At 36.9% G+C, this 72,089-nt stretch overlaps 1 pseudogene; it reads right to left on the reverse strand.

Moving 5' to 3' along the window:
* Positions 1–22,029: 22,029 nt before the first annotated feature.
* Positions 22,030–23,094, reverse strand: LOC149224340 (branched-chain amino acid aminotransferase 2, chloroplastic pseudogene; annotated as a pseudogene).
* Positions 23,095–72,089: the final 48,995 nt, after the last annotated feature.

The following is a 72,089-nucleotide window of genomic DNA, read 5'->3' on the forward strand; positions in this document are numbered from 1 at the left end:
AAACTACTAATCGGAGTCCAAGGAATTATTATGGTAGATGAAGTGATATGTATGCTGCCTTAGAAGAGCACCAATTTGCAATAAAGAACCCTCAAATATGCTGGGAAACGAAAAGACATAAAATAATGAAGAGTACTGGTGGCAGAGAGGGTATAAAAACCTAGAATTTTGTTTGTGCTCGCCAAAAAATGATTGAAAACCATATTTTTCAGACTTAAGACAGCCCTGTAAATACTACCAGCGAGGGGAGGAAGAGTCCCACTAATATAATGTTGAGAACATAGATAGAAGATCTATAGTGATCTATTCATCAAACTATAATATAATCATGTAGAAACCCTTCAAATTTACTATGACATTTAACAAAACAACAATATTAATTGTAGCAAAATAGCACAAGAGAGAAAAATAGAGAATTGTACTTGGGTAAATATGGCACTGCATCGAAATAATCAATGAATATGTTGTCCAAATGAGTGTGCATGAATTTATTCACATCCTTCTAGGGTTGGGCACTATAACCCACTATATATTCACACTAGTGAAACCAACGAGGTTCCATATATGATGCTCAAAAAACAAGTAGTGTTCCTAACAAACAAGCATAATTTTCTATATAAATTATTTAAATAAATTATCATCAGTTTATATTAAACTGTGAAATAAACATTTGAAAAGCAATGCGTATTAAGCATATTAAGCATGCATGGAAACTACTAATCGGAGTCCAAGGGATTATTATGGTAGATGAAGTGATATGGTATGCTGCCTTAGAAGAGCACCAATATTCAATAAAGAACCCTCAAATACGCTAGGAAAATGAAAGGACATAAAATAATGAAGAGTACTGGTGGCAGAGAGGGTATAAAAACTCAGAATTCTGTTTGTGCTCGCTAGAAAATGGTTGAAAACCATATTTTTCAAACCTAAGACAGCCCTGTAAATACTACCAGCCAGAGGAGGAAGAGTCACATTGATATAATGTTGAGAGCATAGATAGAAGATCTATAGTGATCTATTCATCAAACTATAATAGAATCATGTATAAACCCTTCAGATTTATTATGAAATTTAATAAAACAACAATATTAATTGTAGCAAAATAGCATGAGAGAGAAAAATAGAGAATTGTACTTGGGTAAATATGGAACTGGATCGAAATAATCAATGAATATGTTGTCCAAATGAGTGTGCATGAATTTATTCACATCGTTCTAGGGTTGGGCACTAGTGCCAAGAGGGAGACTAGACCAACCTAGTCATAAATAATAAAGTGGATAACTTTCCCATATGTAAGAAAATTAAAGCACTCAATACATCAGGTGGTGGTTCGCCATGTGGTCTTAAGTGGAGATTACTCATACTCTAACAATTAATCAATGCTCAAGTAGAGATTTTGTATTAGTGGAAATCTTGAATCACGAAGGTGTTTATGTCACAGAAATAGTGCTATACAAATCAACACTGGCTAGTGACAATCCATACAGATGAATAATGCATAGATCTAGCTATAAGCTTTTTTCTCTTTGACCTTTGTGTTAGAAAAAAAATCTGACTCAGATCCTCTTTTGGGTAAGAGATTAATTTTCTCTGGATTATATTACAAAGGGAAATGCACTTTCTTAAATTGTGGTTCCATAATGCAAAGTAATCTCTGTAGTATATTTGGTTTATGTGTTGTCAACCATACGGTTATAACATTTAAACTGCTTTATATTATTGTGAAAGGTAATTTCCCTTGGTATGTTTTAACAGGTACTTGTTATATTTGTTTATTATCTAGTCCCCTTATTTATCTAATGCGATAAAATTATTCCATACACTTACTGTGATTTATTTTTCTGATACCAATCACTTTAACTTTAGAAGATGAACAGCCAACCTTGGAGTTAACTTGGCACAAGGAATGACCGTGGAAGACCAAAATAATATATATGTATGCCATATCCCATGATTGCACCCCTTCAAGGGAGGATATTCCCAATGAACCTCATTAAGAAGAAACTAAATTATGACAAACCACATAAAAATGTTTTTAATTCCAAGAAACAAAGTCTCGAGGATCGTCAATTTTGGATGAAGGAGCCCACTAATCAGGAAACTAGATGGAAACACACGAGGAGTATGGAGAGGTATCATGACAAGTGGAGAAACAATGATAAAATACTAACTTCCTATATCAGGGTGGGACCTGATAGTATTGTTTCAGAAGAGGGCATTCTAAAGGCCCTGATGACAGAATAATGTGCATTTCTCAGCTAACTTTTCTACCATGTGCTTTTATGTCGTAAATTTAAAGGATCACATGTGAGCATATAATAGACATGGAGTACATGGAAAAACTTGGAAATGGAACATGTAAACTATATTATTCTCCAGACCATTACATCTATGGGTAGCCCTAGGCCACTGTCAAAATTCTCTTTATAATTCTCCCTCTTACATCCTTTTCTCCTTATACATTACTCAATACATCACTTATAAAAAAATAAACCCATTAAGGTGTTTTAACTATAACAATCCTCAATGTTGAACTTGTTTACATGCTACTAACATTAATTATAACGTGGACTATTAATATAAATGAAACTTTTGTTGGAGCACAATGATTGATTACCAATGCTCCCTCTTATTAGACAAGAGCTCAAAATTCAACTTCCAACGAACTCTTTGTAATCTTGAAGAATGATGCCAGTAAAGTCTGCATGAGATTGATAACTGACTCAACACCACTACTTCCCCTCAGAAAAGAGATTCCGAACAATTTCTAGTTATCCTATAAAACAACTACTAAACAAGACCATTGATCTAGAATTGAATATTTGTTTCAATCACTTCAACACTTCCACTGAAGACATTACCTTTGAGCTTATGCTTCGAGAATCAGCCAGGCATTGCCAAAATTAAACCTACTACTCCCATGTCAGCACCAATATTCTCTTCCTTAAGTTGGATCACCTCCATTTTAGCCACCTACCACCCTCACATAAGTAGTTGGGGTCACTTCCACAATATGGATTATATCATTGCTTTGTGCATACACAAGTCAGTCTTCCTCGAATAAATGCTTCTGACATAATCATAGTTTAGAGATTCTGAGGCAAATGGACATACTTGGTATGGATGAGAAATTGGTTAGTCCACCTGCTCTTTATAGTGCCACATTCATGTCTGAAGGAATTCTCATCTATCATCTTTGTATTCCAAAAAATGTGGCATGAAAAAAACCTTGATTCTGCACACTACCCTTTGATGATGGGCTATGTATATGGTATGAATAGGTCACCCTATTTTCAATTGTCGAATTTCATTCAAACACATGTGAATCATATTATTGCCTAAACTAGCATCTTAGTGGAAAAAATCAATCTACAGATGTTACCCTTGGGTAATGGACGGGAGTTATGATTGATGATTGGAAGAGCGTAAGAAAACCTTGATTATGATTAAGCGATTGAATGCAATGATATACTTCAACAAATAACCAAGTGAATCCACAAATATAGTGCATATGTAATATACAGGATCCAACGACTTAGTGATCTAATGCTTCAAGATAGATCTTTAAGAGAACAAGCATAAATTACATGATCCACTTAGATGCTTTATATGAATTAGAAACAAGTGGTTTAGACCTCAAATCTGATTTACTATACATGCAAAAGTGATTTCAGATTTGCAATATGTTGACTAACATCTCAAATTAATGTAAATCTTGAAGAAGTAATGTAACAACTTAGTGAAAGTAACTTGCAATAGAAGCAACTTCAAGTTAAATGTAATCACAACAGATGTGTAATATCCCTCTTGGTGAAAATGACCCTTATCCCACAATTTTGAAATATGGTTTTCAACAATGTATGATAGGGTAATATTTCGCAATAACAATGCAATATTCATCAATCCATATAAAGTAAAGATCCTTCCATTTAACTTACAATTGGAATGAAAGATATTCAAATAGTCATATGTTCTTCAGCGGCGTCCCCGATCCTAATTATTGTCTTACTAGCCTTCAATGCTTTAATGAGGTGACCTTCAACCCTCTTATCACCCTTGACAGTCTACTACCTAATTCGTCCTCCTCTTTCCAGCACTTACTATCTCTATGTGAGGGGTCATAGCCTTTCGGTTGTTGCGTGAGGGAAGTGCTATGCTGTCTCAGGCGGTGATCTACTACTGTTACAAACCCAAAAACCCTTGTTGTCACAAAGGATGGATTTCTACCTTCCTTTCTACCTATAAACATTACTTCACTATCTCATTGCTGCCACAATCAACTCCAAACCAGACCTTGCTTGCCTCAAAACCCTAGACCATACCTCAAGATGATTTTTTGCCACAAAGAAACCTTAGGGGTGATTCGTTGCCACAAACAATCCCTTAGAGGTGGTTCACTACCACAATTGATACCTCAGGGATGATCTGGTATCATCAACAGTGCCTCAAAGGTATCTTGCTATCTCAGAATTGCTTCATAGACATATTGCTACCACAGTTAAGCCCTAGATTTAATGTGTTGCTATAGATAATGCCTTAGAGATAGGCCAATACCTCAAATAATGTCTCAGGGATGATTCACTGCCTAGATAATGCCTCAAGATAATTTGCTGCCACAGTTAGTGTCTGTTCAATCATTTATATAACAACATTCGAAAGTTGGATTAAAGTGAGAGATTGTAGAAAATTAAATGAAAGTCTGGTTGGTTGACTCTCTCTAATTATATCCAGGGTAGGAAGATTGATACCCATCAAAGTAGTTTTAGAAGCTACCCCGATTTTCTGGATGTCCTTGTCTTGGATGCCTCTGGGGATTCTACATAGGATCCAAAAAATTTGCAGCCATTTCTTGTGGAGGGGACAAAAGGATGGGAAGCCATTTGCCTGGGTCAAATGGAGTAGAATTGCAAATCCCAAAAAATGGGGAGGTTGGGGACTAAAGCACCTTCTGGCTTTTGCACAAGCTCTGGCAGCTAAACAAGGTTGGTTGCTCCTGACCCATAAGAGCCTCTGGTCAGAGGTAGTCTCCCACAAATACATTTGGCCCAGTTCCATAAGTGAGTGGATTAGAAGACCCTCTTGGAACAGAAAAGGTATCCATGTCATCTGGAGGGCCATCCTTAACACCCTGTCCATTATCAAAAGAGGCCTCCTCTGGAAGATTGGTAATGGGGCATCTGTGCGCATTGGAATTGATCTGTGGACCAGTTGTGGGAATATATATCAGCTTCCCCTGATTTGATCACATTCGTACACAACATTGGTATCATGTATATATCTCAACTTGGAGATCAACACAATTCAACCTTTCTTCTACGAGCTTGGCGCATTGATGAGGATTGGAACATCCCAATCCATTGGAATAGATAGTGGAAAAATTATCTGCAAGCTTTTTCAGAATCCCATGTCTGACTCAATGAGGACGAGGATCAACTGCTTTGGGGTCTCTCCAAAAAGGGTCATTACTCATCCAAGCATGGGTATAACCTCATTCAAGCAGGGGTAAAACCAGACAGATTAATGAGTTGGTGGACTCAGCTTTGGAAGCTAAAAGCTCCCCTGCGCACTATACTATTAATGTGGAATATCATTGAGGATAAAACACCCACAAGAGCAAATCTAAGGAAAAGGGCATTTACAGGCCCTACCTAGTGTGTACTTTGTCACCAGGAAGAGGAATCGAACCAAAACTTATTCCTTGATTGTCCTTCTTCAAAAAAGATTTGGTCGCAAGTATTGAAAATGCTTAATATCAACCTAATCTGGCATGGTGTGGATATCCCTACTACCTGGGATAGCTAGTGGGGAGCTGCTACTGATCCAAAAATCAGAAATCTGCTGCTTCTGGTCTCTTGGAACATATGGATGTGTCAAAACAATATCATCTTCCAGGACTGACTCATAAATTGGGTTCTGATTCAACCAAAGATCTGCTCGGCCTATGAGGAACTTCCAGCTGAAGAATATACCAATAGACCGAATATTATCACATAGGAACAGATGGAAAGAACCAAGCCTTGGGTATATTTTGATGGGGCAGCAAAAGCTCAGGGTTGTGGGGGGGGGGGGGCAGGGGGGGTGTAATACTACAACTATCAGACACACATTTTTTCCACATTTGCATGGGCTTAGGTGAGGGCACAAATAATTATGCAGAGCTGATCACCCTTTGTCACTTGATACATTTTGCCATTCTTAAAAATTGCAGACACATTCAAATATTTGGGGACTCCAAAATAGTCATAAATTGGTTTAACAACACAGCTACATGCCATGCATATTCTCTAAGAACTATTATGGATGATATTGTTTTTCTCAAAACACATTTTGATCATATTTCATGCACTCATATCTACATGGAGCGTAATGAAGGTGCGGACAAGCTATCGAAAGAGCCATCACATCGTCCTCAAGGAGAATGGCTGATCACAGAACATTCACCGGAAATGACCTACCAGTACTTTCATAGGCCATATATAGAGCAAGAACTTCGGTGGGCGGATAGCCCCTAAAATCTACAAGACTTTTTGTCTTCTTAATAGTTCCATAACATGTATACAACACTTTTGGGTTTCTGAACAGTGATCACCCACTGGTGATTTTTTGCATATGTAATTATTATAGACGTATAGCAAGCCTACTGGGTCTACTCACTATTTTTTTGGAACTATTAGCTTACTAAGGTCACAGTATTTGCATATGCCTATGGGCATCTACAACATGTAATTTGCAACATATGATGGAAATTATGATACTTTGTCCCTGGAAAAATACTCTCTGCAATTATGGATTGAAAATATTACACAACTGAGATCCATATCTAAAAGAGAATTAATCATGCCCAGCTCATTGAGTGAAATTAAGATTGGGAGTACTAGAGTTGCTTTAGCTGGAGTCATCCTTGTGAGCTTTTTGGTGTGGCTAGCTGTCTTCTTGAGTAGCCCAGGTACATGATTGACTATGCCTTTTAATCATGCTCTTCAATATGCCTTTGATGGCAAGGGCTAGATGCTCCCTAGTTTTACAAAAGAAGAGGGCATACTAAAGGCCCGGAAGACAGAGTAACACCTATCCCTCAACATTTATGATATCTGTAACTGGGTAGCCATGGATGTAACATCCATCGAGAAGGGTAGTTGCCACTGTGACAACATATGGATCACTTCATCTTCTTGCTATTGTAAATTATGAGATGCTTTAGAAGAATGGATTACGATTATTATCAGAATCAACCCACCCCACGCAACCCAATCCAACACAACCCACTATATATTCACACTAGCGAAACCAACGAGGTCCCATATATGGTGGTCAAAAAATAAACAATGTTCCTAACAAACAAGCATCATTTTGTATATAAAATATTTAAATAAATTATCAACAGTTTATATTAAACTGTGAAATCAACATTTGAAAAGCAATGCATATTAAGAATACTAAGCATGCATGGAAACTACTAACCGAAGTCCAAAGAATTATTATAGTAGATGAAGTAATATGGTGTGCTACCTTAGAAGAGCACCAATATTCAATAAAGAACCATGAAATATGCTTGGAAAACGAAAATACATAAAATAATGTAGAGTACTGGTGGCAGAGAGGGTATAAAAACCTAGAATTTTTTTTAACCCTCCAATATAGTTAACCACCCATGGAATAAGTGAATTCCAATGAATGCCAATCTAGTGAATGCCCATGAGCTCTACTTTCATCAATTCATCAGTAAATGTTGGTGTGGAATTAAACCAATCCAATCGTCAAGCCCTTCTGAACCATGCTGAGTTGTTTTACATAACATATGAAGGTTTCACAACCTCTATGGTAGTTTATGGTCATACATGGATGCATAGGTTACAAATTAGTCTCATGACCTTGTTGGGTTGTGTTATATTCTTTCCACGACTAGCCCACATAGTTAACTGGGGGCTTAGAGGGGGGTCACTGGGGGTTTGAGGTGTACCCGTAACCCCACTTTATGGGGTCCAGGGCAGCGCACCAAAAAATTTTGGTTTTGGACCCTATGTTAGGTTGGGTGGACCCACCAATGGTTTTGTGCATGATTTTTGCACATGTTTTTTTTTGACGCGATGGTTTTCAGTCCATGGTATTGGACGCGATGGTTTTTCGGTCCATGGTATTGGATGCTTCGGCATGTATAAATATGTATTATAACATTGAAAGGAATATAATGAAAAATCAAGCTGGTAGTCTCGGTTTCGGGATCCAAGGGAAAATCTTTGTGTATATTTGTTTTATGTGTTATGCTCTCGCATTGTTTATTTTCTGTGTTTTAGAATTCGTATGCAGGTAATTTCCGCACGGGGTTAAAAGCTACATTTGGTATCAGAACAGATTTGGCTTCAAGGGGACGCCTTTGTTGCTGAGGGGTATCACTCGTGCCTATGGTAGACCCTGTTCAGTGGGAGATCTGCGAGATCGATTCTGGTGGTGAAAGAAGATGGTGAGTGGTGGAAAGATAGAGATCAACAAATTTAATGGTCAGAGTATTGAGTTGTGGAAACTCAAGATGGAGGATATATTGGTGCATAAAGATCAATAGATCATGGTAGATCTGGGTACTAAACCAACGAGAGTGTTCGATGAAGAATGGAAGAAGTTGGATCGAAAGTCAAAGAGCACAATTCGATTGTGTGTCTCAGATTCAGTATTGCTGAATGTATCAGGGGAAGCTACGACGAAGGCTTTGTGGGACAAGTTAGGGACTTTATACCAATCTAAGTCTTTGGTGAATAAACTGTTCCTGCAGAGAAAGTTATATAACCTGAGGATGAAAGATGGAAACTCGGTGATAGAGCATCTAAACGCTTTTAATACTGTGGTCAGTCAGTTAGCATCTATTGATATTAAAATTTTAGATGAAGATAAGTGCATCAGTTTGTTGTGTTCTCTACCAGATTCGTGGGATAGTCTGGTTATTGCAATAGATAGCAATGCAGTGACCTTGTAGTTTGATGAAATAGTCTCGGCCTTGCTGACGAAGGAGATGAGACCGAAAAATATGGAGAGCCAAAATGGTGATGCCTTGTTTGTACGAGGAAGGTCCCAAAACAGAAACAAAAATAAGTCATCGAGTGGGAGATCTAAATCTAGATGGAGATCTAAATCTCTAGGAAAACCTATAAAGGTGGTGTGCTGTAAATGAAAAAAGGAAGGCCACTTCAAAAGGGACTGTAAATCTAAAGCTCCTAACAAAGGAAAGGGATTTGATGAGGCTCCTTTTGCAGAGGTGAAAACCACCTTAGATGAATGTAGGGATGTGTACTTGGCTTCTTCAAGTACACATGTAGATCATGAGGCATGGTTGATTGACTCAGTTGCATCCTTTCACTTCAATCCCCATAGAGAGTGGTTCTGCGAGTATGAGAAATATGATGGTGGTGATGTCTTCTTAGGGGATGACAGGAAGGCTAGAATCATTGGTCGCGGAAAAGTAAAGTTGAAGTTGCAAGGTGGAAGGGTTAGAATGCTTCCAGGTGTTCTACATATTCATGCATTAGCCAGAGATCTGATTTCTATAAGCAAGTTGGATGATGCAGGTGTAAAAATAGTGTTCGAGAAGGATACCTGCAAAATGGTTCGGGGAACACTAGTATTGATGCGGGAAGTTCGGATTGGAACTCTGTACAAGTTGCAAGGTAGCACTGTTATTGATGGGTGTAATAGTTCTATGGTTCCTGAAAGTGGAGCAGAAAATCTAGTGGTCTCTAGAGAGAAGACCATGTTGTGGCATCAAAGGCTTAGACATATTGGAGAGAAGGGCCTTCGAATACTTCATGGTAAAGGTATGGTAGAAGGTATGAGTAATAGCTTTCTGTGAAAATTGTGTAGATGGGAAGCATAATCAGGTGAGTTTCCCCTCTGGTGGTAAGAGGGAGAAACATATATTAGAGCTTGTGCACAATGATGTCTTTGGACCTGTGAAGGTTCCATCACTGGGCAAGTCTGTGTACTATGTATCATTTATAAATGACTTCTCAAGGAATACATGGATATATTTCGTTAAGAAGAAATCTGATGTCTTTGATAGGTTTAAAGAATTTAAGGCTCTAGTGGAAAACCAGATAGAGAAGAAGATAAAGGTGCCGAGGACAAATAATGGCGGAGAGTTTTGCAGTAAGGAATTTCAAGAATTCTGTAAGAAGTGTGGTATAGCACGACAGAAAACTACTCCATATACACCTCAGAAAAATGGAGTTGCAGAAAGAATGAACGAGACGTTGATGGAAAGGGCAAGAAGCATGCTTAGTGGTGCCGGGTTAGGACATGAATTCTGGGTAGAGGCGATGGATACTGCATGTTACCTGGTCAACAGGTCACCTTCATCAACATTGGAGGATAAGACTCCACAAGAGGTATGGACAGGTAAGAAACCCTCTCTTTCACATCTGAGGATATTTGGATGTGATGCATATGTACATGTTCCAAAGGAGAAATGAACCAAGTTGGATAGTAAATCTGAAAAGTGCATCTTTATTGGGTATAAGGATGGTTTAAAGGGTTATAAGCTTTGGAACGCAGTCACACAGAAGGATGTGTATAGCTGAGATGTGGTGTTCAGAGAGGTAAAAGATGTTATTAAACATGAAGCCCAACCAAAGGAACCTTAAAAGATAGAGTTTGAGCTAAAGGAGGAAGAATCAGACTCTACAACAGACAAGGAATCAGAAGATGAAGAGCCACAAACTCCAGTTGTGAGAAGATCAGTTTGAGAAAGAAGGCAACCAGAAAGGTATAGTCCATCTACTTTCTGTTCAAATTTTGCTTTGTCTGTTACTGATGATGATCCCAGAACTATGAAGGAAGCAGTGGATTCAGAGGATGGAAAACTCTAGAAAGAGGCCATGGTTGATGAAATGGCATCTTTGCACAAAAATGAGGTTTGGGATCTGGTGGAGTTGTCGGCTAGAAGGAAACCCATTGGCAACAAATGGGTGTTCAAAAAGAAGACAAATGTAGAAGGAAAAGTGGAGAAATACAAAGCTTAGTTGGTAGAAAAAGGTTATTCCCAAGTGTCAGGAATTGATTTTGGTGATATTTTTTCTCTTGTTGCCATGGTAACTTCTATTAGATTACTTTTATCTATTGCTCCTGCTTTTGATTTTGAGGTAGAATAGATGGATGTGAAGACACCATTTCTTCACGGGGATCTAGAAGAGGAGATATACATGAAGGAACCTGAAGGCTTTGTGGTGAAGGGTAAGAAAAAACTAGTGTGTAAGTTAAAGAAGTCTTTGTATGGGTTAAAATAGTCACCAAGGATGTGGTATCAAAAATTTGATACATTTATACGGGGACTTGGCTTCACCAGAAGAAAAGCAGATCACTGTGTGTATTTTAATTTAATTGGTGACCGTGTTATTTATCTGGTCTTGTATGTGGATGATATGTTGTTGGCTGGAAATGACAAAGAAATTATCTAGGATTTGAAGACCCAATTGTCCTTCAAATTCGACATGAAAGATCTTGGTGTTGTAAACTATATTTTGGGCATGGAAATTAAAAGAGACCGTATAAAGAGGAAGCTCTGCTTAAACCAGAGGAAGTATGTTGAGACAATATTGCAAAGGTTTAATATGTAGGATAGTAAATCCGTGAAGGTTCATATTCGTGTAGGTGTGAGGTTATCTGCTGAACAGTGTCCCAAGACACAAGAAGAGGAAGAGGACATGTCCCGTGTTCCATATGCAAGTGCAGTCGGTAGCCTGATGTATGCAATGGTCTATACTAGACCATACATTGCACATGCAGTGGCAGTATTGAGCAGGTTTATGTCAAAACCAGGGAAGGAGCACTGGACAGCAGTGAAGTGGGTTTTTAGGTATTTTCATGGCACTAGTGATTATGCTTTGTGCTACCAAGGAAGACCAAGATTAGATAGATTTTTGGATATTCATGTCTTTTTGATGCAGACTGGGCTGGAGATATGGATCAGAGAAGATCTACAAGTGGGTATGTGTTTAACCTATTTGGAGGTGCAGGCAGTTGGATGAGTAAGAAAGTAAAGGTAGTGGCACTGTCAATTACAGAGGCAGAATACATGGCAGCCACTCATGGAAGCAAGGAAGCAGTTTGGTTTCAGAGATTGTGTTCAAGTATGGGGATAGTACAGGAAGCTATAAGGATAGACTGTGACAGCCAAAGTGCAATTTTCTTGGTAAAGAACCCCACATATCATTCAAAGACAAAGCAAATTGATGTTCAGTATCACTTTGTGATGGATATGATAGAAGACAAAAATGTGTTGCTAGTAAAGGTGGAAACTTTGAAGAATATTGTAGATGCATTGACAAAATCTGTGAGCTCTGAGAAGTTCTCTTGTTGTAGAGAAACAATGGGCATTTCACGGTTGGAAAAATAACTAAGCTCTCTTGTGGCCCCCTGTGGAAAGAAAACAACAAGTGGGAGAAGGGTTATGGGCCCACATGGATGCATAGGTTACAAATTTATCTCATGACCCAACCCATAATGCCAATTTCATGCCTCATACTTCTCAAAGACCCAAGCTACAAATATCATGGCTTGGCATTATACCTATGTGCAGATTTGTGGAGATTTTATGTGTTCAGAGGAGAATCAATCATATTTCCATAACACCCGTCTAGAACCATTTTCAATGTAATGAATTAGAGTCTAGTGCCAAACACATCATCACATATCCAAGTAAAGGATACTGGAATTATTTCTTGGTCAAACCATCGAACCTCAAATCAACTCAAAGCATGCATAAAACCTCTCTCACAACTAACCTAAATTTTGTTGGTGAGTGAGCCTTATTCATTGGGGTCCTTCTTCTTTAGGGTAGAATTGGTATCTACCATTAAACTGAATAAAATCTCACCAGAACTAAGCTGCATGCCTTTGAAAACAAAATGTTGTTGAAAATTCCCTTTTAATGACTTTAAATAGATCTCTAAATATCACAGACTTGTCCATCATGATTCTCAAAATAGGGAAGTGCCAATGCTTCCCATATTGCAAGTAATATTATATAATCAAACCTTTTCTATCCATCCCAATAAAATCATGCATTAGAAGATCATCTTCATTTTCCATTCCTCCACACAACAAGTTTATATAGTGGACAAAAATTTTAATACTTGTTAACATCGTCCCAATAAACAAGGTCGACCCCGTACTTAACTAAAAGGGTTCTAAATGCTACATCATTCTTAAGTATAATTTCCAGGCTATAAGTATGTTCTAGTATTATATGTTGATGCCTATGTATCCTTGACAGAAGGTAACTGCTGTTTTTGTATGATGACAATCTCCTTTTCAAAGTTGTTTGCACATTTTCAAAGTTGAGAAGTGTAGGAAGAAAGGATCAATCTGACATTTCCTTGGTCAAATTGAGAAAAATTGAATTTCCACATTAGCTCATAACCTGGAGGTAGTTAACCAAGGTGACATTGCTCTTGTCACTCAGTTAGCTCAATAAATTCGAGTTAGAGGGCTTGGAGTTCAGTTAGTCATTTGTGTTTACTAATTTTTAGCAATCAAACTTAGTTATTTCCAGTTGTTTTAAGTTAAACTAGTTCTAAATGTTGATAGAACTAGTTGGAGATCAGTTGTTGTGTACTGGGATAGTGATCATCAAATTAACTGGTCAATCAGACCAAAATAGATAGTTCATGCAAGGAATTTGAATTCCTTACCTATGGTGGAGATTCCAAGGCAATGTATGATTAATTATATACTAGATTGAGTGTACACTTTAGAGTATTAGTTAGGTGATCAATCCATGGGAATTGTGCAATCAATTTGGAGGAAATTCCTAAACAATAGGAGCATGTTTCCTTAGGAATTGTGAAAGGAAATAAGAGCAAGTGCGAGTAGCATGAGTGCAGGCAGCACGATTGTAGGAAACATGAGTGCAAGCAACATGAGTGTAGGCATCACGAGTGCAAGAAACACAAGTGCGGGCAACGCGAGTGCAGGTAGAGTGAGAACAAGTTTACTCATGCAATTTTTCCTTAGAGTGAGAGATTGCAATTGTAATTGTTTCTCAATTCACTTTATTAATGAAAATGAGCTTAAGGGGCTTTTATTAGTTTATTTCCGCTAGAAACATTTGTATACATGTGTATTTGATGATGCATGTTTGCACATGTCACTCTAAATAGTGAACCAATAGCCACAGAGAAGTAGAGTACAATTGTGTCTTTGGATTATAGTTTAATTTCCTGAGAAGTTGTAATTATATCACCATATTTATACATGGTAGCAGACCTGGATTCACATTAGAACAAGAATTTTGAATTTGTTCTCATGAGGTTCAAAATCGCAACTTAAATGTATTAAGATATCTTCAGAGTTGGGAATATGACCTTCAACAGATTGAGATTAGAGTATGACTTGGAAGGAAATTTCAATATCATTGCATGGAGGTGGTGCTTGATGAAAAAAATTGTTGGAATATGTCAAAATGGACATTCCAAAACCAGTATCAGTTGATTCCCAGAACCTAACCCAATTGAAGAAATATGTAGCCAAGGAAATGAGAATAATCTTGGAGGAAGTATGAGATCACATTGTCTCAAATCTCCATGGAAAACAAAATCATTTCGCAATGTGGAAGGCACTGATGTAGCTGTTCGAGAATATAAGTGATTATAGAAAACTGGCCCTCAAAGACAAACTTTGAAATATCAACATGCACAAGAATGAAACTATTACACGGTATCTCACCATATTTACACAATTTTGAGATGATCTTGTAGGGATTGGTGTGAATGTTGCAAAAGAAGACTTAGTGATTCTAACTCTTCTAGGCCTTCCCAAAATCTAGCATAGCTACCAAGACTCAGTGACCAGGGGAGAAATTACTGAATTGGGAACACTTGTGGTCCGATTTGGTACAAGAAGAGATCGGAAGGAATACCAAAGTTGGAATTTAATCCAAGGGACAAAATGTAGAAAAAATTGCATGGTTAGAAAGGGAAAGAAGGGAAAAGGGAAGGAATATCAAACCAAACCAAAATCCAACCAAGGGGACAAGAAAAAATACTTGTCCAGAACAAATTGCTTCAATTTTCATGCATTCAAGCACTATTCTACAAAGTGTCCACACAAAAAGTCTAGCAAGAATGAGCCTAAAAGAGGAGCAACACGTGATGCAATGGCTTCATAGTTTGAGATAGACTTCACCCATATCACATCCGTGGACATAACTATTATGGGGATTGTGTGGTAGTTGGACTCAAGTGCCTTGTTCCACATGATAGGGTGTAGTGATTTTTTTAGTGACCTGGAGGAGAGAGATATCGAGATGCATATTGTTATTGGGGACAACGAAAGGTATAATGATAGCGATATTGGTACAATACGCTTTAAGAGGGAGTTATGATCCCCTCTTCACCTCATGTATGTCATGTTTGTGCCAAGCCTAAATAAGAACCTCATCTCTGAAGTAGTTTTGGAAGACCGTGGTTATTATGTGATCTTCAACAAAGGTAAATCTTTTCTTGAGACACATACCTACCAGATAGGTGAAGAAGATAGGTGATCAAGTCAAGAACCTGTATAAAATTGAGGTGGGAGAATGTGCAACCTTGAGGAGCAAGGCACATATTAGAGATGTGGTGGTTGAGAGGGAGTGGGATAGATCTCTCAAGATGTAGCCTCAGCTAGTTGGTAGTTGGGATGACTAGCAAGATGATGATGATCAGGACCAATTAGAGACCTTCAATAGAAGGAGAGTTTGATCCAAGATGGAAGAGGTAGAAATTGAAGCTATACCTCCAGGAGTGAGGTGGAGTGATGTAGATCCTTAGTCCCATAATTGCAGAAATTTGGGCAGGGTCTTTTGAGGTGTCCTTCTAATGGATCATTACCTTTCTATAATGGCCCATGATATCTAGGAGTTCAGCTAAGCGTGTGTGATTGCTAATTTTAGCAATCAAGTTCAGTTATTTCAAGTTGTTTTCAGTTAAACTAGTTCCAACTGTTGATATAACTAGTTGGAGGTCAACTATGTAGTGGGAGATCAATGTAACTTGATGATCTTGTAATTAACTACTAAATTAGCCCAAAATATCTAGTGCATTCAAGGAATTTGAATTACTCAGTTGTGGTGGAGATTCCAAGGTAGTGTACAGTTAATTATATACTAGATTGAGTGTATAGTTTAGAGTATTGTTTAGGTGAAAAATCCTTGGGAATTGCACAATCGATTTTGAGGAAATTACTAAAGAATAGGAGCTTATTTCCTTAATAATTGTGCAAGGAAATAAGAGAGTGCGAGCAGCAAGAGTGTAGGTTGTCAAGAGTGTAGGCAAGGCGAGTGTGGCAAGCATGAGTGCAAGCAGATTAAGTGTGGATAGCGGAAGTGCAGGCAGAGTGAGAACAAGTTTACTCTTGCAGTTTTCCATGAGAGCATGAGATCACACTTATAATTGTTTCTCAATTCACTTAATTAATGAAAACCATCTTAAGGGGTTTTTAGCAGTTATTTTCTCATAGAAACGTTTGTATACCTGTGTATTTGATGATGCATGTTTACACATGTTGTTCTAAAGTGTGAATTACTTTTCGTAGAGCAATATAGTAGAATTTTGTCTCTTGATTTTAGTTTAATTTCTCGAGAATTTGCAATTATATCACCATATTTCTACATGGTATTAAAGAATGATTCACATTAGAAAAAGAAGTTGGAAGTTTTTCCTGAGGAGGTTCGAATTTTCATCTTTAGTGTAGCATGATCTCTTCAAAGTTGGAAAGATGACCTTCAACGAATTGAGATTAGACTATTCCTTGGAAGGCAACTATAATTTCATTGCATTGAAGGGTCTCATGAAGGCAGTGCTTGATGACAATGGATTGCTGGAATATGTCAAGACATACATTCTAAAACCAGGGTCAACTGATGTCTAGAATCTATCCCAATGGAAGAAAGATGTATCTAAGGCAAGAAGAGTAATCTTGGAGGGAGTGTGAGAACACATTTTCTCAAATATCCATGGGAAATAAACTCCTTTCGTAATGTGGAAGGAACTGGAAGAGTTGTTCAAGGATAGAAGTCATCATATAAAACTGACCCTCAAAGACAAACATTGAAATATCAAGATGCAAAATAATGATACTATTCAATAGTATGTCACCATATTTACACAAGTTTGGGATGAGATTGGATGGGCTGGTGTGAATGTTGTGGAAGATGACCTAGTGAACATAACTCTTCTAGGCCTTCCCAAAATTTGGAATAACTACCAGGACTTGATGAACGGGAGGGAGAAATTACTGAATTGGGAACACTTGTGGTCTTATTTGTTATAAGAAGAGATTGGGCAAAATACTAGAGATAGAATTTTATCCAAGGGAGAGGATGAAAAGAAATTCATTGGTTGGAAAGGGAAGATGCCTTCAATAGAAGGATAGTTCGATCCAAGTGGGAAGAGGGACAAATTGTAGTTACATCTCCATGAGGGAGGTGGAGTGATGTAGGTCCTTAGTCCTAGAATTACGGAAATTTGGGCAGGGTCTATCGAGGTGTCCTTCTCATGGATCAGTACCTTGTTACAGGGGCCCACAATATTCAAGTATCATGAGGATCAGTGTCAGTTATATATTGAGGAGTGCAAAGGAGTGTTGATAATAGAGCAGGAGGCTCTGTAGTAGAGTTAACAACAACATAATTTTCCCAATGGATAGTTGTAGACACAATTGATTCAATTTTTTTGGTGGCTTCTCAGTTGCAGTTGTTGCATTGTAATAACAACGATGAGAGGTAGTTCCATAATAAATTCCACAGGTGCAAGATAGGGGTGGTTGAAAATCCCTTTCTTACTAAGAGGGATAGTTGAGAAGTGTTGCAAGAAAGGTTCAATTTGAGTTTGCTTGGTCAAATTGAGAAAAATTTGAATTTCCACATCAATGGACAACTTGGAGGTAGTTAACCAAGGTGACATAGATCTTGTCACTCAGTTAGCTCAGTAAATTCGTTTTAGAGGTCTTGGAGTTCAATTAAGAATGTGTGATTGCTAATTTATAGCAATCAAGGTCAGTTATTTCTAGTTGTTTTTAGTTAAACTAGTTCTAACTGTTGATAGAACTAGTTGGAGGTCAGTTGTGCAATGGGACAACAGTCTAACTCAATGATGATCTAATTAGTTGATCAATCAACCCAAAATAGCTAGTGCATGCAAGGAATTCAAATTCCCTAGCTATGGTGGAGACTCCAAGGCAGTGTACAATTAATTATATAATCGATTGAGTGTATAATTTAGAGTATTTGGTTAGCTTATCAATCCTTAGGAATTGCACAATCAATTTGGAGGAAATTCATAAACAATAATAACCTATTTCCTCAGGAACTACGTAACAAAATAAGAGAAAGTGCTAGAAGTGTGAGTGCAGGTAGAATGAGTGCAGGTACTGCGAGAGCAAGCAGTGCGAGTGGAGGCATCGCGGCTGCGGGAAACACAAGTGTAGGCAGAGTTAGAGCAAGTTTACTCTTGTGTTTGTCCTCAAAGCGAGAGATCACAATTGTAATTATTTCTCAATTTACTTGATTAGTGAAAAAGATATTAAGGGGTTTTTAGTAGTTGTTTTCACCCAAAAACATATGTTTACCTATGTATTTGATGATGCATGTTTACGCATGTTGTTCTAAGTTGTGAATTACTTTTCATAAGAAGTATAGTATAATTGTGTCTCTTTGTTTTAGTTTAATTTCATGAGAAGTTGCAATTCTGTCACCATATTTCTAGATGGTATTAGACCTGGATTCACATTAGAACAAGAATTTCGAAGTTGTTCCTCAGGAGGTTCGAATTTACAACTTCAATGTAGCATGAACTCTTCATATTTGGAAAGATAACCTTCAACAGATTGAGATTAGACTATGCCTTGGAAGGAAGCTTGAATTTAATTGCATTGAAGGATATCATGGAGGTAGTGCTTCATGAAAATAGATTGTTCAAATATGTCAAGACAAACAGTCCAAAACTAGGATTAGTTGACGCCCAAAACCTAGCCCAATGGAAGAAAGATGTAGCCAAGGCAAGGAGAATAACCTTGGAGGGAGTGTGAGACCACATTGTCTCAAATATCCATGAGAAATAAACTCCATTCACAATGTGGAAGGAACTCACAAAGTTGTTCGAGAATAGCAGTGATCATAGAAAACTATCTCTCAAAGACAAACTTCAAAATATCAAGACGCACAAGAAGGACATGATTCCGTAATATCTCACAAGATTTACACAAGCTTGGGATGAGATTGGATGGATTGGTGTGAACATTGCAGAATATTACTTGGTGAGCCTAGCTCGTCTAGGCCTTCCCAAAAGCTGGCGTAGCTATCACGACTCGATGAACGGGAGGGAGAAATTACCGAATTGGGAACACTTGTGGTTTGATTTGGCACAAGAAGAGATCAGGCAGAATACCATAGATGTAATATCATCCAAGGGGAAGGATGAAGACAATTTTTCATTGGTTGGAAAGGGAAAGAAGGGAAAATAGAAGAAATATCAAACCAAACCAGAATCCAGCCAAGGGGGCAAGAATAAATACTTGTCCAAAATAAAATTCTTCAATTTTCATGAATTCAGGCACTATGCTACAAAGTGTCCACACAAAAAGTCCAACAAGAAGGAGCCTACAAGAGGAGCAACAGGTGAAGCATTGGATTCATAATTTAAGCTAGAATTCACCCTTATCACATGCATGGCCTACACTGTGATGGGGAGTGTGTGGTACTTGGACTCAGGTGCCTCGTTCCACATGACAGGGTGTATAGAGTTTCTTAGTGACCTGGAGGAGAAATATCTCCAAAATCATATTGAGCTTGGGGATGACATAAGGTACAATGCTACCGCGATTTGTATAGTATCCTTTAAGAGGGAGTCGAGATCCAATCTTTACCTCAAATATGTCATGTTTCTGCCAGTCCTAAAGAAGAATCTCATCTCTACAACAGTTTTGGAAGACCATGGTTATGATGTGATATTCAACAAAGGTAAATCCTTTCTGATACACATACTTACTAGGTAAGTGAATAATATAGGTTTTCGAGTCATGATTTTGTATAAACTCGAGGTGGGAGAATGTGCATCCTTGAGGAGAAAGGCAGGGATAAGAGGTGTGGTGGTTGAGAGGGAGCAAGATAGAGCTCTGAAGATGTAGCCTCAGCTAGTTGGTAGTTGGGATGACCAACAGGATGATGATGATGAGGACTAGTTAGAGACCTTCAGAATAAGAAGACTTCAAGCCAAGTGGGTATAGGGATCAATTGCAACTATACCTCGAGGAGGGAGGTGGAGTGATGTAGATCCTTAGTCTGAAAATTACAAAAATTTGGGCAGGGTCCATTGAGGTGTCCATCTCATGGATCATTACCTTGCTACAAGGGCCCACATTATTTAGTAGCAGGAGGATGAGTGTTAGTCAAATACTAAGGAGTGTTGAAAAATGAGTAGGAGGCTTAGTAACAGAGTCAGAAACAACACAATTTTCCGAGTAGAGAGTTGCAGATACAATTGATTCAATGTTTTTGGATGCTTCTCAGTTGTAGTTATTGCAAGGCAATATCAAATGTGAGAGGTAGTGCTACACAGGTGTAATATAGGGGTGGTTTACCTTTCTTGATAAGAGGGAGTGTTGAGAAGTGTAGCAAGAAGGCTCAATTTGACTTTTCCTTTGTCAAATTGAGAAAATTCAAATTTCCACATAAGAAGACAACTTGGAGGCAGTTAACTAAGGTGACATGTCCCTTGTGACTCAGATAGCTCAGTAAATTTGAGTTAGAGGCTTGGAGTTTAGTTAAGCTTGTGCGATTTCTACTTTGTAGCAATCAAGCTCAGTTATTTCTAGTCGTTCTCAGTTAAACTAGTTCCAACTATTGATAGAACTAGTTGGAGGTCAGTTATGTAGTGGGACAACAATTTAACTCAGTGATCTTATAATTAACAAATCAATTAACCCAAAATAGCTAGTGCATGAAAGGAATTAAAATTCCTCAGTTGTGGTGGAGATTTCAAGGCAGTGTACGATTAATTATTACTAGATTGCGTGTACAATTTAAAGTATTGGTTAGGTGATCAATTCTTGGGAATTGCGCTATCAATTTGGAGGAAATTCTTAAAGAATATGAGATTATTTCCTTAGGAATTGCGCAAGGAAATAAGAGAGAGTGTGAGGAGCGTGATTGCTAATAGTGTGAGGGCAGGAACCATGTGGCAGGTAGTGTGAGTATAGGTAGAACGAGTGCGTGCAAAGCAAGTGTGGGCAACACTAGTGTAGGCATAGTGAGAAAATTTTACTCTTGCAATTTTTCCTCAGATCGAGAGATCACAATTGTAATTTTTTTTCAATTCAATTGATTAATGAAAATGAGCTTAAGGGGTTTTTAGCATTTGTTTACCTTAGAAATATTTGTGTACCTGAGTATTTGATGATGCATGTTTACGCGTGTTGTTCTAAATTGTGAATTACTTTCCGCGGAGCAGTAGAGTAGAATTGTGTCTCTTGATTTAGTTTAATTCCTTAAGCAGTTGTAATTTTGTCACTATATTTCTACATTCATAAGGGAAACATTCATCTAGAAACTATGTAACTTTTTAGATCGAGGAGTAGAATCAAACCCATCTGTATCAAATCGATTAGGTCCATGAATTTCTTGCTCTTTGGCAATGAGGATAGATTTCTTTTGGTGACATGTCATGTGCTCCTCCATGTTACGTGTAGTGTTACTTTTTCCTAAGTTCCAAAGCTTCTACAAGATTTAAAATTGTCATTTGCTTCCATTCTTTACATAGTAGGATAGCAACATTTAAAAAAAATGAAATCATGGATGGTTGATCCATTGCATGAGAATGTGAATTGTTTCATTACTCTTCCATCCTTCCCCTACACTACAACTCAAATTAGCTAGGTAGAGCGACAATGATATTTTTAAATCTTTGAGGACTATTATTGTTGTGAAACACATTGTTGCTTGGTCAGCCTATGGTTTGTGATTTCGAATAATTAACCTCCTTAATTTGTGATGGGTCGCTATTTGTATTCCTATACACGATTAATTGCAATTCTCTTTTCTAGTACACAGTTAGTCACAAGTTCCTCCTCTCCTTTGTGATTAATCACAAGATGCTTATTCTCTTTGTTAACTAGATACTCCACCTCTATTGTCCATCCCATTTTATCACATGCCAAATCCATCTTAATATTTGTAAGATTTGAATACATTTCTTGTGAAACTTATCTTGGAGCTCCAATTCCATAAGTCAGTCTTCTATCTAGATATGCTATACTTATCAAAAGAGAAACAACCATCGTCGTGCCTATGCAGAAGGCCTCATCATCATCCATCAACTCATCCACAGATACTAAGCACTCATGGAGCTTATAACCTCAACTACAAGCCACCTTAATGATATTTTTCCTTGTAATTCCCGGAAGTATGGTTCCCTGCAGTGTTCGAGTAGAAAAAATTTATCCTTCACCACAAATATGGTACATGAGGATATTTCCTCAATATACTTTTTATTGATCGTATCAAGATACAACACATAAGAAAATCCTTCTACTTTAGCACTACGTCGTACTTTTAACATGGGTGCATAATTACCTATATTTTTTACATTTCCAATGCCACTTGGAGTGGCACGATGGTATTTTGTTTCAACCAACAAATAAATTGGTTCCAACCCTTCCTTGAAATAGTTTCCAATAAGGGAAACATATATAAGAAAAATAACCTCTGGAGTTGGAGCAAGTCCTAAAATGAATCCACTACAAATAAGTAGCAGGTGTCTATAAAGAGAGACTTTTCCAAACAGTGGCATCCAACACCAATTGGACAACACTGTTTGTTTTACAGCCTCCACAAATCGTTCTATTGATGGGGCTAGCATACACATGTGCTTTGCACCCATTTTCAGTTGCAATGTTTTTTGTTCAAGACAAAATAGAACAATTTGTCCATCAGCTCTCCTATATGCTTTTAAGCCTTCAAATAAACCCTATCCATAGTTCAAGACACCAATTGATGGGCTTAGTTCAATATTTCCAAAAAGGGAAAAGGTCTCCTCTAGAGAGTATTCCATGTTGGCCACATTTCATGACGTACATACCATGAATTTTTTTTGTTGATTCCAAACCCTAGGTCATTCTAATAAATGTTAGAAATCCCATCCGAAAAGGTACTAGTGGCTACTTCTTCTTGCGTAGGTAATGTTACAAAAATTACCCCATATTTTCTTCCAGAATTCTTGTTCCACATGTCTCAAAGACATTCTCTGGGTGCAAGTAGAAGAAATAATATTTTTTCCTGAGCATCTCCATCTAATCATGCAAGAGTAAGGTGTTTTGTTCGAAGGAATATGATGCAACTAATGAATCTAGAAGATATGATATATGAAATATGCCAAAAATGACCTCGTTCATGTTCCTTCCATGATTAAGCCTTTAAATGGAAAAACTATGCACGTATTCTGAACAGGACCCTCTAACTTCTCATTTCCAATAGCTAGCTCTCTGCTAAAAATTCACGATTGCATAGAGGAGATACAAGGGTTGGAAAAATGAAGCCAAGTTTTCCCTTAATGATATTAAATTTTATATGAAATCCATTTGAATGAATTTATGGTGAATGAGTCACCAAAATAATGATTTAAAGCCAATGCCTTTCTATCCAATATAGTCATCGCTAGAATCATTTTTTTTTTGTTGAATTCCCAACATCACAAATAGCTCTAATGTTTTCAGTCATGAAGCACAATTCATTATTCAATACTGTAACACTAGTACTTTGTAGGATAAATGATAAAGTTGGTTCCACATGAGAAGGATAAAAATTATCATCTTCATTTTGTACATGCATGGGAAAAATATTTCCTTATCATCATCTTCATGCATGGCCCTGATATAGAGATATGGTGTTCATGATTGTCCCAATTTATTTTTAAGAGCTCCAAAAAAAATCTTTCTTTTGTTGTAATTTTTATGAACCTTCTTCTCCTTGCACTAGTGAATGTTTCATTTATTTAGAAGGCTTGAAGCATGGGGGCTTTAGTGGGGCAGAAATACCCTACCACGTGCATTCATATTGGGGGATATATATTGGGGAAAGAATGGCATAATATATTAAGCATATAATAGGGGTAAAGGGTTTTTATATTGGTAGATATAAAAAATGGAGGTCAAGTTAATGAAAAAATAGAAAAGGGTGTAAAAAATGGTAATGAAAAAATGGATACCTACAATATGTAGTGAAAGTAGGGGTTTTTTAAATTGAGAAGGTGTATTGGGTTCATATTGGCAGGGGTTTAAATAATGTGAGTTTTAGTGGTATTTTCCAATATGTAGTTAAATTAGGCGTATTGTTTAGTATGCCATGGATGCACATGATATGTTAGAGTATCATTGAGAGAAGTCCTCATGGCTTGAAGGACCACTTTATTAGTGGAATGTATCTACAAACTACAACTGAAACTAGAGTGAAATATTTGATAAGAGATTTTCTCCTAGAACTCCTTCAGCTCAAACTTTGTAATTTTTGGGCCTTATACGACAAAAACCATAATGCATCCAAAAATGAGAATGTGGATGAATAAAGGAAATCATGCATGGACAATGTGCTTTGTCAAAATATAAGCAATTGTAAACTTTGATGATAGTTCATATTTTAAGGATTTTGACCAAGTCCAACAACGAGAATAACCATTAAAACCTTGAAAAGTGATTGGACCAAAATTTAGGTGTACATGCTACAAATTTGGGGGGTGTTGTAGAAGATACAACATGCTCCAAGAAAACCAAAAATGGGTACTTCAAGGTTTGATTGTGAGGCTGCATGACTACTTGTGAGGTACACGTAACTCATCAAGTGGACTCGATGTTTCATTAAAGTGAAGGGGCATTTACCCTTCCATGCTTTAGCCATTTTTGACATGCTGAGTGAATCAAGGTCCATGTCTTCACTTTGGTCGAAGGCATGATCCAACCCATCCATCGTTGGGGATAGAATCATTAGCGGGGGAGGTGATGGAACAAAGGAAGAGGGGGGAAACATGGAGGAGATGGAAGGTTTGATCAACGAGAGAGATGGGGGATCAACGAGAGAGATGGGGGATCAACGAAGGAGGGGGTTGGTTGGAGGATGGAGGGGGAGGGAGAAGTCTTGAAAGACAATTTGAGGTGGTTAATTGGGAAAAGGGGGATCAGAGTGTTCGAGAGAAGAAAGCAGATTGAAATGATTAGATTTAGATAATTTTTCCTCAAAGCTATGGGTTTGCGGGGGGAAACTTTAGGGTTATCATTCTTGTTTTCTACTTTAGTGAAGTTGGAATCATCATACATGAGAGGCATGTTAGGGTTTGTAGAAGTGGCCAACAAAGGGAAGTTGTGATAGGGATGGCCATATTCAAGGCATCTACAACAACAAAATAGGATATACTCATAATTGAGAGTCTGTTTCTAGAGTTTGTCTTGGTTGTAATTTTCAATGCATTTTAGGAGTGGTTCAAAAATGTTCATATAAATGCAAATGTGAACATAAGAGATATATCTGGCTAGCTTAGTCACTTCAAAAACTTTGACAAAGTTGTCAAGAAATTTTCCAATAATGGTGAGGGTTTCTTCATCCCATCTTACATGGTAGTGAGTACATCCAAATCTAAACTGGAGCCTTTGCGGAGTATTCCTTGTCCAACACAAAGTGTTCTATCTAGAAACACAAATATAACCCTACTGAATTGAAAAAATATGGGCCATTCTCAAAGGCCCATGGTCAATCCTCTAAGATAGTGAATACAATAGTGAAGAAACCACTGGCTTTGAGTTTTAGCTAGTTTGTGCCTACGGGTTTCCACTTGATTTGGACCCAGTGAGAGAGGGCTTTTTCTATGGGCCTGATCCCTAGAAATTTCCCGATGAGCACATGATCTCACATATATTATATATATTTTCCAATGCGGCTTGAGTGAACCTCAAATTTGGGGTCTATTGTCGCTTTCGGTAGGTAGTTCTCAAGTTGTTGCTTCCTTGGTTGGGTAACACGATGCTAGAGATTGAGCTAAAATCCATTAGGGATGGAGCCAGAAGAGTTGGGATTGGTTGCTAAGGGTTGTCCCAAATTATTACCACTTGCAACAATCCTACTATAAGATGTTGAAAAACGCAGCAAGAAACTCTCAATTTGACTTTTCCTTGATTAAATTGAGAAAATTCGAATTTCCACATCAAAAAATAGCTTGGATGCAATTAACATGTGTGAAATGGCTTTTGTAACCGAGTTTACTCAGTAAATTCAAGTTGGAGGAGTTAGAGTTCAGTTAGGCATGTGTGATTGCTAATTTGTGGCAATCAAAGTTAGTTATCTAAGGTTGTTTTCAGTTAAACTAGTTCCAATCGGAGGAACTACTGGAAGGTCAATTACATAGTGGGACTTCAGTAAATCTTAGTGATCATCCAATTAACCCATCAATCAGCCCAAAATAGCTAGTCCCTACAGAGAATTCGAGTTCCCCAAGCTTGGTGGAGATTCCAAGGCAATGTAACATCAATTGTAGATTAGTCTTGAGTGTACATGTGTTGCATGCAGTCCGATGATCAACCTAAGGAATTATGCAATCCATTTTTGAGAAATTCCTAAGTAATAGGGGCCTAATTTCTCAAGGAACATTGGAAATAAATAAGAGCTCAAGCAAGACAAAATTTGACTAAGTCTGTGTCGGAGTTTCTTAGAGAGTAGAGATATAGGTTATGCACTTGCAGGTTGTACTCAATTGAGCAAAGCAATTGTAATACATCTTTATTAATCAAATTAATGCAAGTAGGCATTAAGGTTTTTTTGCAGATTGTTTTCCCAGGAAAAATGTTATTTGCAGGTGTGTGATTTTTTATTGTATATTTGAGATTTTTATTTTAAATTGTGAATTAATGTCCAAAAAGCAATATAGTAGGTTTGTGTCTTATGATTCTGAATAAAACTTCATGAGAAATTGCAAATTGACGCAGGGAAAACCCTGTGATACCCACAATATGCATATATCATGCATATATCCTATTTTCCCCAGGAATTTCAATGACCTTCACGATCAAATCTTTAGGAATTAAGGTTTAAGGCTCCTTAACTAGATCTCATGTCGAATGATTTGATACTAACCCTAGTCCGTCCCTTAATCAATCCTTTTTCATTGGGACTTTATACACACTCTTCATTAAACCTTCGTTAATCCTTATGCCCGCACATATAACCAAACCCCACTCTTTCACTTGGATTATATTTGGACTTAACCCCGTAAGCCTTATATCGTTTTATTTCTATTATAATCCTTATATAATAGAAATAATCCACAAAGCGTACATGAACCATACATTTTCCTATTTCCTCAACCTTTGCACATTTACCAATTATTTCCTTTATCGTTATCGCGAGATTCAAAGACTCTTAAGAACTTGGCATTCAAAACTTTCGATCTGCGACATGCGATCACGCTTTCCACCATTGATTTCGTCCACCATATCAATGATTGTCGCAATCTCACATTGTACCAACTGGTGACTTCATCGCCTCGCATATACGATAACAAAACTGGATTTCAAATGGAATAAAACCGCACCTATAACCTTCTCGGGTCTGCTCTCCACAAGTCTTATCACTCAATCTCCACTTTCGATATTACCTTTAATTTGATGGTTGATATCCTTTCCGGTCACAGAGTTTCTTGGTGATTTTGCATCATAGATCAAAACCCATTTGATCTGACAGTCTGTAATGATATCGCATCGGAAACTTGCACAACGTTTAATCACCTCACTGAGCCGATAGGAATTATAAGTCCTCAGTCTATAAAACTTTGGGTCCGGTCAGAGATTATCGTCTAATCATATTTATGGCCGATATCCGTAGGATGACGGAAACTGTTATGAAACCAGCTCAAGAAAAGATAGAAAAGATAGATCCACGCCTTACAATTTAGCCTCTTCGAGGGGGCAACCTCCTTTACATTACATAAATGAGCAATTCTTGGATGATTCAAATGAAAAAACCTCCTTTCTATATATAGGAGTCTAAGGAGTCACAATATAACCCAGCCGCCCTAACAATAATAATATAAAGCCACAAAAATAACAATAGAGGGATTTTATGAGGCACAGTAATAAAAATATGGGTACAATAGTGGCACAACAATATTAATAAGGGATACAACTACAATAGTAATGGGGTAATAACTAGTATTATAGGGACCTATCATGCCCCTCTCCTTCAAAAAAAGTGTTTTCCTCAACACTTGAGTAGTTCTGGATGCTTCTGTATAAAATTCTCATCCTCCCATGTGGAATCTTCAACAGATAAGTTCTTCCACTTGATGAGACACTCTGAGATTGATCGATTTCCTAGCTGTCGAGTTCTTGTTTCAGTGACTGCTTCTGGTTCCAATATAATTATTCCTTCCTTGTCAAGTTCTGGCAATATTGTTTGAACTGGGAGCTTGTCACCTATAACCTTCTTTAAACATGAAACATGGAAAACTAGGTGCACTCCAGACGCTGCAGGAAGCTCCAATTTGTATGCCATAGTACCAATCTTTTGCAACACCTCGTACGGACCATAATACTTTGGTGATAATTTATTATCCTTCTTGGCTTGCTTGAGGGACATTTGTTTATATTGTTGTAGCCGTAGGAATACACAATTGCCTACATCAAAACTTCTTTCACTGCGATGTTGATCTGCCTGTTGTTTCATTCTATTCTGTGCCAACATGAGGTTATCCTTTAAGAGTTGGAGGACTTGTTGTTGATGTTCAATGTGATGTTCCACTGCTTGAACCTTAGAATTTTCTCTTAAATATGATGTGATGGATGGTGGCTGATATCCATAAAGTGCCATAAATGGGGTCATTTTTGTTGCTGTATGGAAGGAAGTGTTATACCACCATTCCACCAGAGGCAACCATTTGACCCATTGTGTCTATTTATCAGATACAAAGCAACGAAGATATCCTTCCAAACATTTGTTTACTATCTGAGTTTTCCCATCAGATTGAGGATAATAAGATGAGCTATGAGCTAACTAAGTACCAAGACAAGAAAATAATTATGTCCAAAAATTTCCAGTGAAAATGGGATCTCTGTCACTTACAATAATCTTTGGGTTTCCATGTAGCTTTTGAATTGTTTCCATAAATGCAGTAGAATTTGTACTGGCTTTCAATGGATGTGATAATGCACAAAAGTGTGCATACTTGGTAAGTCTGTCAACTACCACCATGATGACACTCTTTCCCTCATACTTGGGTAAACCTGTGATAAAATCCATTGAAACCTCCTCCCGTCGTTGGCTGGAATGGATAAAGGTTGTAATAGACCCAAGGTCTTAATTGTTTCAACTTTATTTTGTTGGCAAACCAAACATTCAACCACAAACTTTTGAATATCTAATTTAAGGCCATCCCAAAAAAATTCCTTTTTAACCCTGTGGCAAGTTTTTAGAAATCCTCAGTGCCCTCCTAAGGGAGAAGTGTGCAATTCCATAAGAATATTTTGTTTGAGTTGTGAATTCTTACAGAGGTATAAGCGATCTTTGTACCATAACGAATCATTTTTCCAGCTAAATGTATCAGATGTACTAGAATCTTGTTGTAACTTTTGAATAAGTGCCCACACTTCTTCATCATTCTTCCACTCCTCCCTTGCTTCATTTATCCAATCTGGCTGGATAATAGAAATGGCACACAACAACGCTTCCACATCCTCATCCTTTCTTGAGAGTGCATCTACCAGCACATTTTGCTTCCCTTTTTTGTAGATGATTTCAAAGTCATAACCCAACATCTTTGTGACCGACTTTTGTTTCTCTTCAAAGGATAATCTTTGTTCTAAAAAGTATTTAAGGCTATCATGATCCGTTTTTACCTTGAAGTGTCTTCCCATTAGGTAGGGTCGCCATTTCTTAAGTGCATGTAGTATTGCCAACATTTCCTTCTCATAAACAGCTTTGTGTAAAAACTTTCCCTTGATTGGATGACTTTCAAAAGCAATGGGTCTTTCATCTTGCATTAAAACAGCACCAATTCCATTTCCTGAAGCATCACGTTCCACAATAAAGGTTTTTGTGAAGTCCGGTGTAGCTAAGACCGGTGCTTGGCACATTGCCTCTTTAAGATGTTCAAAGGCCTTTGTTGCTTCTGGAGTCCATGAAAATGAATCTTTCTTCAATAATGTTGTTAGAGGTGCTGCTATTCTCCCATAATTCTTAACAAACTTGCGATAATACCCTGTCAACCCGAGAAATCCTCGCAGATGCTTTATGGATGTGGGGATTTTCCATTCCTTAATGGCTTTAATTTTGCTAGGGTCTACCTTAACTCCTTCATGAGACACAATATGACCCAGATATTCCACCTCTTGTACTCCAAAGAAACATTTGGATCTTTTTGCATATAATTGTTTCTCCTCCAATAGTTGTAGCACCCTGTCAACATGTTCAAAAGTTGCAAAAGATCTCAATTCAAACAATATTGCCAGAAATTGAAGAGGAAGGAAAAATGATATTGGAACCTGGAGCAGTCACAGAAACAAGAACCCAACAGCTACGAAATCGATCAATTTCAGAGTATCTCATCAAGTGGAAGAACTTACCTACTGAAGATTCCACATGGGAGGACAAGAATTTTATACAGAATCATCAAGAACTACTCAAGAATTGAGGACAACGATTTTTGAAGGAGAGGGGCATGTTAGGCCCCTATACTACTAGTGTAACCCCTTATTGTTATTAGTACAACCCACTTATTATATTGATGTACCCATGTAGTGCCCATGGGTACATAAATATAAGGAGTTTTGCAGTGCATGGATGAGCCCGCACAATGGGCAAAACTCGGGTGTAAACTCGTTCAGAAAAGTCGTTCGGGAAAATCGTTCGGACAGTCATTCGGGAAATTCGTTCGAACAGTCGTTCGGGAAAATTGTTCGGACAATCGTTCGGGAAAGTCGTTCGGACAATCGTTCGGGAAAATCATTCGGAGTCATTCGGGAAAGTCGTTCGGAGCAGTGAAAATGCCACTATGACCTGTTTGGAGCAGCGAAACCCTAGAATCCAAAGCTCTGATACCAAATTTTATGAAACCAGCTCAAGAAAAAGATAGAAAAGATAGATCCACACCTTAGAATTCAGCCTCTTCGAGGGGGAAACCTCCTTTACATTACATAAATGAGCAATTCTTGGACGATTCAAATGACAAAACCTCCTTTCTATATATAGGAGTCTAAGGAGTCACAATATAACCCAGCCGACCTAACAATAATAATATAAAGCCACAAAAATAACAATAGAGGGATTCTATGAGGCACAGTAATAAAAATATGGGGACAATAGGGGCACAACAATATTAATAAGGGATACAACTACAATAGTAATGGGGTAATTACTAGTATTATAGGGACCTATCAGAAACCAACAAATCCTAGAGTCTGCGGCCCTCCAACTAGCACGCAAGTTAACTACAGGTTTAATGTCGTAGTGGACTGTGATGTAAGAATTAATTTTTGCAATCGATGACTAATAACAATTTCACGCCTTCAATCGCGATCAAGGCATCCTGTACTTTCTACCCCCACCGCGGTTACTAATCACCTCTTTACTTTGGTTTTACGCCATCCTTCAATGTTCTTCCATGGTTTCAGATTACTTCAGGGTTTCTTGTTCTTTCGTTGTTCTACTGCACAACTTCTCCTGAGCTTAAATTTGCGTACTCTTTTGATCACTATCCCTCCATAGCTTTACTTTGATCATTCAATCAGATTCAACAATCAATACGATCCTCCATATCATTCTTCTACTTTTTGTTATGTTGAACTCTGCCCGCAACCTCTGTTACACAAAACTACTCTAGTTCACACAAAAATTATAATTAAATTACTCCAACACACACACAAACTCATAATTGAGTTGTTTGTATTAATAACAAGATATTTACACAATTTCTTCTCGCAGGCCTGAATTCCAGTATTAGTGGCCTTTGTTTCACAATCTGCCCGTAGGCTTACAATTCAAACCTCTAACTACTAACTTGACTCGCCTAACAAGCTAACGAACCATTGACTATGCCTTTTAAGATTACATTTATACAAAAGGGATTATACAACCAATTCCTGGTTTACATCCATAATATTCTCAACAAAAACCCTAAAATCTCTTCCTTATCTCTAAGGATTCTCACTAATCCACAAAATCATGAATGAGCTCTTAATATAAGATTTACAATTAATTCTCAAATCTCTCAATCTCTCAACTATCCTAATTCTCTCATGTTCTCCTACATTCGAGAATATTTACTAATATGCTTCACTATACTCAATTAAATCCCTATTCTAGCTTCTCTCATTAAAATGACTCAAAACCTTAATAATTACATTAATTCAAAACATAGGAAACCAAATTCCTTGAAAATACAAGACCCTCTATGTCTACTAAGATACAATGATATTGTTGAGTTGAATGCTCCTGCATCAGACTCTCAAGGTTGAAATTAATCATGTGCTTTGATTTGTGTTCTCATGGATCCCATACTTTGTTCTGTAGTCCGTCCTTGGTTGCTGTTGTTGTTTGTTGTTCTCCAAGGTTCCACACTTTATGTTGCATTTCCTTACTAGCTATGCTCTCACAGTCTGCTGCTGTCTTTTTCTTGTTGTTGCTTTGCTTCATTTCTGTTGTCTCCTTTCTTTGAGACTCTTTTCTCATCAAATCTATCATCAGTTCAATTTCTATGTCCAACTCACTTCTTTGTTGGACTCTTTCCTCTTCCTCTCTTGCATATCCTTTGCAATCTTCATCAGGGTCTTTCTTTCCAACTGGTGCTTTCATCCATTTCTCTAGTAGCTCCAATTCTGTCTACCATTCATTGTTCCTTTGATGAGAGTTTAGTCCTTCTTCTTTATTCACTGCCTCAACAGCTTCTCTAGTTATCTCCATTGTGCCTATCATCATGATGGAATGATGATCCTTTACTATGTTTTCAGCTATCATAGTCTCTTCTTTAAATTTTCCTTGAATCTTCTACTGGTTACCTTCAATTTGTATTTGTCGGTTCCTTACTGCCACCCTTACATCCTTACCCTCTTGTTGCTTCTGAACTTCCATTTAATTTCCAAATAACTTATGTTCAATTTATTTGATCACAACATCACAGTCATTCATTCTATTCGTTGTTCCTGCAAACAAACTGTTAGTTTGTAAATCAAAACACTCATCTGTCTCCATGTCTTTTAGAGACCCTCTAGCACTGTTAAGTACTATTGTAACCACTTCTTTTCTATTTCCATTTCCTCCTAGCAACTTCTCCAGTAATTCAATTTCCTCCTTACATTTAGCAAGTGTCTTATCATAATGCTCTTCATTTCTAGCTTTATCCTTTACACGGTCACTATCGCCCAACAATCTAATTGGACTACCTTCCATAGACAATTCTGTCTCATTCATCTCCACAGAAATAAGTTCCTGTTCAACACTTATAATCCCTGTATTCACACAACAATTGTCAGTTTGAAAAATGTATGGCTCAACAGCCTCAACTAACGTTTCACATATCAGTTTTTCAGACTGATCTTCATCTCCTTTTCCCACAAAGAATTGTCCTTGTTTTGTAACATCTCCAAATATTAATTCATCAATAATCTCTTTCTGCTACAACAATTCAATATTTTCCTCATTAAAGAGGCATTCTTCATCATACTCTACTCTAGAATACTTATCCTCTGAAAGGTACTCTTCATCCTTTGTTAGTACTTCAGTGTGCTGATCCAAGTTCTCCTCTGAACTCTGGTAATTTTTATCAAGTTTTATGACAGCTTCATAAGGTTTCCAATCCTCTACAAAACCTGCACTCACAAAACAATCATTATAATTAAAAACATAAGACCTCAATGTCTCTTCTTCCTTTGGCAACACTTCAGTATGCTGCTCTAAACTATCCCAATAAATCACTAATCTCCATTCTTCATCTTCATCTAGAATTTCACCTTGTTCTCGTTTACAAATGGAAACTTCCATTTCCAAATTAGCTTCTCTGAGTTCTCCCATTAGCCACTTTACTTTCTTCTATTGTATCCTTCTCTGTAGTTTATGCCACCTTACTGGCTTCTTCTTTAATACCCAACCTAATCTCTGGTTTTCCTCAAGTATCATCATTAATGCATCGAGTTGTTCTTTCATCTCTGCAATTTCCTTGTAAAATTCCTCTTGACTCATTCTCTTGCCATTTTCCCTAGCATCCTCCTTCTTCACTTTCCTTCTACTGTGGTCTTCCTCAGAACCTCTGTTATGACTATCAGTAGTCATTTTCTCCTCCATCTCTATGAGTTCCTCACTCATTCACTATGCGCTGCCTTAAAGCCTCTGCAATAGCAAGTCCTCCCTGCTGCCACTTACCTCACCAAGCTTTCCTCGATACTTGGTCTTTTGGCAAGTCCTTGGTTCTCTATCTCTCGAACCTCTTTTGAGCACTTCTCTCTGCTCCTTTAGGCTTCAACTCATCTACATCTTCTAAGAACACAACTGCCCTCTCGTATTTCAATCACAATGAAATACTTGGTTCTGGCCACTTCTTCTTTCACTTATAAAGTCTTACCAACTTCCTTCATTACTTAACAATTCCATTGACATCCTCTATGGAATTTCCCTTATGACCTTCTTGTGAGTTGCAACAATACCTCTGGAGTAACAAGTCTCCTTCTTGCTACATATGCCTTACTATGCTTCTCTCCTCTGAGCTCAGTCTTCTAACATCTCTCTAGTTCTTTCCTCTAGAACCAATTGAGCACTCCTTGCTCTAGGTTGTTGCAATCTTCTCACCTTCTTTTGCTGTTACTTGTGTATCAATATAAAGACCACACACTCCAATTTTCAAATCAAATCAAAATAAAAACATACCATGTCATATTCAAGACTTCTACATGATCTTGTTCTACCATTCACCGACACTTTGAATGGATTGTCTTTTGTTTCTTTGCGCAATTCTCCCAATATTCTGCTATATTATATCTCTGTGTGCTTACTATTTGTCATATTAGAATCTGATCTCCTCTTGCCTACTTTCATCACCATTCACCTGTATACACACCTCCAAAAGAAAACTCTGTTATAAATTCTTTTCAAAGAAATTTTCACACATAATTTCTTTGTGTTGCTTTAATATCAAATGTTTCAATCACAATTCTTCTTTAATACCAAATGATGCAGGGAAAACCCTGCGATACCCACAGTATGCTTATATCATGCATAAATCCTATTTTCCCCAGGAATTTCAATGACCTACCTGGTCAAATCTTAAGGAATTAAGGTTTAAGACCCCCTTAATTAGATCTCATGCGGAATGATTTGATACTAAACCCAGTCTATCCCTTAATCAATTCTTTTTCATCGAGACTTTATACACCCTCTTCATTAAACCTTCGTTAATCCTTATGCCCGCACATATAACCAAACCCCACTCTTTCACTTTGATTATATTTGGACTTAACCCCATAAACCTTCTATCGCTTTATTTCTATTATAATCCTTATATAATAGAAATACTCCACAAAGTGTACATGAACCATACCTTTTCGCATTTCCTCAACCTTTGCACATTTACCAATGCTTTCCTTTATCGTTATCGCAGGATTCAAAGACTCTTAAGAACTTGGCATTCGTAACTCTGATCTGCGACATGCGATCACGCTTTCCACCGTTGATTTCGTCCACCATAACAATGACTGTCACGATCTTGCATCGTACCAATTTGTGACTTCGTCGCCTCTCGCATGTGATATATGATAACACAACTGGACTTCAAATGGAATAAAACCGCACCTATAACCTTCTTGGGTCCGCTCTCCACAAGTCTTATCGCTCAATCTCCATCGTCGATCTTACCTTTAATCCGATGGTTGATATCCTTTACGATCAACAGAGTTGCTCGGTGATTCTGCGCTGTAGATCAAAACCCATTTGATTCGACGATCTGTAATGGTATCTCATTGGAAACTTGCATGAAATTTAACTACCTCATAGAGCCGATACGAATTATAAGTTCTCGGTCTATAAAACTTTGGGTCCATTTAGAGTTTATCGTCTGATCATCTTTATGGCCGATATCTGTTGGATGATGGAAGCCAACAAATCCTATGGTCTGTGGCCCTCCAACTAGCACGCGGGTTAACTACAGGTTTAATGTTGTAGTGCACTGTGATGTAAGCATTAACTTTTGCGATCGACGGCTAATAACAATTGCGGGCCTTCAACCATGATCAAGGCATGCCGTACCTTCTACCCCCGCTACGGTTACTAATCACCTCTTTACTTTTGTTTTGTTTCATCCTTCAATGTTCTTTCGTGGTTTCGTATTACTTCAAGGTTTCTGGTTCTTTCGTTGTTATGTCGCGCAACCTCTCTTAAGCTTAACTCTACATACTCTTTTGATCAATGTCCCTCCAGAGCTTTAATTTGATCATTGAATCGGATTCAACCATCCATACGATCCTTTGTATCCTTCTTCTTCTATGTGTTCTACCGAACTCCGCCTGCAACCTATGTTACAAAGAACTACTTTAGTTCACACACAGATTATAATTAAATTACTCCACACACACGCAAACTCAGAATTGAGTTGTTTGTATTAATAACTAGATATTTACATAGTTTCTTCTCTCGGGCTTGATTTCCAATATCAGTGGCCTCTGTTTCACAATCTGCCTATAGGCTTACAATTCAAACCTCTATTAACTACTAACTTGACTCGCCTAACTAGCTAACCAACACCTGACTATGCCTTTTAGGCTTACATTTAGACAAAAGGGATTCTACAACCAATTCCTGGTTTAGATCCATAATCTTCTCAACAAAAACCTTAAAATCTCTTCCTTATCTTTAAGGATTCTCACTAATCGACAAAATCATGAACTAGCTCTTAATCTAAGATTTACAATTAATTGTCAAATCTCTCAATCTCTCAACTATCCTGATTCTCTCATGTTCTCCTACATTCGAGAATATTTACTAATATGCCTCACTATACTCAATTAAATCCCTATTCTAGCTTCTCTCATTAAAATCACTCAAAACCTTAATAATTACATTAATTCAAAACATAGGAAAGCAACTTCCTTGAAAATACAAGACCTGCTATGTGTATTAAGATACAATGATATTGTTGAGTTGAATGCTCCTGCATCACAAATCTACATCGTGTCACTCCCTCCAATGACATTATTCATAAGAAAATTGAAAAGGTTGAGACCCAAAATGTTACACTTAAAATTTGAAGACATAACTAGATCCCTTCCAAGCCAGCAAAATCAATATTTTTTTAAAATATTTTTTAATATAATAAAATTCAATTGTTTTCTTATATAATATTTAAATAGTTGTTTTTTGATTAATTAAGTATATATGTAATATTAATATATATTTTTTAATTAAATTTATTTAGAAAATCAAACCTGTAAAATAGAAACTTTATTTTAATTTTATATTTTAAAAATATTTTGTTACGCTTCCAAAAACCAATTTAATTTCTCCTTCTACGCTGTTAATAATCTTTAATATTTTTTTTTTATTAATTAAGTATATATGTAACATTAATAACTTTTTTATTAAGTCTGTATGTGATATTAAATGAATTTACATTAATAACCCCTTGTATTGAAAAAAAACATTTTAAGTAATGTTTAAGTCTCCAAATATATAATCTTCCCTTAATACATTTCTTTAGAAATACTTAAGACACCCGAATATTATCATGCGCCAAAAATAGTTTCAGTTGTTTGAAACCATGCCATCCATCAAAATACCCGCATTGTTGCGGAGTTGTGTAAAACCAAATCATAGTCCCAAGTTTTATGGGAACTATTCTCTCCCTCATAAGGTATACTCGATTATTACAACATTTCTGGTTCTCTTGCCAAATGTAGCATTCAATAGCGCAGTAACTGAAATAAAATACAAACTTATGTTTAAGGTTAATGACACAGCTCTGTGTGTAGTGCACACTGTTGCCACTTGAGCACTATCATCATATTTTCCTACTCGCTTGCTTCATTGGCACTGTCTTCAACACCTTCTCCCCAGACTTCATAACTGAAGACTTCTAACGATCTCAAATGCTCAACATTGGGCATCAGTAAATTGGAACAACTTGCCAAGTGAAGAGCTCTAAGGCTCGTTAAGTTCCCAATCGAGTCTGGGAGCCATTGTAGATTGCAGCATTCAGACAAGACAAGACTTCTGAGGCCTGCCAGGTTTCCAACTGACTCTGGGAGCATCTACATGGCAAAGCACTTGGACAGGATAAAAATTTGAAGGCCCAACAGGTTCCCAATGGAGTTTGGGAGCATTTGATGAGTGGAGCACCCTCTCAAGTTGAGCCTACTAAGGCTAGTAAGGTTTCCAACCGATCAAGGAGCGCCTGCAGAGCGGAGCACCAACGCAAGCCAAGACCTTGGAGGCCCAACAGGTTCCCAACTGAGTTGGGGAGATTCTGCAGAGCTGAGCATCAGCACAAGTTAAGACTTTTGAGGCCCATCAGGTTCCCAACCGAGTCGGGGAGCATCTGCAGAGCAGAGCACCGATGCAAGTTAAGTTTTTGCAGGCTTGTCAGTTTCCCAATTGAGTAGGGCAGGGTCTGCAAAGCGAAGCACCTATTCAAGTCAAGACTTTGGAGTGACGGGAGCATCCCAATCGAGTCCGGGAGTGTCTGCAGAGCAGAGCACACGCCCAAATCGAGAATTTGGAGGCCTGCCAGGTTCCCAATCGAGTATGGGAGTGTCTGTAGAGCGGAACATCTGGTCAAGTCAAGACTTTGGAGGCCCGCCAGGTTTCCAAGCGAGTACGGGAGTGTTTGCAGAGCAGAGCACGCACCAAGTCTAGACTTGGGAGGGCTGCCAGGTTCCGAATCGAGTCCGGGAGCGTCTGAAGAATAGAGCACGCCGCCAAGTCAAGAATTTGGAGGCCGGCCAGGTTCCCAATCGAGTATGGGAGCATTTCCAAAGCGGAGCATGCGTTCAAATCAAGATTTTGGAGGCCCGACAGGTTCCCAATCGAGTCGGGGAGTGTCTCTAGAGCGGAGAACCCTGGCAAGTCAAGACTTTGGAGGCCCACCAGTTTCCCAATCGAGACTGGGAGCGTTTGCAGAGCAGAGCACACAGCCAAGTCAAGATTTTGGAGGCCTACCAGGTTTCCAATCGAGTCTAGGAGCATCTGTAGAGCGGAGCACACGACCAAGTTAAAATTTCGGAGGCCCGCCAGGTTTCCCACTGAGTCTGGGAGCGTCTGCAAAGCAGAGCACAAGTTCAAGTAAAGACTTTGGAGGCTGGCCAGTTTACTAACCGAGTCCGGGAGTCTCTGCAGAGCGGAGCACCCTGTCAAGTCAAGACATTGGAGGCCTGCCACGTTCCCAACCAAGTCCGGCAATGTTTTCAGAGTAGAGCAACAGCGCAAGTTAAGACTTTGGAGAACTGCCATATTTTTAACGGAGTTCGGAAGGGTCTGCAGAGCGGTGTACCAGTGCAAGTCAATACTTTGGAGGCCTGCCAAATTTCCAACCAAGTCCAGGAGCCCCTGCAAAGCCCTACAGTTGCTCAAGTCAAGACTTTCGAGGCTCGTGAGGCTCACAATAGAATTCGGGAGCCTTTGCAAACTGTAGCACCTTCGCAAGATCAGACTTTGGAGACCCTTCAAGTTCCCAACTAGATCTGGCAGCAACTTCAATTTTTCACACCTATTAAACTCAATGTGTTTCAATGGTTTCGTATCAAATAATTCGGTTGGAAAAGTTTCAAGAACACTGTTTGACAGGACAATTTTTTCGAGGTGCTTCAGTTTTCCAATGGACTTTGGAACATTTGAAAGAGGAGCCTCACTACACAATTCCCTCAGCTGCAGAGGTGCCTGCAATGTTGTCATACATTATTAAAGTGCGCCTCACACTATAAATGTCACAGGCACTGTGGTATAGGAAGACCTTTCTTAAATGCAACCAATTTTTACAAATTGAAAAAAAAGAAAACAAAAAATAGATCTGGAAAAATTTAAGAAGAATTCCTGAGTTTTGTGTTGCCAAAGTGTTTTCAAAATGTTCCCCTTTATATGTAAAACTCCTAAATTCTTTTTTGGTATAGAGGAAGGTAAGGAAATGCTCGGACAGTTCCACAAGTGGAGATATATTAGTTTTGGTAACTGCTGGCCAACACTGAATATGCATTCAACAAAACAACCTTCGGCCTTGAGCAACTGCAACCTGCTCATATTCTTCAATAAACGAGTGTGAACAGGCTCCACAAGGTTTTCGAAAGATTGTTGAAGCTCATTTCCGTCAATGACGCTAATTCCACACACCTGAATTGTTCACTAAGGAGCTGTTAGATACGAGATTCATTCTTGCAAAATTTTAAGAATTGAAAACTAGTCAGACACAATTTGGAAGTAGGTCAAAAGGCTCAAAACACTTACAGGTAATTGGCCGGAAAGCTTATGAAAAATGTTGTGAGTTGGTTTGGTTCCTTCTCCACCAGATATCTGCCCAAGTCTCTAATGTGGTCATGCATTCTCAAACAGTTTTCACTGTCCACTTCCACCAAGCATCTCTTTTCAAGCTTCCAAATACCCAGCGATCCTTCCTAGCGAGATCCATTCCATATTCTAATCACTCTATCTCTGTCTTCTTCCCCTCTTCATCAAGACCGTCGTAGCTAATTTTTAGCCTGCCTTGTATATCATTAGGAAGTATGTTGGAGATTTTGAAAAATTGTGCTTCCCAATGATTTAAATCATTTTTCCCACGAAGAACTGAGCCAAGCACTTTAATAGATAATGGTAATCCAATGCAGGAATCCAAGAAAATTTCAACCGCTCTGTGAAATCCTATAGCGGGATGAGGCTGGCCAAATGCATGCGAGCAAAAGAGCTCTCGGGAGTGCTGTGGATCGAGGCCTGTTTGCATGTAAATCAATGACTCTGGGATGTCTGAGCTTGTGAGAACATCCTTATTGCGAGATGTCACTAAAATTAAGCTACTGCTTTTGACGACATCCTTCACTGGTAAAAGTAATGCCTCCAACTGTTGAATATGGTCTACATCATCTAAAATAATGAGAGAATCAGAAGATGAGAAATACCTTCGTAGCTTTCCTTTGCCTTCATTAGTATTGCAAATTTGCACATTCAATTGAATTAAGTCCTTCAGAAGGCGACTCTGCAAGGTAATTAGAGAATTTTCTCTTATGTCAAATAAAAAACAAGATTGTTTGTAATTTGATCTCCGACGGTTAAAGAACTCTTTTGCTAGAGTGGTTTTGCCAATGCCACCAAGACCCACAATTCCTATAACTCTACCCTTTCGGGCTTCCTGCTGCAATGAGATTTTGGTTTCAAAATCTCTTATTTTTCCCTCCATGCCTTTTGGATATTCTGACACATACAGCCTTATTTTAACATTTTTTAGCACTCGTTCGACAACATCTTCCCGGAGAATGTTGACACCTGTCTTCACACTAAAACAGTGAAAGAAACCAAACATGAACAATGGTATAGCAAGGCAGAGTCACTTTTAAAGCACAATGTCAGAACCAAAGATATCAAAAAAAAGTACAAGGGCAGAACTAAAGATCTCAAACAAATAATACAATAACTTTCTCAAACAGAAACAGGAAGCAGAATTTCTGAACAGTTGAGTGCTATTCAATCTTGATTTTGTTTCATCTTTATCATTAACCATAATTTAGAAACAAATAAAGTTTCTTATATACATAGTCATCTGCATGCATCAGAAGTTTTAACAACATTTAATTCCCTAGCTTGGCATGCATTAGAACACTCCAAAAATTACGCATTTTTGGCTTTTTAGTATTGCATAATATAAGAGACAATTTTATGAATTTCATTATAACTAACAGTGTTCATTATAACTGTGACAATTTTATGAAATTAATTTGCTTTTGCTCTATTTTTTGGTGTCTTGTTCTAGAATATTTGTTTATTTGTTAATTATTTTTCCAAGGGAAAAGAGATTTTATTGATTTTATTACAGGAGTGTTATAAAAAATAAAGAGTACATTCTCAGAGATTTTTTACATTCTACAGTCTTACAGTCTTCCATTTTTTCCCTGTCCTCTCATTTTTTTATTTTTTTTTCTTGTTATACAATCATATTTGTCTGAGGGAGTTATAGAAAAGTCCACTAATAATAGTTTTGCAGCAATAGAGCACAGTCAAAAATTACAAAAAGTTGTAACTAGTGAGCATAATATCTACGAGCGATTACATAATTTCTACCAGGATCATTTGTTTTTCTGTTATACAATCATATTTGTCCGAGAGAGTTATAGAAAAGTCCACTAATAGTAGTTTTGCAGCAATAAAGCAAAGTCAAAAATTACAAAAAGTTGTAGTTAGTGAGCATAATATCTACTTCTATGAGGATTATTTGTTTTTCTGTTATACAATCATATTTGTCTGAGGGAGTTACAGAAAAGTATAGTAGTTTTGCAGCAATAGAACACAGTCAAAAATCACAAAAAGTTGTAGCTAGTGAGCAGAATATCTACCAACGATTACATAATTTCTACCAGGATTAACAGCCGAAATATTCCCGGAATGTTGTGTTCATAAAGTATGTGCACTAGGGGAAAGACCCAGGGTTCAAGGTAAGAGTTCTTATAGCTACCACAGAAGGGAAAATCATCTTCACTGTTTTCACCTGTCTTCACACTAAAATAGTGAAAGAAACCAAACATAAACAGTGGTATAGCAAGGCAGAGTTACTTTTAAAGCACAATGTCAGAACCAAAGATCTCAAAAACAAGTACAAGGACAGAACTGAAGATCTCAAAAAATAATTCAATAAATAACTTTCTCAAACAGAAACGGGAAGCAGAATTTCTGAACAGTTGAGTGCTATTCAATCTTGATTTTATTTCATTTTTATCATTAACCCTAATTAGAAACAAATACAGTTGCTTATATACATAGTCATCTGCATGCATCAGAAGTTTTAACAACATTTAATTCCCCAACTTGGAATGCTTTAGAACACTCCAAAAGTTATGCATTTCTGGTTTTTCAGTGTTGCATGATATAACTGACAATTTTATGAATTTCATTATAACTAACAGTGTTCATTATAACTGTGACAATTTTATGAATTTCATTTGCTTTTGCTCTATTTTTGTTTGTCTTGTTAATTATTTTTCTGGGGAAAAGAGATTTTATTATAAGAGACTTTTTTAAGAAAATTTTATGAATTTTATTTGCTTTTGCTCTATTTTTGTTTGTCTTGTTAATTATATTTCGAAGGAAAAAGAGATTTTATTATAAGAGACTTTTTTTGGGAAAATTTTATGAATTTCATTTGTTTTTGCTCTATTTTTCTTTGTCTTGTTCTAGAATATTTGTTTATTTGTTAATTATTTTTCCAAGGAAAAAGAGATTTTATTGATGTTATTTTAGGAGTGTTTTTTTAAAGAAAAAAAACACTTTCTTTTCGTATTATAAAAAAGAAAGTACATTTTGAGTTTTTTTACCTTCTACAGTCTTTCATTTTTTTCTTGTTTTTCTATGTTTGTTTTTCTGTTATACAATGATAATCACATTTGTCTAAGGGAGTTACAGAAAAGTCCACTAATAATAGTTTTTATTTTGTCTTTATGTTATACAATCATATTTGTCTAAAGGGGTTACAGAAAAATCCACAAATCCACTAATAATAGTTTTACAACAATAGAACACATTAAAAAATTACAAAAAGTTGTAGTTAGTGAGCATAATATCTATGAGAAATTACATAATTTCAACCAGGATTAACACAGTTTGAAATATTCCCAGAATATTGTTTCCATAGATCATGTGCACTATAAAGAGAAGGACCCAAAGCTCAAGATAGGAGTGCTTATATCTACCACACAAGGGCAAATCATCTTCACTGTTTTCATTCCCTTTTCAAAATGAAAAGCAAACCAATAATGAATGGCTATAAGTCAACCTCTTTCACCATGCATCCATGTCTACACATGGTGCCATCTATCTATCAATTCAACGAATTAAATGCTAAGATTTACATGGAGGGCTGGTGTTCTCACCTGTTATACGTCTCTCTGTCAAAACCTTTTATTTCTGCAACGTCAGAGAGAGCCTTCCTCCATTTTTCAAGTTTGTCGGAGTTGTATCTTGGTTGACCATCAACATTTTTTTCTGTTGAAGTTCGCATAGGGCTTGAGCGTAGACTCCCTTTCCGCCCTGCGTCCACCGTAGCTCTGCAGGCTTGACATGATAGAAGACCGGGATGATGGTGGACTTATACTTTGACATAGAGTCCACCATCAGTACAAGCTCATCCAGGCACCATTTTGAATACATGTAATTTGGTGAAAAAATTGCTATGTGGACAGTAGCTGTTCTAAAGGCGCTTTCAATTTGAGGGGTTATATTATCCCCTTCGCGCAACTCCGCTGGTCTAAAAATACCCGCAAGTCATGTTTGCAAAGGCGATGATAGAGATCGGTGGCCAACGTTTTCTTGACATCAGGGCCCCTTTGATTAATGAAAACATCAAATACATGGTTGTTGTTCTCGCCACCAGAGGGGGATGTTGAGGAGGCGGCCATTACAAGGAAGTAAAGGTTGAAGATGTGTTGCCGTCTTACAGAGCTTAGGAATACGCACTCACCCTCAATAATGTAATTTGTGGTTCTCGCACTCAACCTTGTTGAAATATAATTCCAGCTGCGCATTTAATTCAGTTGAAAACCACCTGTTTTTTATCGCACCGCTTTTCTTGTACGTTGGTATTTCCCGAGATGGCTCCGATCACACTCACCTGTTGACGCGTGTCCACGTGAACTGTTCCAAAACAGCCATTTCCTCAGAAGGTAAAGGTCGGTAAGAAGATGCCTTTCGATATTGACCACAGCCGTCCGATTTTTTGAGGGCAGATCAACGGTTGACATACAATAACAGACCTACAACATTTATTTCTTAACGTGAAGTTTTTGATTTTGACCGCCAGGCTTAATAGTAAAATAATTAATGAATTTACTCCGGTCAGTAAAGGTTGGTAAAACTTTAATTTTATTATTTGTTTAATTCACGGGAAGTATGGGCATAGGTAAACGTATATGTAATGTTTTAATTTTATTACTTTTTTATTGTCTACGGGAGTATGGTTCAAAGTAGTATGTAATGTTTTTATTATCGCATATGAAGTGCAATGTAATGTGAAGCAAAAAAAAGGGAGAACGCAGGAGTGTGTGAGGTAGCTTGAGAGGCGCATCAGCACGAGATAATTTTTTTTTTGTTGGAAGATTGAAATGTATTGCAATGAAGTGAAGTGTGCAACACTGTGAATGTTCTCTTTTGGTTGAAATGTAATGTAAGGAATTACATTTACAGCAGTGTGTTAATTTTTTAAGAAACAGAGTATTACTCTTTGTTGCAGAGACAGAGTAAATTTTTTTGGAGCTGGTGTAATCCCTCTGTGTGAGGAAGAGGTTTGTATCAGGCATTTTATTAATGAATACAAGTTTTATTTGTATGTGGAAAACCCTGTCTGCTCAGAATATTTTTTTTTCTTCCCTGTGTTAAGATCCTGAGAAACAGAGCATCATTCTTTGTTCAGTAATTGTTTGAAATTACCATAAATTTCCAACATGGTATCAGAGCTTGTCTAGGCTCATTGAAGGTGTCAAAGAAGCTGAAGGAAGGACTTCTTGCTGCAGAAACTTCTCAGTCAAGAAAGGATCCAGGTGTTTCTCAAAGTTTTTTTTTGTGTTGCTGTTGAAGACACTCAGTGATTTTTAAATACACAGTCAAATATTTGAAGCATAGCTGAGAGTGCAAGGAATGGCTGGCTCCAACACCAGCACTAGCATGGGTATTTTTAATACTCTGCTCCCATAATTTAATGGGAAAAACTGACTATTGGGCAATAACCATGAGAGCCCTGTTTGCCTCACAAGATTTATAGGAACTTGTTGAATATCGGTTTGAAGAACCAGGAGACGAAGGTGAGTTTAATAGATTAACTCAGGCAGAGAAAGATCTGTTGAAGAGAAATACGAAGAAGGATTCAAAAGCCCTCATATTTTTGTATCAAGCAGTGCATGAGAGTGTGTTTCCAAGGATAGCAGCAGCCAAGACATCCAAAGAAGCATGGAAAACTCTCAAGACAGCCTATCATGGCATGGAGAAAGTGAAGACAACAAAACTACAGTTGCTGAGGAGAAATTTTGAGAATCTGTGCATGAAGGAGTCAGACAATATTGACTCATTCTTCACACATGTGATTGGTCTGGTCACACAAATAAGATCTCATGGAGAAATTCTTGAAGAAAGGAGGATTGTGGAGAAACTATTAAGGGTCCTACCCTCAAAGTTTGATGTGATTGTCACCACCATAGAAGAGACAAAGGATCTCACAAACTTTTCAGTTGATGAACTTCATGCATCACTGATAACACATGAGCAGAGGTTGAGTAGAAATGAAAACTCATCTCTAGAGCAAACCTTCAAGACCCAGATGTCCTTTGGAAGAGGAAGAGGTCAAGGCACAGGAAACAAGAGAGGAAGAGGTAGAAGCCAAAACAGAGGTGGAAGAAACAATCCAACAAATGCTCAAGGAAGAGACAACAATCTAAATCAGAACCAAGGCCAAGGCAGCAACCAACAAAGTGGACAACATCATTCTCAAGGAAAAAAATATGAAAAATCCAATGTCCAATGTTATTATTGTAAAAAAAATGGGCATTATGAAAATGAATGTAGGAAGAAGCAGCATGATATGAGTAATAGATCTAGTGCAAATATCACTAGAGAAAATATCAGCCAAGATAATGTGCTTTTAGCTTGTAACATCGCTTAAACAAACAATGATGATATATGGTTTCTAGATTTCGGTTGTAGTAACCATATGACAGGTAACATAGCCTTGTTTTCCAACTTAGATCAGAGTGTGAAGTCACAAGTCACACTTGGGACTGATAGTAAAACTTCTGTTATGAGAAAAGGAGAAGTAAAAATATTTACAAAGAAAGGAGAAAAGAAAACCATAGCAGATGTCTATTATGTTCCACGAATGAAGTGTAACCTCTTGAGTATTGGACAGCTTGTTCAAAATGGGTACAATGTTTTCTTTGTGAATGATGTATGCACCATCATGGATAGAGCACCCAGCAAATGATGTATTGCTGAAGTGAAGATGATGAGGAACAAGATGTTTCCTATCAGAATAAAGGCAGATTTGAAAAATAAAGAAGTAATAGCAGCAGTGACACAAGAGGCTTTCCAAAGCGTACCAAAGGATGAAAATTGGTTGTGGCACTTGAGATTTGGACATCTCAACTTTGGAGGTCTTAATTTGTTGAGTAGAAAAGGAATGGTAAGAGGATTACCATTGATAGAGAAATCAGACAGTCTTTGTGAAGATTGTATCTTGGGGAAACAACACAGAGAAAGTTTTCCATCAAGGAAAAGCATCAGGGCAAAAGCACCCTTAGAAATTGTCCACTCAGATTTATGTGGACCAATGCATAGTAGGTAGCCAATATTTTCTAACATTCATTGATGATTTCACCAGAAATACTTGGGTTTATTTCCTTAAGAACAAAAGTGAAGTGTTTGAAAAATTTCGAAATTTCAAAGCACTTTTAGAAAACCAAAGCGGGCTGCATATCAAAGTTTTAAGAGCTGATAGAGGAGGTGAGTATATCTCCAAGGAATTTCTATGCTTTTGTAGAGAAAATGGAATACACAAACAGTTTACCACAAGGTACACTCCACAACAAAATGGAGTAGTTGAAAGGAAGAACAGGACAATCATGGATATGGCGAGGAGTATGTTAAAGGCAAAGCATTTGCCAAATGATTATTGGGCTGAAGCTATACATTGTGCAGCATACATTTTGAATAGATACCCAACAAAAGCAGTCATGAACAAAGTTCCAGAAGAAGCATGGAGTGGGAGAAAGCAAGGAATCACCCACATGAAAGTTTTTGGATGTGTGGCTTATGCACACATTCCAGATCAACTAAGGAAGAACTTGAACAATAAAAGGGAGAAATGTAATTTCATTGGATACAGTGAGGAATCCAAAGCTTAAAGGTTGTATATCCCATCTACCAAGAAGTTTTTTGTGAGTAGAGATGTTCAGTTCATTGAGGAGGAAGCTTGGGATGGAAGCATAGAGAAAACAGTGAATGTTAAAAACTGTTTTCTAATGATGAAGATGATGAGGAGATGGCTGAAATACATCCCCAAACAACAGCACCAACACAAGGACAGCAAGAGACACCCTTGAGGAGAAATGAAAGTGCTTCTCCAAGGACACCACAAGGAGGAAATTCAAGTGCGTCTTCAAGCACTTGTACACCAAATGAAAGAGGCAAGAAATTCATAAATTTAAGTGACATTTATGATGAAGGTATGAATTCTTTGTTTGCTTTATATTGTCATGTTGATGAGCCTATTAATTTCAAAGATGCAATTCAGGATAGGAAATGGATAGAGGCTATGGATGAGGAGATTAATACCATAGAATGAAACAAGACATGGGATTTGGTTGAACTACTAAAAGGAAAAGAAATCATTGGAGTTAAATGGATTTACAAGACCAAGAGTAATGCTGAAGGCAAAATAGAAAGACACAACGCAAGACTTGTTGTCAAAGAATATAAGCAGCAGTATGGGAGAGACTATGAGGAAACTTTTGCACCGGTTGCTAGAATGGAAACCGTGAGAGCAGTGTTGTCCATAGCAGCACAAAACAAATGGAAAGTTTAACAAATGGACGTGAAGTCAACATTCCTAAATGGAATGTTAAAGGAAGAGGTTTACATTGAACAACCTCTAGGCTATGAAAAAAAAGGCCAAGAGCACAAAGTGTGCAGATTGAAGAAAGCTCTTTATGGGCTAAAGCAACCACCAAGAGCATGGTACAGTAGGATAGATTCCTATCTACTGGAAAAAGGATTTGAGAAGTGTGAAGGAGAACCCACTCTCTACATCAAAGAAAAGTATGGTAAAATTTTAATTGTTGTGTTGTATGTTGATGATGTTATTTTCACAGGTAATGATGATTATCTCATTGAAAATTTTAAAACAGTCATGAAAGAGGAATTTGAAATGACTGACATGGGTTTGCTGAGATACTTCTTAGGATTAGAAGTAGAACAAAATGAAAATGAGATTTTTATCTCACAAACAAAATATGTTAATGAAGTGTTGGAGAGATTTAACATGCAGAACAGCAAGGCAACAATCACTCCCACAGTGATGGAATTAAAACTCAGCAAAGAAGATAGTAGCAAGGATTTTGATCCTAGTTTGTACAAGAGCATAGTTGGCAACGTCATGTATTTGACTGCAACTAGGCCAGATATAATGTTTGCTGTTAGTTTAATTTCCATATTCATGGAGAGGCCAAAATAAACACATTGGCAGGCAGCAAAAAGAATTCTGAGGTATGTTAAAGGTACTAAAAGGTTTGGCATTTTATATACTACTTCAGAATGTTCAGATTTAATTGGATACACTGATAGTGATTGGGCTGGAAGTGTAGATGATAGGAAAAGCACATCCAGTTATCTCTTTCACATGGGTTTAGGAGCCATTTCATTGCTTCTAAGAAACAACCTATTGTAGCATTGTCTACAGCAGAGACAGAATATGTGACAGCTACAGCAGCAGCATGTCAAGCAGTTTGGATGAGAAGAATGTTAAGGAGCTTAGGCCAAGAACAAGAAAAAGGAATAGTGATTTTTTGTGACAATAGCTCAGCTATTGCATTATACAAGAATGCAATGTTTCTTAAGAGAACGAAACACATTGACACAAAGTTTCATTATAGGGAATTGGTAAACAATGGAGAAATTGTCTTAAAACATTGCAAAACTCAGGAGCAGGTTGCAGACATTCTGACCAAACCATTGGACCAAAAAAGTTTTGAGTTTTTGACGAAATGTCTGGGTATGACTAATAACCCAACAGTTGAAATTAAAGGGGAGTGTTGAAATATAATTCCAACTGCGCATTTAATTCAACTGAAAACCACCTGTTTTTTATCGCACCGCTTTTCTTGTACGCTGGTATTTCCCGAGACGGCTCCGATCACACTCACCTGTTGACGCATGTCCACGGGAACTGTTCCAAAACAACCATTTCCCCGGAAGGTAAAGGTCGGTAAGAAGAGGCCTTCCGATATTAACCACTGTGGTCCGATTTTTCGAGGGCAGATCAACAGTTGACGTACAGTAACAGACCTGCAGCATTTATTTCTTAACGTGAAGTTTTTGATTTTGACCGTCAGGCTTAACAGTAAAATAATTAATTTATTTACTCCGGCCAGTAAAGGTTGGTAAAACTTTAATTTTATTATTTGTTTAATTCACGGGAAGTATGGGCATAGGTAAACGTATATGTAATGTTTTAGTTTTATTACTTTTTTATTGTCTACGGGAGTATGGTTCAAAGTAGTATGTAATGTTTTTATTATCGCATATGAAGTGCAATGTAATGTGAGGCGAAAAAAAAGAAGAACACAGGAGTGTGTGAGGTAGCTTGAGAGGCGCAGCAGCGCGAGATAATTTTTTTTTGGTTGAAAGATTGAAATGTATTGCAATGAAGTGAAGTGCGCAGCACTGTGAATGTTCTCTTTTGGTTGAAATCTAATGTAAAGAATTACATTTACAACAGTAAATGTAAGAAATGTTTTATTTACAGCAGTGCGTTAATTTTTTAAGAAACAGAGTATTACTCTCTGTTGCAGGGATAGAGTAAATTTTTTTTGAGCTGGTGTAATCCCTCTGTGTGAGGAAGAAGTTTGTATAAGGCATTTTATTAATGAATACAAGTTTTATTTGTATGTGGAAAACCCTGTCTGCTCAGAATTTTTTTTTTGCTTCCCCGCGTTAAGATCCTGAGGAACAGAACATCATTCTTTGTTCAGTAATTGTTTGAAATTACCAGAAATTTCCAACAAACCTCAACAATGTAATTTTTCGTTCTCGTCACCTGTATGATCCACAATTTCAGAGTACCTACTAGCTACGCCTTTTATCATTCTCAAAAGTCAGCGAATCTATTGAAAACAAAATAGCACTGAAATTCTTGTCACGTATTGATGGGTGGATGGATGAAAGCTATGGAGAAGCAAATATGACGCATTTGGAATCTTGCCACCATCATCTATGACGCTCATTGATTGGAAATAGCGTAGTCTAATGAGGCGGAGGAGTTGGAGTTTGACAGAAAGTTATGGAAATTTTAGTTAGAGAAAATCTGGCAAGGATTTTTGTAAACTTAAGTTATAGTTGTTAAACTTAAAAATTTTAGGTGTCTTAGGCATTTTTGATGGTGTTGAATCTATTTCCACCATCAAAAATATGATTAAATACTACCTGTACAAAATTGTTCAAATTTTTTTTGCCCAGATTCCAGCCACTTTTACCGGTACAAGCAATTCCTCCCCCGCTTGTTAGATGACTCCATTGGAAATGAAGCATTTAACGACAGTTTCGAGCAATTTCCTGGTTTATGCATTATTGAATATTGCCACCGAGCACCTACCGGTGCACTATGATTAAACAAAAACAAAGAAGCATTTACTGAGTATTGCCACCGTGAAGATACTGGTGCATTGTGATTAAACAAAAAAAACATGTGATAAAAGTTGTTGGGCAATTTCTTCGTCAAAGCATTTTCGACAGCATTTAGGGGGAGTCCCGGGCAATTTCCCGGACAATGCATTTCTGAATAGCTGTAGTCATTTGTCGGGAGCTTTTTCTAAGATAGTTTTTGGTTGATTTTTTCATAATTTAATAAGAAAATCATGAAATCAGAAATTTGTTCCACAATTTCAGTATTTTTATAAATATTTATAATTCTAAGGTATATATACAATTTAAAATATATTTAAAATAATTATAAATACCATTGAACAAAAATTGTTTAGCGTTTAGTTAAAGCTCTCGGCATTTAGATTAGGTTTCTATTAATTGGACAAATTACGGACCTTTTAACATTTGAAATGGGTACATCTCTTGGCATTTAGATTAGGTCTGTATTAATTGGACAAATTACGAACCTTCCAACATTTGAAATGGGTATATATATATATATGTATATATTTTTATATAGAAATGGGTATATTTCAAAAAACTAGATAAATAGAGATGAGAGCTATAAGTCGAATCTTTAAGTCAGATCTTTATTTCATAGGTACCAAAGGTCTATTTTTCACTCGTTGGTTTATGGAATTTAATCTTTTGATGGAAATTTCATCTGCACTTGTGTCGATAAGATTGTCATCTCTCCCTCTTCTTTACTAATGTAAAGGAATTTTGATATATGTAATCATTTGGGTGGTACGAATGACATGGCACATGGGAAAAATCTTACATGTGCCAGAATTTGTGTGGAAATGGATTTCAGAAAAGGCCTCCTTGATATGATTCAACTAAATTTTGATGATTGGTTTTGCCTCCAAGCTCTGGATTATGAATATGTTATTTTTAAGTGTAATTTGTGTCATATATATGCATACTTTGCGAAAAGTTATCCAAAAGCTTCTAGTTCTCCAATTTCATCGTATCCTCTTAAAGAAGAGAAAGAAGAAAATAATCAAGAATTCATTCCAGTCAAAAGGAAACATAAGAAGCAACAGACATGTAAGGTTGAATCTTCGCATCAACCTTTTTTAACAATAGTTTTGAAATCCTAATGTTCTGGAGGGCAAAATCAAGATTCTTGAGGTCGAACTAGATTCGCCAACACAAGATCATGTCCCTTCTCCTATTTCAAAGGTCTCACCTACTTTGAAAGATAAAGATGGCCTAGATGAGGACTCTCCAAAGGAAACCCCTATGGTGGAAAAGTTTTCTCCACAATTACTCCTACATTGAAAGATAAAGAAGCTAATAAGGTTTTTTTGAAAGAATTCTTACTCACATCTGCTTAAAAAAAAAAAAAAACTCCCCACCGATAACAAGAAGTAGGAAATATCATAGAAGAAGTAATTTTGGCTTTGAGCTCTCCCTTGTGCCCCATGCACCCAATGCTGGGCCATCTTGCAACAAACATAACATTTTTTTGTGCTTCCAATTTGTTAGAATATATTCCTACTCCAATGAAGCAGTAAGAAAAAGCATTTGAAGACTTGGTTTTAGACCTCTTCCCCCCTTATTATTAATGGGAGTTCCCCCATTATTCTTAATGGGAGGAGGTTAGTTATTAACCTTGTTAGAATCTTGTGAGGAAAAAGCAATCTAACTCCTAATGTACTTGTTGCTCCTAGGGGCATATTTTTAATATAATCAAAATACTCATTTCTGTTAACAAAAAAAATGATAGTGGATATAGTTATTATTGACTATTATTCTCTAATGTAGGTTGGTTCATTATGTTTATTTAAGAAAAATCACACCACCTATAATGACCTACAAGTGGTCCTTAAGGGAGCAAGCTTTCACTCACGTGAGATGCCTTTGTGTCTTACATTATTACCCTATTTCCTTACATAAAAAAACAAATTCTTAACTAAACAAACAATTATAAGACATAATCCAAGCACAAAATGTTATTGGATATTTCAATGAGCAATGTTTATAATTAAATTTTAATGATTTTTTTTCTAATTGTTATCATATTTTCATATATAAAAATTAGACATTAACAATTTAATTTTAAAATTAATATAAAATTAAAACACTAAATTAATAAAAGAATATTTATTAATAAAATAAATAACCCCATTTTGAATGATTTAATTATTAAAATTTATAAAAACATATATCTTATGATACCTTAGAAAACACATATTCTTAACTATTTAAAAATTAGATATTAATATTTAAAAATTAAATTTTCACAAATTCTTAATTTTATTCCACGTTTCAATATTTAAAAAACCAACCCATACAATAAACTTAACCACTTTCTTAGAGGAAGTGTTAACTTGTATTAACTTGTATTTATAATTAACCACGAGAACCTTATTTTTTAAGGTTATTATCCCTGTTACCACGGAGGTATTACGCAATGGGCGAGACACTCACCATCTATTAATTCAGGCAACTTGGTGAAATATTTTACAAATTTATAAAGATAACTTCAAAAGATTAATTTTCTATTTTTTCAAATAATTTTATTTTCATTTATTTATCATCTAATTGGTGGTTTATTATTTATAAATATTGTTACCCAATACGTGATTAAGAAACTCTATGCAGACATACTATGAGCAGACGTGAAGAAAAGAGGAATGTTCGACCATAATATCAATGAATTTATGTTATATTTAATTGGAGCTGGCTTTTCCAACTTGCATTTGCAGGCCTCACATATACGAACTGCTTCTGGAGACGAGATAATGTACAATATGCCTACTAGATTCAACCATTGGTCATGTTTTACCCCTGCTTCTGAGTTGCTGCTTTGTGCGTTCCATCCGACCAACTTTCAAGCTTATAACTACATTTTATATTATTTTTACATATTTTAATTATTTATTTATGTGATGGGTTTATGACTCAGTTAAAATTATTCACCTAATTCTTAACATAAATACTTTGGGCTTTCCAAATTATATATTTTGGTCCCACAAAGATAAAAGGTTGTATTCAACCTTTTATCTACTAATTTTACTATGAAAAGAAATATTTAATTTTAATTTATCATATATATATTTCATGTATTTATTTATTCATATTAATTTATTATCAAAATATAAAAGATATAGGTTTAGTTTAATTTATTGACGAAATGAAATTTTTCACGACTATTCTTCTGGTTAATTTTAATCCAAATCCGGCAAATTTTTTTAAAAACTTGAGTTAAAATTGTTTAATTTACATAATTCAAATGTCGTAGGAGTGTTTTAGGGTGCTGAATCCATTTATGCATTCAAAAATGTATTTCGTCTATACGCCAAAGATATATATACACTTTTTTTAACTAGTTCAAATACATTTATTTATTTATATATTTATTAATTTATATTTCATTTCATTAAAAAATATTATATTAATAAAAATATAATGGTGGACAAGAATAAATGTGCATAAATCCATATTTCAATAAGTGAAATTAGCAACAAAATTGTTTATAGTTGCAAAACTGATCACAATTCACAAAATATCTCAGTGTAACAATAGTAAAACCAAATTTGACGGCATTCTAAATATTAACATTAGCTTGAATTCAATATTTTTAGTTTAATTTAACTATATTTAAATTAAGCGACAAGAATTAGCTACTATGTAACACTCAAGAAAAAGTAATTTCTAACTCCACTCGGCTCCTATGTAACAGTCAAGAAAAAATAGTTTCTAACTCCACTCCTTTATGTCAACCGGGTATTTTAATCACCCAATTTTCATGCATAAACACCCGTATATTGTTGTATTATGTTTGGATGTCCTAGGATGCCTTTGAAAGAGATGATTGTAATTTTTACTTTCAATTACTTCTTCTCTTGTACATTGAAATATTTTATTTTATTTCAGATATGTATATTGTTGTCTTATGTTTGGATGTCCTACCATGCCTTTGAAAGAAATGATTGTAATTTTTACTTTCAATTACTTCTTCTCTTGTACATTGAAATATTTTATTTTAATTCTTATATATATATATATATATATATATATATATATATATATATATATATATATATTTTATAAAGTTGATATTAAAATAAATTAGTTAATATGGATACTAAAATAGTTTATTTATGTATCCAATTCAAATATAAAAATATAAATAAATTCATTTTTTTTAATGGTAAATTACAATGGTGCTTCAAGAATAAGTGTGGGTATTAAACCTTTAGTCTTTAAAGTTTAATATATTGGATAGAAAAATTGAAATTTTATTGATAAAGGCAATTTATTTTCTTAATACTTGATCAAAGATATAGATTTGTATAAGGAAACAATTCACTAAAATTGTGTACTAGTATGATGAACTAAATGCCTTATATGTGGAGTATATTTATGATTTATGGGGCTTTCAAACATGATTAAGAATAGGGAAATTAGTTTAATTGAGGCTTTTGTGATCCATGTCAAGATTAAGAGAATTCTTCGGCTTCAATCATGTGATTTAAGCCGAAGAATTCTCTTAATAGGGAAATTATTAGATCATCTATTATATTCATGAAATTACAAGTGACAATGGATATTTCTATGTATGATTTTGTAAAAATATGAATAATTATATTTTTACAAGTTGCTTCAATGTTTAAGCTCTAAAATCTAATAGAAATGAAACAATAATGGCATAAGTCAAAGACATTGACATTCAAAATACAACCTAAATTGGAGCAACTATTGAAATTGAGGAGGATTAATGATAATGGGAGCATTGTTGTTGTTTGGTACATAAATCAAAGATGTTGCGTTAAGGATTTACAACCCTAAAAATTCTAGAAAGTTAAAGAAAATTCAAACCCCTTGTTAGGGTAGAAATAGAAATATGAGTTGAGCTTTATAAATTGACACAAAAAAAACTACATGCAAAATCAATTTTACTTGATTAGATTGCTGGCTCATTTTCATTGTCCTATAAAATAGGAGAGTGTGAGAAAAAAACGTCTAAATTGGTACTACAAAAAAATAGATAGATAGCTTGTTTGGTTCCATGGATGTCAAATGGAGCTATTTCGATGTAAGAATAAATTGAAGTTGTTATCTACTTTGAAAGCCTTCATGACTTTCAATAAAGAGAACCGATTCATATTGACTATGATATGGAGCTTGTTATATGATCTGAAAAAAAAAGAGAGCCCATGTATGAATTTTGCATCAATGAAAAGAATTTGAATAAAGCACAACCCTTACGCTTCATAGAAGATTGAAACATAGGTTTTCTTTTAAATTATTAAGTTTGAACTTAGAACTCCATTTAGAATATATGGTTATTATTTGATCGCCTGAACTAAATTGAATTTTAAATGCACATTCATTTTGTAATATGTCAATGTTACTTTTTACATGTTAGTGTTATTTCTTGTTTCTACCCATTTTTTTTCTTATGTGTTGAAATTATTCCATGTTTTAGGCATTGTTTTTTACGTGCCAACACTAATTTTTGTTCAATTGGTAACCCATTAATTTGAAATTGATCTATAAATTGTTGTGGATATTCCATTGGATATCTCATCACAACAAATATGATAATATTATATTTAAAATATGAAATTCTACACTATTACAGTTTTATTAGATTCCTAGATCTATAGATTTACTGTTAATAGTGCATGCATGTGTATTAAAATTATGCAGAAAAATAGAGAACAACAAAATAAAATCTCACACACGCATTTGACAAGAGATATGCTCTTGGAAATCCTTTCAAGAGAAAAACTTAGCTGGAAGGTGAGGTTGCTCCATTCTCTTTCTTTGAAAGAAAATATGGCTACAAGCACAAAGAAGTATGGCTTATGGTATGAGGGTTTCTACGGTGCACAAATCCCTTCTACGTGATCTACCTCCTATCTCTCTTGGATATTTTTCTCATCTATGAAACAACTGCACTTGAAATAATGGAATTCCTTTTTCCTCCTAGTGGTTCAGTTATAACATAGCCTGATAGCCTACTAGTGGTTAGGTTTGACTACCTCAACTATCAACAATAGTTACAATATAGACTCTTCTAGATTCTTCTACAGAATATTCATGTTTCTATACCATGTTTCATGAATATTAGGGGTTGGCGTGACATCCTCTCGAATTATGGTCATTGAAACAAGAAGTTCAATTTCTGAAGCGCCATAACTTTCGCATACAGACTCTGATTGACGTGATTCTTGTGTTGTTGGTTTTCTTTGTGTGTACAATGTCATGAAGATGTGCATCACTAAAGAGGAAAATTTGTATCCCTAAAAAACACAATTTGATGCCTCAAAATGCTTCCTGAAGGCTTCAGATCTTGTTTTGCCAAACTAGGTCGCACTGGTAAAAACAGTCTTGTGAGATGATTCCTCCACTTTTTCCACTCTGAAAGCATCAAGATGGATGAAAAAAATATTGTGATCCAATCCATATCACACCTCCCCATTTTTGGAGGCTTTTGGTCTCCAAAAGAATCTACTGAATATGGTCAAGAAATTTTTCCTCTAACTTCTCTCTCGTTTACCATTTGGCTTTGCTTGGAAGTTGTCCTTTCAACCCAATCTACTAATGGTAGTGTTTCCTTTGTCTTTTAATTTTGTACCTCTTTTGCAAAATTTTATCTTCTATTAACTCTGCTTGAGAATCTAGTGCCAAATCCTCCTATTGACGGTGTTGGACCTGCCAACATGTCAGGGGATCTCCCAGATAAGAAGTCCCAACTAGACCTCAGATTGTTTGGTGTAGGAGTCCCAACAGTGGGTACTACAATATCGCCTTAACTACCATTGCGCGCAGAGGTAAGTAAGATTTCCTTGTTGGTGTCAAGGGTGTGACCTTGCAAGAAGTCAAGGAAGGGGCATGAAAGGCTCTAACACACGGAAGGGGGAGTGAGTAAGCCCCTTAGAATCCTGTGATAGCACGCAACTTGAAACGAAACACATGAGCAGGAAGAAATCACGAGATGGAAACCAGGATAACCGACGATTCAAAGTGATGGGTTATATCAACAGCACACTTCGATAAGATTCATATAAAGACATATGGAATAATCCATACATACATGCATAAATAACAACTACATACATCATTAAAGTAATGAGGATATTTGAACTACAATAACAACATATGAATGAAACATGTTGGATTTGCTATATTGAAAGAGTGAAATATCCAATCATACATACAACCATGACTTCCACTAGCCCCGATAGCGAACATTACAGTCACTGCCGCTTGCTCCTCCAAAGTGATGTACTAGCTCTGCATTGTGGAGAAGCCAAGGCTCATTACAATACACTCCAATCTTTCTCTAATTTATGCCTATAAGAAGCGTGGCTCCCAAAAGCATGTACAATGAGTTATGAGGTTTTATAAATAGCAAAGGGTGGGGTCACCCTTGACATTCCCCTTTGTGACTCTTCACATATCCTCATGACTCTTCAACTACTACATGACTGTTACATTTTACTATTGACACTTGGTCTTTCACTTTTACAACATGTTTACATTACAATCTGCACATGTACTCATGTGAGACAAAAATGGCCTTGAGTAAGACATGCAAGACATCACGAAGACTCGGACAACTGTGGGAAGGCTAACTCTTCGACATCCTCGTGATGATCGACGATGGAAAACTGATACAAGCTTGGTAGTCTGTTATGGTGTCTGCGTACTTTGTGGTGACATCCTTATGAAAGTGAACTCTTGCCTTCGTTGCATCTGGGTACACTGATTTGGCACCTCTGTGCAAACCGTCATATAACATGTACATCATAGTCTTGAGTGCAGCCGGACTAGCAACATACTGGTGCATAGTGTCTGCATTCATCTGCAAGTTTGCGCTGGTGGTTATGCGCATCAGCCGATCAAAGTACATCTCCAGCTCTAGTCAAACTTGGTTCTTTGACTTCATCTCGGTAAGTGTGCCAATTAATGGGATCGCATGCATGCACACAATTACATCCATGCTCCTGAACACTCATGTATGTGAAGCCTGCAAACTGGCGATGAATTATGAGACCTCGTCATAGTTTTGTATCTGACTCCAAATGCATGCCTTCAACTCTACTTTCTTTGGCTTCATCATCTTTGGCAAGTGCAATGGGGATCCTTTGTACCTCATTATCCATATTTGCATGTGATTGACAGCAGTGCACAATTCTGACAAGATGCCTGCTCTCCTAACACAGCGCTGGTGCCAACCGTTGAGATGGACAACTAACTTATGCACGGTGATGAATTTGAAGTAAAACTTCTGCATGATTTTCTTAAGAGATAATAATTCATCTAGTATCGCTCTCCTCAAATCTGCTCTCGCGGATGGTGTAACCTGCTCTCCTCCCTGCTTGGATACTTGTAACTCCTTAACCATGCGCTCATTCTGCTCTATCAAGAATATAACACTTGAGTTGGTCGCTTCAGCATATTCTATGGTTGCATAGGCCAATGCGGATGGATGTCTGTGCGCATCGAACATGATCACTCGCTCTTCAAACTGTGCAGGAGATACATGAACATTTGGAGTAGGAACTCTGCGTGACTGCACAACTCTGTGTTATGACTCGTTGAAAGATATGTTGTGCATCTCTGCCTTGAGACTATTTTCAAGGATTTCAGTGTCTGCTTGATCGCTACGGACTTGATCTGCTTGCGGATCTGGTGAATCAGTGGAGTGACCTCTTGGTTTTGAGGCATGAGGTTAATATCTTGATCTAACTCTAGCTGAACCATGTCTGTGTCCATATTCTCTAACATTTGTTCAATCTCTCGAGAAAATTCTTTCTCCTGTGACTGCTCACCCTGTCTGCTCTGTGACAGCTTCTTTGATGAGCCAATAACCTTTATGGGCACAGTTTCATCAACATGTACAGGTTGCACCTCTTGTTCTTCCTGTCCCTATTGCGCTTCCTTCTCTCTTCTGAGAAACTCTTGTTCTTCATGAGTTGCTTCTTAAACTCCTGCAACTCCTTTTCTACTTCCTCCAGCTTTTGTTTCTCACTCTGCCTTTGCGCTATCCTTTTGTCGTGCTGTTGCCTTTTAGCCTCAATATCCAAAGAAGCTCTCAACACAAGTGGATCTTATTTGAGCTTGCAACTTTTCTCTACTTCTGCACTGTCAACAACCTTCCTCTTGACTTTTTCACACATAGGTTTGCTACCTTTTGTTGCTACTGATGATGCTGCTCTCTGAGATACTGCTGCCTTATGCTTTGCTAACCACTCTACAACTATGTTGACCAGTTCATTGAGCCTTGATAAGTGATAGCTGTATCTCCATGGGTCTTCCTTAGGCCAATGTCATGCCCCGTGGATCCAAGGATGTTGCACTATTGCACAATGGTCCTTCACTAAGAAATGTGGGTCATACGGGTTGAAACTTTTGGTGCCGAAGGTGAATATCTTGAATTCCTCCGTCTCGACCTTAACATGCTTGATATTCTAGATCTCATACAACTCGATCCGTAAAGGAAGAGCGGGCTAAGGTGCCTTCTTCTTCCTTTGCAATCTCGCTAACAACCCTGTGGAAATGTGATATGCTACTTCTTGCATGATGAGCCTATCCATGGAAAAATTTGGTAAAACATGCAGAACCTTCTTGGTGCTTTACATCCTGATGAAGTTACCAAGGGGTGAGGCATACCAATCTGCTATGTCAACCAATGTCTCCATCGCTCCCTACGACATGTAAGGTGGATTATGCTTAAAGATCATCTTGTATACTGGGGTGATGAACTTGTTTGATAACTATATGATAACTCCACGGAAGCTACATTCAGAGAACAACTTGCAATAAGCATGCGTAGAGGTTTCTGAAGGTGTCCATGCCCAACCAAAGCCTGGGAATTGTTGACCGACACTGACTGCATCAAGTATGTAAGCGGACATGTATAGATTTGCTTTCCAACCTTTGGGCAAATGCCGAGCTTCTTTCACCTGTTCCTTCAACTTGAGAGACAACATTTCAGACCAATTGATCCAACACAATCACCCAACTCTGTGGGAAGGTTTCTATGCTCTCTTGGCCGTATAAGCAACATGAAAAGATGACCAAGAGATGATATGCCTTCCGCAGTATCCTTGTCTTGTACACTTGGTTGGGTGTCATCCTAAAATTGGATGGCTCTTTCACCCAGCTCTTTAAGATGTATCTTGAGTTTACATTGTTGCTGGGTTTGGTGAAGGGCGTATCCATCTTGATCACTGGCTAGGGCAAGTGATACATCTCCTGATTCCTTCACCCCGAAAGTAGAAAGTTGTGTTCCACTGACACTGCTCAAAACCAACGTCTTTGGATTAGTATGTGAGACAATCCAGTGGATCATGTCTGTGCATGGAAACACGAGATACTTGCATGCAATCCGGTAAAAGTCAAACTTGTATATGTTGGCATAGACCCTGTGGTCTTTCAGCTTCTCCTCAAATGTGCCTAAAAAGGTGTCATTGATGTCATGGCATTTCATCTTGATCTCCTTGTCTATGAAGGTGTCTTCATAGATAAGAAAGCTCATAGACACTTGCTCAATTACATCTCCAGCTGCACTCTCAACATGTCCTTTGACCGTGCTCTCTTGGAGGAAATTGTACCTTTACTACTAAGAGACAGAAGAACACCTATGATACATGGAGACAGAGAAACACTCATGGCAAGCACAATGTCAGTCAAAAACCAAAACAACTTGAGGACTGTCATGCAACACACCTGGGTGACTGACTATAAAGATTGCACAAATTTCACTGAGAGGCTGGGGGAATGACTGCCAAAACTGTGCAAAGCACAGTCCGGACTGTCAGCAGGATGAATGACTACTGAAACTATGCAGTTCAAATTCTAGCCTAGCCTACTAAGGACTAAAACTGGGCAATGCGCAGTTTCAGTCAATAATGACTACAACCCAGAAAATGGATTTAAGTAATTCTGGGTGCTAGCAGAGCACTACCTCTCATAATTGTGCAGAGAAAGCCTAGAGGCCAGTGTTGGGCCATCTTTGCACCTATTCTGGGAGGATGGTAGATCCTTCACTCTCATAAATGTGCAGTGCAAGCCGAGCAAGGCAAGGTCCGGGCCATGGTATCCCAGACCCATCGATGGGCGACTGAAAACATGAAAAGGTTGAATGCATGGCAAAGCTAAGTGAAGACAAGAGTGAAATGATCATGCATGCAAACAATGAGTGTAGGATTCAAAAAGCGGGAAAACAAGTATGTGTGTGGAGTGAGTCGCCACAACGTCGACCATCACTGTGGAAATAATGTCATGCATGCGAAAATAGTGAGATGCAATCAAAATCTTGAAGTAGTGCTTCTACAAGCTAACATGCATTAAAATGACAACAAGAAGTGAACAAAACCAAGAAAACAACACTCACACAAACCAAAATACAAAAAGCGACAAAAAAGCAGCAAAAGACATGAAAAGTTGACTTAACCAAAAAAAGCTGAGATGAGTGTGCTGAATTCTCCTAGATGCAATGTGGCATGCTAGAGCTCCAAGATCGATGTGAGGAATGAGCTCTAAGGCATCGAATAAATAGTTTTGATAAGATAGAGGTTTATGAAGCGCATGCCACAAATCTAGGAAAGAGTGACACTTGGCAGGAGGTTTCTAAAAAGGATTTTGCATGTAGCCTCCACCTGTCAAAATTGGATACCTAAAATCTAGGGATGCTTTTTGATTTTTTTGCTTTTTTCTCTTATGGGAAAAACATCCCATACATGCAAATCAAAATTTCTCATTTCTGGGGGGAACCGGTCAACTTGGGAGCACATGCAATGGCCTACAAGGCTTGGAGTGACTTTTACACAGTTTCTAAGCTAAGAAAGTCTAGCTATCCCCGAGGCTTTGCACAATTTTTGGACTAAATCCTTGGTTGTCAGTGAGAATTGCGCAATTTGTTAGAGAAATCCTAGTGATGGGCTACTATGTGTAGTTTCCAGAGGGAAGGTTGCCTATATGTTCTACTTATTTTTAGAGAGTAGCAGGCATCTTAGATGGATTGTGTACTTTTGGAGAGGAAGGATCATTCCCTTCCATAATTGCACAATTTTCCAGGTGAACATAACAACTAGAAGATGACCAAGCTCTAGAATTTTAGCTTGTGGGAGGGATACAAAAAGCTGGCAAGCACATGCTAGTAAGCCACTGAAACTCAACTGAAGCATATGTACTTGGACAGTGCAAGACATGTTGCTAAGGATGGTTGGTAGGGAGGTTCCAAAATGAACTTAAGGAAAAATTTTTGAGGATGGTTGTAGCCACTAAAAAACCTCCATAGAAGGTAAGACTTGTGCCTCTTCCTAATCTAGCATGGATGGCTCATAGAGTTTCAAATTCTCTACATTCACAACTAAGTAAATTTGTATATATGGTCGTAAAATGAGTCAATAGGTATTTTCACACACCTTTTCCAGTATCTCAAAGGGACCATACTTCTGAGCCTTGATTTTCTTACTAGGCCCCTATGGCGTCTCCTTATTCAACTATAACCATACTTGAATTACCACCTTGAATGATTTACCTGTCTTATGTTGATCATGCCTGTAGTTTTATTTCTCCTACGACTTCTGTGGTGTCTCTTGTACCTGTATATGGATCTCCCTGATCTTCTCTATAAAGTTTTCATCCCTCAAAGTGTCTCCCATAAGATCTTCCCTCACTCCTCCTTTCTTCCCATATGTAATGTTCAAAGATGAAGGTAGAAAATATCCAAAACAGGTTTCAAATGGGGAATTTCCTATAGAAGTGTGTACATATTTGTTGTAAGAATGTTGTATATATACCATATTTTCATCCCAGATCTTTGGATGCTTCCGATTGTTTCCCATAAGAACTTGCACCAAAGTTCCGTTGACTACTTCTGTCTATTCATCTATTTATGGATGGAATGTTGTAGATCTCTTCAACTTCATGTCTGTCTTCTCCCACAATGTAGTCCAGATGCACTGGGAAATATTATATCAATGTCTAAAACAATGCGCCTTGGTATCCAAAAGTGCATCCATACCTGTCCAATGAAAAAATTTGCTGCTTTTGGCCCACTGATAACCATTTTACAGGGCATCATAACACACATCTTTCTAAACCTATCAACTACCATGAATAGGTAGTCATGTCCCTTCCCGGTTGTTGGTAAACCTCCAAAAAAGTCCATATAAATTATTTCCCAAGGATGAGTGGGTACAGGTAAGGGATGATATAGACCATGTTTGTTGTTGCTAGTCTTGCTAGTCCAACAAAGCATGCATCCACTTATGAACCTAACTACCTTCTCTTGCATCTTAGGCCAATACACATACATCTTCAAGTTTTCCATTGTCTTCCCTACATGAAAGTGCCTTGCAACCTTGGAGGTGTGAGCTTCTCTAATCAACTACAATCACTCACCTTTAGGAACACATCTTATCCAACCTATAGACTGGTAACCCATCCTAGAGATGGTAGTCAATAGTGTTGTCATCGTTGCACACAAGACTTTGACTCTACAATAGTTGAAGCATATCCTTAAAGTCCTCATCCTTTGCATATGGCTCTCTGTATGGATCATGGGTTAATCGCTCCAAGTGCATAAGAGTCCCTAAAGTTGTGATCTTTGATGTGGGTGGCATTGAAATCATGTTGACCAACTTTTTTGTGCTACCCTTCATGTAATTTATCACCAAATGATACTATTGTAGAAACCCCATATACTTGTAATGTCTAGTTTATTATAGCTTACTCTGGGCCTACAAGTATTGTAGTGGCTAGTGATATGAGTGGATTTCTATCTCCTTTCCTATTAGATAGTACTTCTACTTCTTCACAACTTGCACCAGCAACATAGAGCTCCTTGTCGTAGGTAGGGTAGTTAAGAAACTGCCCATGAAATACATCAGAATGATAACATGCTGTAATTCCTCCCTGCATCAAGGAAACTCCCAAAGCATACCCACTCACATCTCTCTCCACTTCAAAGGGTTTTTTCAAGTTTGGTAATGCCAGACCCGACACTTCACTGATATTCTTCTTTAGCTCATCGAACCTATGCTGACCCTTTCCCTACTAGAAAGTCTTTCCACTTACTGTTATGGCAGGAGTGGTGTTTCTACTGCTAAAAATGAGTCTATGAATTTCCTCAAGTACTATGTTTCCCTAATGAAACTTTTGACCTCAGAAACATTAGTAGGAACCAACCATTTCATGATGTCCTCCATTTTGGTAGGATCTATATTCAACTCTCCTCTACCTATCACATACCCCAGATACACCGAATATTGCTATGAAAACTCACAGTTCTTGAGATTTTATAGTAGCTGGTGCTTCTTTAATATATGTAGCACATGCGTCACATGAGAGATGTGCTCCTCCCAAGTAGCATTGTATACCAGTATATCATCCAAATAGAAAATAGCAAATGAATCTATTAAAGGGAATAGTGCATTATTCATTAATCTAATAAATGTAATTGGTGCATTGCATAGGCAAAATGGCATGACTGAGCACTCATGCAAACCTTTCCTGGTTTTGAGGGTATTCTTCCAGATATTTTCTTTGTTGACTCAAACCTAGCGATATCTAGACTTTATGTCCATCTTGGTGAAGTATTTTTCTTGCTTCATTTGATCCAATAGATCATCTATCCTAGGTAGGGGGAGTTTGTTCTTCAGCATGATTTTTTTCAATACCCTGTAATCTATACACATCCACCTAGTCTTATCTTTCTTTGGCACAATGATGATGGGTGACACATAAGGTGATGTACTTAGTCGAATGGCACCCTGTTCTAGCAACTGCTACAACATTTTCTTCACCTCACTTGCTTCTATAATAGATTTCCTATAAATCCCAATGTTCAGTAATGGGGAGTGCAACAATATTTGGATCTCATGCTCCACTTCCCTTAGGTGGTAATCCTTTAGGCTCCCGGAACACATCCATATATGCCTATATAAAATATTCAAGTTGTTGTTTCTTTTCTTAGTACATGCCTCCATGGACACCTTGCTTCTTATTGACTCTTCTACAAACTACTTTTCTCTTCAAAACAACAAAACATAACTCTTGCTCGAAATTATCAATTTCTTGGTTTGGTTGGAACTTACCAAAGAAAATTTTGAGTTTCTTTTGTGCACATTTATTATGAATGATTTTTCATCCTTAGTGAACTGGTATTAGTTTGCTCTCCACATGAATATTTCATATCGCATGTATGTGTAGGGACTCCCAAACATGATTCAACATACATCAAGGGGACCACATCTAGTTCTACTTCATCAATAAAATTAGCATTGATAAGAAATCTAATTTTACATTACTTTGTTACCTTCAGCTCTGCATCTTTATTTACCCATCCCAATAGATACTAGTTTCGATGATAACAAACTTTTAGCACCAAATTCTTGACCAAATTTTCTAAAATGAGATTCACCTACGATCCAGAGTCAAACAAAGCATCAATCTTTATCTTCATGACCTATATCTTTATATGGAAGAGTTTGGTCATTTCTTTCTCTTCCTATTGTTGAAGGCTACTCAGATTCAACTTTTTCTGCACTGACATACAAATGATCTTGTCATCCATGTCTAAGATGATTTCAACTTGGTTTCTAGAATCAGTGACCATGGGGTTATCCTTCTTATTATATTTCTTTTTTTTCTTCAGGTTTAGCTTTGGATGCAACTTCCAACACTTGTCCTTTGTATGATCATCCATGTTGCAGTGGTTTCCGGACCTTTACACTAGTGTGTTGTGGTTTTTATCTTTATATGTTTTCCTCATTTTGCTTCTTCTTCCCCTCCTTAGAATCATCTTCATGCTCCTTCGGTTTCGATCCACTTTATTGTGATCCCTTCAGGCCTATGTTCTCTAGGTACCGTGCCTGTAAACTAACCTTGTCCACTAATTTGCTCTTGAACAATATGAATTTCTCTTGAAAATGGTAGTGTAGAGGCCCAAAATACTTGAGGAGTACATATCGGTTGTTTGTAGAGATACTCAAAATTATGGCCATCCTTCTGAAATTTTTCGTGTACTCCTACACGCTTTGGCCTGACTTTTTCCTAAAGTAGTGCCATTGGATCCACTGGTCCTCTATATACCCAATAGGGTAAAACTATGAATTAATGAGGGTTTTGAATTCCTTCCACTTAGTCACTAGGGGCTCTCCCTCCAACATTTGGGTATCCATGTGGCTCTCCCACTGAGTTACGCATGACACGACCCTCTAATTTCAGCCATGTAAATGAAATATTCTATTATTTCTCATTTTCGTGGACAATGAAATACAGTTCCAGTTGCTACAACCAGTGATTCATCTTCAGAGCATAGATCTCACCATGGTACGACTTGATATCGACCTTTTCATCCATTTTAAATAAAAATTTTGAATCATTCATGGCACTTGAACTGGGGTTGATCTTTTCCAAGTTCTTTCTTTGGTTGATTTTCCATTTCTTCCAGATCTCCTGATCCCCATTCTTATTTTTCCGCTACATTTGAACCCCCATCTTCTCTAAATATCCCAAGTTTATTTTTTAGGGTTTCCATGAGGATATTCACATTATGATTTATATCAACGACTTGTTGTTCCAACCTGAAAACCTCTCCTCTGCAGGATCATGAGGGTTATTTCGGATTCATTGTCCATGATTAAGGTTTTTCTATTTTTCACTGAGTCGATCTAGATCCCCTGCAAATCTCCACAATACACCTAAAGAAATGTGCTCTGATACAAATATGAACTCTAAATTGTAGTGGATATTCCACTAGACAATTCATCATAACATATATGATGATATTATATTTGAAATATGAAATTCTACACTATTACAATTTTATTAGATTCCAAGATCTATAGATTTACTTTTAAAAGTGCATGACAGTGTAGAAAAAAAGAGAATGACAAAATAAAATCTCACACACACATTTGTCACAAGATATGCTCGGGGAAACCCTTTCAGGAGAAAAAGGAAGCTGGAAAGCGAGGCCACTTTTATCTCTTTCTTTGAATGAAAATATGTCTGAGTATAATGAAGTATGGCCTATGGCTTGTGGGCTGCAATAGTGAACAAATCCTTTCTGTGTGCTCTACCTACTGTCTCTCTTGGCTATTTTTCTTAGTTTTGGAACAAATGCACTCGAAATAATGGAATCCCCCTTTCCCCCTAATGGCCCAGTCATAAAACAACTTGATAGCCTACTAATGGTTAGGTTTGAATAGCTCAACTCCTAACTAGAATTACAATATAAATCTTCTAGAGTCTTCTACATCATAATGATGTAGTTGACGTGGCATCCTCTTGAATTATGGTGGTGAAAAGAAGGGTCAACTTCTTAGTGGCATAACTTTCTCATATGATCTCTGATTGACATGATTCTTGCATCGTTGGGAAGTTCATTCTGTGTATAATAGCATGAAAATGTGTGGCACTAAAGAAATGATTTTTAACCCCAAAAAAATGTCATTTTATGGCTCAAAATTATCTCGGATGGTTTCAAACCTAGTTTTCCCAAACTGGTTTCTGCTGGTAAAAATGGTCCCATGAGTTGATTCCTCCATGTTCTCTTCTCTGAAAGAATCAATATGGATGATAAATAATATAATGATCCAATACGATTCAGTAATGGAAAGGCCACTCAAAACATCATGTAGGTATTTCTTCTTGTGTTGCTAACTTACTATTTCCAAATGTGGAATCTCAATATTCATATGCCAATGTTCTTCTTGTAGTGATATTTTTTAAATTTTAAATGTACATGCACAAAAAATATCTCGATTTTATTTCAACAATTGGATCTAGCCTATTCTTTGATGCCTTTAGGAAATGGTAATGTTATGGCCTAGAAGATTAAATAGGTACTATTACCAAGTATTTATTGAAAAGGTAAGAAGCATATGAATTGAGAAAGGAGAAGGAGAGGGTGTCAATTACATTGCATTGTTAAAATAATTCACGACATAGACCACACTTTGTTCATCATTTTTGTGTAGTCTCAACATATGGACAAACATCGTTTACCTTCCCATGGTTGTACCAAATTCACATCCACACACAAATGATTGCATTATTATATGAACTTATTGAAAAAGTAGAAGACATTGGGTAGGATCTCTCATTTCTGTGACTTTTCCATGAATGAAGATATATAGTGAGAATTATCAGATGTAATTGGTTGTTTCAATAACTCATGAGAGATTTCTTGTACATAATGGAAAGAGATGCATTTGTCTAAAAAAGGGGCATTAATAAAAATTGGATCCTCACCAAAAAAATATATTTGTGATCTTAATCTTTGCAATAAGAATTTAATTAGTTTCTTCGAATGTCATACACCCAACCACCTAAAATCTATTAGGAAAGTGAGATAATCAAAATTTTCCTCTTAATCATCTTTATTAACATGACTCTAAATACACTTCTAGGCACATGGATGTAATCCATTCATTGAGAGCTTTCCAATAATTGTACTCTTTCTAAATTCCAAGATCTAACCAAGAAGTTATGGCCTTTCAATGTTCCTTGGGATTTTCACTTTACCTAACGATGTCATGATGCCTACCCAATGCTCCCTCCTACATGGTACCACACATGCTAGTTAATGTGGCATTGTATGGTGACACATTAGTAAGTGTACAAATGATCACTAATTTCAGATTTTTCAAATAAATTCTCCCCCCCTTTGGCATATCTTAGCCTTAAAAGCTTTCCTTAGCATGGTGTATCACATCCGTCAACATTTTCTCCAGTGTGACATGTTGCACCATAAATTTGTATGATACAATGTATTGCATTGGAGAAATTTTTCCTTCTCACAATAAAGGAAACATTTCTTTCTTATTGCATCGCAAGAAAGATTCCTTTATAGTGACATATCACACGATGAATTTTTATGGTATTGTGATATGCCGCATCACACTAATTTTTCTTTCATGTGACAAGTGTATTTCTTCCTCCTTCTCCTTCTTCTTCTCCTCTTTTCTTCCCTCTTCTTTTTATTTCTTCTTATTTTATTGTCATTTCTTTCTTTCTTCCTCTCCTCCTTCCATCCTTCTTCTTTTCCTTCTCCTTTCTTCCCCATATCACACCTCCAAAGGCTTTTTTATTTTAACATGTCACACCTTTTAAATTTTTTATGTGTGGTGTATCATGACAAAATAATTTCAGTGCAATGCATCACACCATGTACCACTTATTTTCAATCCGAAGAAGGAGGTTTAGAAATCAAGGTTATAGGACCCTAAAATTTTATTGATCTTTTATCTTTATTAAAAAGTGTTCATTGACTTGTGTTCTTAATGTCGCAAGAGTCTATCTTTGACAGGTTGGCTCCGTTTTATATTTCAAGAAACAAGGAACAATTATGTTATTCCATAAGAAATATTTATTCCCAAAGTAAACAAGTCTATGGTCCACTTGGACCTCTTGTACTTAGTTAAGTATTTAAATCAACATCTCTATTTTAAACAAACATAATATTAGACTATTGTTAGGCTAATCTGTTGGCATAAACCAAGACATGATATTTCCATACATTTCGGTCTTCATAGACTTAGAAACATGACCATATGCAGGGAATTAAACTAATATTTTTTGTCATGTTAAGAAATGGAAATTCATTATTTGTACTAAAAATTTGAGCTAAGTTTCTTAAGTTAATTAGTAGGAAAATTAAAATCTAAAACTTTTCATTGAAAAAATCAAGAAGGAATGAAACAAAACTATGATTTAACAACTCAAACAACTAAAAGAAACTACTCTCACTTCTTGAATGTAAAGAAACACTTCTTGAAAGTAAAATAACATTTCTTGCTTAAAATATATTTGAAGCAACATTCAAAATTGAACCTATCCCGACCTTTCCTCGGGCTTCTAGGCTATCCCAGAAGGGAAAAAAACGATTTACCCTCCGAAAAATATAAAATATTAAAGTCACTCATCAGTCATGAAGGTTAGATTAAATTTATATATTTCAAAAGAAGGAAAATATTTTTAATAACCCGTTAATATTTTTTTAAGTTTACGAGATTTTGATGTCCATAATAACACATAAATCAGTTTGACAATTTTGTAGAGGAGACTAGTCACATGACCTCATACACAGAACCGACTCCTTCCAATCAGGGTATCTTTTAAGGATATAATATTTTTCCTATATAGAGTATTGTAGGCAACTATTATGGTTTTAAAATTCATACATATAGAATGTATGTGAATATTCAATAAAAACATGTAATCTACTATTAAAATTAGTAGATGTTTGGCGAAAATCATCCATTTTAATAATATATATGTAAAAAATAGGCGAATGTTTAACCAAATTGGCGAACTATTTTAAAGGAAATGTCCAAAAAATAGCCCATTTGCGAAATTTCGCCCCTAAAATTTTCGCTACTGCCAATCAGAGTCAAGTAAAACACGTTGTCTAGGTAGAGAGGTTATTCTAGTGTGGATGTGCCCTCTAGATAGGCGATTCACCAACTACAGTGAAACTCTTCATAAATTCTAGTGT

Source organism: Pinus tabuliformis, chromosome Q (assembly GCF_031772625.1).
Source record: "Pinus tabuliformis cultivar Carrire ecotype Pingquan chromosome Q, CPIR1, whole genome shotgun sequence".
NCBI lineage: Eukaryota > Viridiplantae > Streptophyta > Pinopsida > Pinales > Pinaceae > Pinus > Pinus tabuliformis.